This window comes from Manis pentadactyla, chromosome 6, assembly GCF_030020395.1.
Source record: "Manis pentadactyla isolate mManPen7 chromosome 6, mManPen7.hap1, whole genome shotgun sequence".
NCBI lineage: Eukaryota > Metazoa > Chordata > Mammalia > Pholidota > Manidae > Manis > Manis pentadactyla.
The window spans coordinates 32367659-32439747 of record NC_080024.1 but is presented as its reverse complement, the minus strand read 5'-3'; the positions used below and the strand labels follow the sequence as shown (position 1 = coordinate 32439747).

At 39.0% G+C, this 72089-nt stretch overlaps 1 protein-coding gene across 2 annotated transcripts; it reads left to right on the top strand.

The window, feature by feature from the left end:
* The first annotated feature begins 34437 nt into the window (after positions 1-34437).
* On the top strand, positions 34438-51953 carry ICOS (inducible T cell costimulator). Of its 2 annotated transcripts, XM_036928092.2 has the most exons (5): positions 34438-34529; positions 46180-46515; positions 47190-47296; positions 48313-48397; positions 50275-51953. In XM_036928092.2, the coding sequence occupies exons 1-5, from the start codon at positions 34472-34474 to the stop codon at positions 50313-50315; spliced, it is 627 nt and encodes a 208-aa protein (XP_036783987.1). In that variant the 5' UTR covers positions 34438-34471; the 3' UTR covers positions 50316-51953. The 2 variants fall into 2 exon arrangements, with proteins under 2 accessions (XP_036783987.1, XP_036783986.1); XM_036928091.2 differs by lacking the exon at positions 50275-51953 and having other exon boundaries at positions 48313-49251.
* The last annotated feature ends 20136 nt before the right edge of the window (positions 51954-72089 follow it).

Below are 72089 nucleotides of genomic sequence, written 5' to 3'. Positions count from 1 at the left end.
ACACACACACACACACACACACCCTGTTGGTTCTGTTTCTCTGGAGAACCCTGACAAATACAATGATGTCCAAACCGACATTTACCTATATGTTTTAACATTCGTTTTGTTTCATTGACTGCAATTATAATAGCCTCGCTTAGTTAACAAGCATTTTCCTTTAAAAAATGAAGAGACTTCCAATTTCTGGTATAGGGCATAAGGAACTTAGAAGCTGCCATTCCATCCTAACAATAAGTAAGATGCTGAACAAACTAAAAAAAACCCAGCAGCTCTTAGATCTGTCAGAGAGCTGAGATCACAGGGCCCAAGTGCTGTCCCTAAAATTAGAAAGACAAGCAGATAAAGGGAAGCCTGGCTAACTAGAGCAGAAACCTCTGTGGGAACCAGTACCAGGGTAGGAAAACCTGAACTGTCACTGATGAATTACTGGAAGTTCAATATGGACAGCCGTGAGAGTTAAAAACTCCAGGGAGACCCAGCCATAGTGGGGGGTGCCTACATTTCTGTGAGCTTTTACCTCCAGGAGCTCTACTGGGTCTAACAGTGAATCTCAGAGAAAAATCTTCTTGTGCTTCCAGTAGAAAGAGGGGGAAAGGATCCATCTTGAAATACGCCAGAGCTTTCTGTTATACTCTCAGGAGAAACTATTTCACCAGAACCTAATCTGCTGGGGTTTTATTAAGAGCTTAAGCTATGTGGATAAAGAGAAATACCTGACTCCAGCCTGCTCTAGCCTTCCACATGGGGGAAGGACGTACCTCATCCTAACACATCCCGCCATACTGTTCCACCCAGAAGGAGAAAGAAAAAAGTGAGAAGCACTGGAGGAGTTCACAGTGCAGGGAACACATTACCATTCACATTAACACCCCCAAAATGAAATTATTAAATATAATATTTACATGATCTTTATGAGGAAACTGTAAGACTCTGATGAATAATATCAAAGAACTAACTAGATGAAGAGATATTCCATATTCATGGATAGGTAGACTTAATATTGTCAAGATATCAGTCCTTCCCAATTTGATCTGTTGCCTTGAAAGACTCAATGCAATCCCAATCAACATCTTAGGAAGTTATTTTGTGGGCAGGAAAAACTGATTTGAAAGTTTATATGGAGAGACAAAAGACCCAAAATAGCTAATTCAATATTGAAGGAGAAGAACAAAATTGGAGGACTAATATGTGACTTCAAGACATGATAAAACTGGAGTAAGTTATAGTGTGGTATTGAAGAAAGAATAAACAAGTAGATCAGTGGAACAGAAGAGAACCCAGAAACATACCCACATAAATATAGTCCACTGGTCTTTGACAAAGAAGCTAAGGCAACATAATGAAGCAAAGATAGTTTCTTCAACAAATGTTGCTGGAACAGCAGGACATCCACATGGAAAAAAATGAATCTAGACACAGATCTTAAATTCTTTACAAAAATTAACTCAAAATAGGCCACAGACCTAAGTGTAAAATGCAAAACAATGAAATTCCCAGAAAATAACACAGGAGAAAAACCTAGATGATCTTGGGTATGGCGATGACTTTTTAGATACAGTATCAAAGGCATGATCTATGAAAGAAATAATTGGTAACCTAGACTTCATTAAAATAAACAATTTCTGCTCAGTGAAAGATAATGTCAAGGGAATGAGAAGACAAGCCACAAACTTGGAGAAAATATTTGCAAAAGACTCATATGATAAAGGACTGTTTTCCAAAATATACAAAGAAGTCTTAAAACTCAACATAAGAAAATGAACAACCTGATTAAAAAATGGGGCAAACATCTGGATAGGCACATCTCCCAAGAAGATATACAGATAGCAAATAAACAATGAAAAGATGTTCAACAACATATGTCATTAGGGAATTGCAGATTAAAATAAGGAAATACCACTACACGCCTATCAGAATGTCCCAAATCTGGAACACTGACAACACCAAACAACACTGACAATGCTGATGAGGATGAGGAGCAACTCTCATTCATTGCTGGTGGGAAAGCAAGATTGCAAAGCCACTTTGGAAGACAGTTTGGTAGTTTCTTATAAAACCAAACATACCCTTATGGTTTAATCTAGCATTGTGTTCCTTGGTACTTACCCAAATGAATCAAAAACTTAGGTCCACACAAAGACCTGCATACAGATATTTATAACAGCTTTATTCATACTTGCCAAAACTTGGAAGCAACCAAGACATCCTTCAGTGGCTGAATGAATAAATAAACTGTGATACATCTGGACAATGGAATATTATTCAGTGCCAAGAAGAAATGAGCTGTCAAGCTATGAAAAGACATGGAGGGAGCTTAAATGAATATTATAAAGTGAAAGAAGCTGATCTGAAAAGGCTACATACTGTATGATTCCAATTTTGTGACATATTGGAAAATGCAAAACTATGGAGATAGTAAAAAGAGTGGTGGTGCCCAAGGTTAGGGGAGATAGAGGGATAGAGGGGTATAGAGCAGAAGATTGAGAGGGCATTGAAACTATTCTGCACACTGCCACAGTGGTGGATAGATGTCATTCTACATTTGTCAAAATTGATAGAAAGTACGGTGCCAAGAATGAACTCTACAGTAAACTATGAACTTTGGGTGAAAAGGATGTGTTAATGTAGGTTCATTGACTTTAACAAGAGTATCACTCTGGTGGGAGATTTTGATGGCAGAGTAGATTGTGCATGTGTGGGGACACAGGGCCTATGGAAACTCTCTGTACTTTCCACTTAATTTTGCTGTGAACCTAAAAGTGCTCTAAAGAATAGTGTGTTAATAATAAAAATTCTGTATAAAGAAATACATTTGGAATTATAATATAGGAATTTCAATTGTCATTTACATTTTAGTGTAAATTAGTTTGTGAGGATGGTCATTTTTCTTCTACCAAGGGGGGAAGTTAGCTTGAAAATGGGTAAGGAAAGGAAGAAGATGGTAATGTTTTAGGGCTTAAAGAAACATTACACTCTAAGACTTGGAGGAGTAGAAATCAGTAGATGGTAGGTAGTAGAGAGTTAAAATGGCACCAGTGTTAATTTTTGCCAATTTTAAAAGGTCTTCCATTGTGTAAAGGCACTGTTGTGTTGATGTATATATGTATATTTTTTATTTTATAACATAATGACTTCCAAGTGTAATTTCATGACTTCTTTTCTAATGCTTTTACCCTTGAATTCCTTTCTTGTCTTATTGCAATAACCAGAGCTTCTAGAATAATGTTGCATAACAGAGTGGTACTTGGATCCTAGCTTTGTTTCTGGCTTAAATTTGAATAATCCAGAGTTTTAATCTTAGAAAATAATGCTTACTTTTGATTTCTGTTATTAATCCAGAATAATAAAGACACATCCATAATAATAAAGTGTACTAAGAGCTTTGATTAGAAATGGTTATTGAGTTTTATCAACTATTAATGTACTTACTGTTTATATATTGTGTCTGTGTAAATTTTGTAACTATTTATATGTACATATACTTACACACATGCATAATTTTCATAGATGCATAAGGGTATTTTACATTTTGACCACACTTTCTCCTATAACCTAGATTAACAACCTAAGGTGTGTACTTTCATGTTTTTTTCCAAAAAGATTTAATTCTATGTAATTCTTTACATGTGTGCATTGTATGTACTTTTTGGATTTGGCTTCCTTATTCAATGCTTTATGGAAATCCCTCCAAGCTAAACAGATGTTACATTTTAGTATTGCCCCTGCTATTTATTAATTGCATGTTCTTGGGGTGGGTTAAGTAACCTTACTGGCACAGATTTTCCCACCTAAACATGGGAATAATGATTCCTTTCTCCCTAGACTTGAGAACCAAATGATATCATATATATAAGGCACTGAACACGGAACCTGGGAAACAGTAGGCTCTAAACAAGTGTTACTTAATCTCATGTCCAGTAGAGGGAGAGAAAACCCTTTTCCTTTCCCTTTTGGCAGTCCTGGCCTTTGGCCTGAGGACTTACGACTCGGCCGAGGAGCCGTTAGGGTGCCCTGGGTGGCTGTTTGGTTCTGAGCAACAGTTCCGGAGCCCCACGGCCCGGGGTTGAATCCATGTGCCGTCGCATGGAAGCCCCGCTCATAACTCTGAACAGGTTTCTTATCCTCTCTGTGCTTCAGTATCTATAAAGTGGAAACAATGACAATAGTACCTAGTTGTTACACTGCCGTGGGTGTCAACGAAGTGCTGCTTGTGACGCGTGTGGCAGATTGCCCAGTACACTGAAAGCGATCAATACAGCGAGCAAAGTGAAAGGGCACAGGCTTTGAAGTCAATTGGCTTGTCTCTGCCATTTGCCAGCTGCATGACTGCGGAGGGAATTCTTATGAGTTGTCTATTCCTAATTCATCTGTGAAGTGGAGATAATGATACCTATCTTAAAGCTCTGCATAGAGAGTAAAATGAGGAAAGGTATGTAAGTGGCGGCGGCATGTGCACGGCACTCTCTACGCAGGCTGCTCACTCCGCCCACGTTATACATAGTCAGCCTGCAATTTGATGTCCTTTGGCTGTGCAAGGACTCTAACCATCCTTCATGACTCTCTCAGTTCCAAGCATGGGCCTGCCAACGAACTTTTGGAATGTGAGTTCTCAGTGGGCTGGGGCGTGCCGGCGTCCCGGCTTATCCATTCTTCCCGGGTGGTTCGTGACAGACCCCAGCAGGCGCTGCGGTCATGCTCTGTCCTCAGCAGCCCTTTGTCACCTTGTTTTATTTCCTGCCTGCATGTGGGAATATGCCTGCTGTTTCAAGTTACTCATCATGCAGCGTGGGGTACGGATTTATTGCTGGTCAGGCAGGCTTTGCAGGCGGACAATGAAGTGCATGTGCAGTTAGAGGACTCCGGAATGGGACCTAGGTGAGCTTGGAGGCTGCATGTCAATTTCAGCTGGTTTCTTGTCCTCGTTGGGATATGCCAGCTCTCCAAGGACATCTCAGTTCCTTCTCACATCTCTGAGGAAGCTCTCCCATTACTCCCCAAAGCAAAATGAGAAAAAAAATGAAGGTTTTCAGGCAGTCATTTCTTTCAATGCAAAGTCTTTTTTCAAAAGAACAATGCAAGGGAAGGTATCATCACATAAGACAATTTGTTCATCTTCTCTTGCTGAGGTTTGCTTGCCTCTATTGGTGATACAGGAATTCACTGAGTTTTCTGGATGGGCCCATACTGCAAACTGGTAAACAAAAACATGAACAAAACAAAACAAACTTGCCTCGTACACTGCAATGCAAGCAGATCTATGGAATTAGTTGGTGTGTGTGTATGTGTGAGTGTTTGATTTTGTGAGTTTAGTATGATTCAGCAGTACCTTCTAGTGGCTATATTTGGGAACTACAGAAGGGTCTGAGATGTAAAGGAATCTTAGGGCTTCAAAGCAGGAAACCTATAGAAATCATTTTTTTTCTTTTTAGTACCTAATAATATGAGCCACCATCAGGCCCTTAAATATATTTAGTTACATAGGACTCTTTTAAATCACCTGTTACTCTTTTTCTCTCTCTTTTTTTTTTTAAGGCAACGCAATTGAACACATAGAAACAACTGCATCTCTGCTTTGGCCTCAGGAGTCATTGGGATATTCTGTTTTGGCCACACTTCCGCCTATCTCCAATTAAGCAACACAGACCCAGGAAGTGGTGACCAGTTCTACTCCTTTATCAAAGAAGATTCTGCCATTCAACTGCTGGGTGTACTGATGAATGCAATAGATTTCGTATTCAGCCACAAGCAGCTCCATTCTGGTATCACTTTTCATACTATGGATGCCGAGTATCTGAATTACTTATGAAAGGAATTGTCCCAGCTAGTTATAAATAGGTCATATGCTCTTGTTTCTCCATCAGACATCCTAGATAGTTGAGAGTTACCTTGTATATTGGCTACACAGATGATTACTGTGTTCTGTATATTTGAAACAATCAGTTTTGTATGTTGTACTAAAGTGACACTGTGACAGTTTTTTCCCTTTGGTAACTGAAAAGGCACATCAGGGTCATTATCAATTATCATAAAAATGCTGAAAGAATCTCTAGAGTAGAGCATTGTTTTTCAAAATTATTAACCATTAAGTAGCTGATAATAATGAAACACTTATAAAGTTTAGCCAACTAGAGAATGTGTGAGTATAATGAAAAGAGCATGAGTGAAATACGTGAATCCCAGCCTCTGCCAATTGCTATTTTCATGAGCCTTAGTTTTCTTGTCTATAAAAATGGAACTGGTATGAGCATTAAATGAGATAATGTGTGTTAAATTCTCAGCACAGTGTACAGAAGCTTAAATAAATGTCAATTCTCCCATTCTATGTCATGTAGAAAAAGAGAAAAAGTTTAAAACAGAAAGTTGACAGTTGGGAAAGCTTGATTTGTAGAATTTTAATTAACTGATGCTATGGCTTTTAAAAAGTATAGCAGTTATAAGCCCTAACTCTGAATTCTCTGCGTGTTTACATTCTGGATCTGCCACCTAAGAAGCTGGGAATATTGTGCAACTTACAACCTCATTGGTCACATTCCTAGGCTGCAAAGCAGCGTTAATAGCAGCACCTAGCTTATCAGACTGTGTAGGAATTAAATGGTTTAATACAGGTAAGTGTTTACAGAAGAGCCTGGCATAGAATATGTTCTCAATAAATGTTAGTTGCTATTAATATTAAAAGGTGAAATACACCAAAAGGGCCTAGAAAACATAGATAATTAAATCCATATATTTCTGGTATGAGCATGCTCTTTTAAGTGATATACTTAATATTTTATGTGTGGTGTCAACTGGCACTACCCAACAGAACTTGTGAGTCATTTATGTAATTAAAAAATTTGCCACTTAATTAATTAATCCCTGCCTCAAAACCACAACTTCTTTCCAGTTATGAGAAAATATCAGACAAATCTAAATCGAGGGACATCCTGCAAAATAATAGGTAAGTACTCTTCAAAAGTGTCAAGATCATGAATGACAAGGAAAAAATGAGGAATTGTCATAAATTGGAGGAGACTAGGAGAACATGACAAATGTGATGTGGAATCTTAGATTGGATCCTGGAACCAAATAATGGACATCAGGGGAAAAAAGTGGTACAATTTGAGTACAGTTTGCCATTTAGTTAATAGTATTGTATTGTGTCAATGTTAATTTCTTGGTTTTGATCATTGTACATAACATACTAACTTGAGAGGAAAGTCGGTGAAGAGCATATGGGAGCTCTATACAATTGGGTAACTTTTCTGTAAGTCTAAAACTGATTCAAAATAAAATAATCTAAAAAATTTTTTTAAAAACATGTGAATTTTGTTCTAATAATATATATTATTTAATCCCATATATCCAAACTATTATCATTTCAATTTATCAACATAAAATCATTTGCAAAAACAAACAAAAAAATCATTTGCAATTTCTTTTGTATCACCTTCAAAATCTGGTATGTGTTTTACACAGACAGTGTGTCTCAGTTTGAACTAGTCATTTTCAAGTGTTCAGAAGCCACATATATCCAGAAGCTGACCTGTTGGACAGCACAGGGGTAGATGCACAGTGGTAATGGGATGTCACCCAGAGGCCCAGTGACTGCTTGGCAGCATTTCTCTGGGGTGGCATCTCTCCTAGCTGTGGTCCTAGACCTTCCCATATAAACTTTAGAACCCCTACAGGGTGATTAGTCCCTCCCAAGGAAGAGGGTCTCAGGTTAACTAAAGTGTGGCAACATCGCTGGCTGGCCGAATGACAAAATGTATTAACAGCTGACCTTTAAACAACATGGGTTTGAACTGCATGGATCCACTGATATGTGGATTTTTTTTCAATAAATATATTGGAAATTTTTTTGGAGATTTGCAACAACTTTAAAAAACTTGCAGATAAACTATGTAGCCTAAATATATCAAAGAAAAAAGGAAGAAAAAGGTATGTTGTGAACGCATAAAATGCCTTTTATATACTGTTTTTTATTACCATAAAATTATCAGTAGGCTATTAGTAATAGCAGTTTTTAGGGAGTCAAAAGTTATGCACAGACATTCAACTGTGGTGGGTGGGTTGGTGTCCATGCCCCTAACCCACTTTGTTCTTGTTTAAGGGTCAACCGTGATTTGCGAAGAGCACAATCCTTTCTAGAGATGATACCTCACAACCCCAGCACTTTCTAAAGTGTGGGATGGAAACCACTAGATTTAAGAGGTGTAAGAAAAAAATGACTTCAGGTGGTACTTGGACATGGCATTAAATTACACTGACTCACAGAATGAGAATATTTTTTTCCCATTTCTGTTCTCTTTCATTCTTTTCTGATTGCCTTAAAGAAAAAGTCTCATTTGATGCCCTTATATCTTTAGACCTCCGTAACATTTGCTAATCTCAAACACTCTCTTTCTGGCTAGAATTCAATGCATCCATTTCTGTTTTATTTTTTGTTGTTGTTATCAACTTTTGTTCATGGCAAATAGTGGCTTTCCATATCATTACCGATAGGAACTTTCTGTAAGTTTCAAACAAAAATATAAATAAGAACAAAGTTAGTAAAAATACAAATATTAAGATAATCATAGCCCAAGTGGCACTGGGAAATAAGATAAATAGAAACAGAAACCAAAAGTAAAACAACAACAAAATCAGTCAATGACTACAAGAATGTTTCAAATTTGGGGAACTTAGAGATTAATTCTCAGTTTCAGCAGGGCCCCCTTACAGAAGCCTCTTGAGAAAATAATCCTGGGGCTGTGGAAAGTGTGCTCTCAATAAATCAGTTCCCTCACTAAAATCTTTCCATAGAAAGATTGCTTTTCTTCTCACAAGCCTCTTTTCCTCTGGCTATTGTCTCTGCCTCCCACTTTGAACTTTATTTCTCATCCTTTCAGTTCTTTCTCAGCTCCTTCACACGTTTTCCCACTTCCAGTTTCCTCTCCGACCCTTTGGCGGAAGTTCTGCCTCTCCTCATCCACCAATCCCTGCTCGCCTCCAACTGCATGTTCTGCCATCTGGCCAATCAGGGTGTTGCATCTACACCTTGCGCTTTCGGCTTCCTCAGATATCCTCAAAGAGGACCTGTGTACACACGGGACATTACCTGAACGTTTTGAAGTCCTTTAAAGTTACTTTAACAATTACTGGGTTCAGATTCTGGGCAACCAGAGGGTACTGTTCTCCATAGAGCATGCAGTTGCCCATGATGCTTTCACTCTTGACTTCCTTGGACCTGACCCGTGAGTTTTCCAGGTTTTAGTGTACACTTTTAACAATTTTATGGACCAGTGGGACTGTAAAAGGAAAGTTCTAGAATCTGGTATCCTTGAAGGGCTGCTATTATTGCATTAAATTCTGGGGGTACTTAGGGAAAATATCACTAAGTGAACCTATTCAACAAGGTAGCCAATTTGGAATCTATTTGCGGGAAAGTAATTACTATGTCTCTCGTTCACTATTGTTATAGAGTTTCATAGGAAGGAAAGATTCAAAGGAGTTTTCCCCACTATGAAATAGCATAAGAAAACTTTCCACCCCAGACCTGAAAAATGACAACTTCCTTGTGTCGGTTCTTTCACATCTCTTCTCCTTTCTCACATTTCTCATGAGTTGTCCTCTCTCTATATTCAAATGTTGAACACACAGTAAGGACTGGGCTTCAACTTGCACGAAGTCGTACAGGTTGAACAAGAGAAAGATTAAGGTTAAAAATAAATTTCTATAGGTCATTAAATAACCTCCTCATCTTCAATACAAAACCGACCAAGAAAGCTGGTGCCACGGAACCTCACCACCACCGCAGGTCAGGCTCAGGGTCCCTCAAGGACAGTTAGAGGTATCGACCACCTAACCACACAGATCACACTTGGTTCACACAGGCACGCCCAGCCCTTTCATTGGCTGTTTGCCTGGCGTGGAGGCAATTGGCAACGTGTGAATAAGGGATGAGAAATCTTGCTCTATTTTTCTGCTACCTAGTACCTGTAGCAGCTAATACTTATTTATGGACAGATAAGACATATTAGGTACTAATGGAAATACTTTACTTATGTTAACTTATTTAATTCTTCAACTAAGGAGGCAGGTATTGTCATTATCCTCATTTTACAGATTAGAAAACATGTCTGAAGCTCATAAGACTGGAAGCTTGGGTTCCAACGGAGAAGACCTGGCTTCAGAGCCCAGCTCTGAATCTCTGCACCCAGCAGTGGGCTCCCCTCTGAGTGAGGCACTGCTGCCCCAACAGAATCTATAGCCAACAAGAGTCTGTGAAGGGAATCCAGTTTTTCTGTTTTGAAATCAAGCTGTATTGCACTGAAAAAATTCCTCAGCCCTGGGTATAATAAACATCACATTTAAGAAAGTGGCAAAACCTGTAATTTTATATATTTGAAGGAAATGTTCACACATATAAACTATTGTTAGGGGCATGAAGCCTCACTAAATGAAATAAAAGTGAACAGCTCTGGGACTTGAAACTGAAACAGACAGCATAGAACAAATAACTCCATTAGGGTTTCTGTCACATATGACATCCCTTTTTGGAGGCTGAGATCTCTAAAACTTTGGCAATTTGGTTTTGATTTTCTTGGAGTTTATTTTTTAATCAGTCTCAAACCTACTCAATGCTTTTACATTTATTTCTATGGCAATGAGTTCCACAGCACAAATTTCAAAAGAGAATTCTATTTTTAATAATTGCTATAGAAACAGGAGATATCCAGCAGTATTTATTCCTATATTGAGGGAGGAAAAAAGTGATATACCTGGGGGTATTTCTTTGCTTTGCTCTGCATTACTGTTTAGACTTTTCCCTGTTCACGTAGGGCACTGACCCATAAACACCTGAATAGACTAATCCTTAGTAAATCCTGCAAATTAATGGGCTCAAGGAGACCCAGTAGTCTCAGATAAGGCTTCACAAATAAGCTTTGTTGGAGTAGCGCCACCTAGGGGTTGGGTAGGGAACTGGTCTCTACAATGCAGGGATTTTTACCATATTTTATTATTTTATTTTTTACTCTTCACCCACAGTTGAATTTCTATACCTCTTTTTCCAATAATCCCTCAACGGTATTATTGTGTGAGAAGTAACCCTTTAATTCCTAAAATGCTAAGTCCTTGCTTAGAAATAGAGCTTTGTCCCATTATTTGGTAGGATGGACAGTAGTTCAATCGTAGGTTAATTCTCCCAAATATTCTCAGCAAATAAGTGCACTGACAGCTTTGTTGCCCCCAGTGATGGATCCAGTGGCATATATTGATGGACAGATGGGTAAAAAAATAGCTAACTCGCCTTAAGGTTTATGTACATAAATTGCAGCTTCATCATGCTAAAGCAATGGATTGATTTTCAGTTTTTTAGTCTGGTGGAGGACTTCTTTTTTTCAGAAGAGAAGTCTTTAGTTAGGACTCTTGGGGATGAGTATATTAGTTTTCTACAGCTCCATAAGAAAATGCCATAGACTAGGTGGCTTAAATAATGGAAATTTCTCAAAATTCTAGAGGCTGGAAGTCCACGATCAAGATGTCAGGATGAATTTCTTCAGAGGGCCACATCTGTCCAGGCTTCTCTCTTGGCTTGTAATGGCTGTTTTCTTCCTATGTCTTCACAAGGCTTCTCCTCTCCGTACATCTCTCCTAATATCCTCCTCTAGTAAGGACACCAGTCATACTGGATTAGGGTGCACACCTGACCTCATTTTACTTCAATTACCTCTTTTAAGGTCTTATTTCCAAATACAGTCACATTCTGAGTTACTGGGGATAGGACAGCAATTCAGATCTCAACTATGGGTAACTTCAGTTATTTTAGGCTGATAGATGCTTAGCTTTAGAGCTAGCCTTTAAAATTATAAGTTGAAGAAGTCTATCTTTGGTACATACATTATTTTTTCTCTGGATCCTTTCTCCATTTTGCTGTCACTATCTTCTTTATCCTTATCAGACTCTGCCTCATTTTATTTCTTACTATCACCAATGCTATCTCTTACAAAGAATCTGGTATCAGTCATTTATATAGTGGAGCAATTTTAACTCGGCAATTTGCACATTATACCTTCCCCATCACAGGTAGTGAAAGATGAATTTCCTTTGTTTCCACTTAAAGGAAATTCACTCATCAGTGAGTAGATCAATCGGTGTGGAGGAAGGTGAGATAAAGACCTTTTTCTTATCTCACCCCCTGAAATGACCATATGTATCCAGACACTTACTAAAACCGTCTCTTTACAAAATTGGTCCTTGGAATTAATGGGCACCCTCCCCTCTCCAAAGGAAATAGGCAGTAAACTCAAGCAGGAGTAACTGAGGAAAGTTTAATAAAGAGCTTATTTGCAAAGGTGTGAACAGGGTTAAAGAAACCTGGTAAGAGATAGGGAAACCTCCCAGGGCAATCAATAGCAGGAAGCCATTACCACCTTTTGAGCTGAAGGTCAAAGGTAGAATGCTTACCAGAGCCCAGACAGAGGTGTGGGAGTAGCTATGGCTGTGAGAGAAGGCTCCCAGACAGAAGCTATGGTTTTGAGAGGAGGTAGTCTGGGGAATAAATACTCAGCTTCACTTTCCTCCTGCCCTGCAACCTCCCACCAGAGATCTCCCAACTGAACGCAAAAGGAAGCCAGGGGTTAAGGAAGTTGATGCAGTCTGTAGAGCTGGCCTTCCAAAGCACAGAGCAGGGTGGAAAAGGTCCTTCTCACTCCGTATGTTTCATTTTTTGTTGCGTATGAGGCCTTGTACAAACAGTGAATGCTACTTCCAGGCACCCATTTTCTCCTCTTTTTTGAATAATAAAATGACTGAGAAAAAGCTCCTGGTAATTACTGTCAATTATTTAATCTCAAAGTTTTGTTATACATCCTACTACAGTGAGTTTTTTTTTTTGAGAGGGCATCTCTCATATTTATTGATCAAATGGTTGTTAACAGTTAACAACAATAAAATTCTGTACAGGGGACTCAATGGACAATCATTAATCCACCCCAAGCCTAATTCTCATCAGTCTCCGAACAAGTTCTTACATGGTGCACAAATTCTTACATAGTGAATAAGTTCTTACATGGTGAACAGTACAAGGGCAGTCATCACTACAGTGAGTTTTTATACTATGCTTTGAACATTAATTTTATCCCAAGTGTCCAGACGAAGAAAGCATTTTCCCATCTGTGTAGGCTTCTGCTGTTTTTGTCTGCCCAACATTCCTTTTCCTCTCTTCTGGTTAACAGCACCTTGATTTTCCTTTAGGGGCCACTTTCCCCCAACCCTTAATTCATGTGTTTGGGTGCGGCTGACCTCACCAGCATGCGATAGGCACATGACCAGGCCTAGCCAATCAGGGCTCTTCATCTCCTTTGCCACAGGGATTATTTTTCTATAAGGCATCTGCCCCTATCAGTCTAGGGCATCAGACCTGGACTTCTGATAGCGCTCTATACTCTTTATAAGCTGTCACATTTGCAAAGCTGGCAGGATGTAAGTCTGGAGTTCCTTGGAATAACCTGCTTCACAATGAAGCCTATAGAAAACAGAAAATAGAACAAAGGAGATACAAATAAAGATAGATTACTGGATCTAGCTATATCTAGAGTTCTTTTGAGCTTACCCTTGGTTTCTTTTTCTTTTCTTAAGACAATTTGGGTTTCTGTCACTTATAATGGAAATTCTTGACTAATATATTCACTGTATTCTTAAAATCAAGATTGAATTTATGTTGGGCTCTGTACATCTTGTTAATCATCAAGTTTCCTGGACTCAATTTTGTGCTTTAATTTTGTATTGCTGGGATAGGTGGATTGTCATGTTGAAAATACATTTACTAGCAGAAAAAAAATTCTGTGGACGCTTTCAGCTGGCATTGTTTTTTCCTAACAATGATATCCATTGTTAGGAATATCACTTGTTTGATGAAGTAATGCAAAAGGAAGACAAAGGCCATCCACAGGAATATGTAGGATTAATTTTTAGTTTGTTTACAGAGTAGCAACCAGGCTACTGAAGCAATGAAAAAATATAGCACCTTAAGGAGTTCCTCTTGTTTCTTACAGATTTTTAGGTTGCATTAACAATATTCCAAGGCTTCCTTTCTTCAGTCTGAGAAGGAAAAGCAAAATAGTTCCTGTTACATTTTTCTATTTGTTTTTGCTATTATTCTCTGTCAGGCCATAAATATGTTTCTAAGGCTATTTACAGGGCAATTTTTCAAAGCTGAAAGAAGTATGTATTCTGGCACATTACTGTTTAGGCTTTGCCCATCCAACACTAAACAATTAAAAGAATAGAATTCATTCAATCATTTGGATGACCCCAAATGGTCATAAAGAAGATAAAGTAAGATCTGAATTTTTGGAGTGTGTATGGACATAATAATTTATCATGTGGATGTGGATGCATATCTGTATACGGGCTTGGAGTTTCCATTAAAGAATCAATGAGGGCCATGATCTGTTTGGAAATATCTGATACAGTGGTAGGCAGGCCTTCTGGCAGGGGGCTGGTTGATCAGGAGACGATGTGAGGTAACTCTAAGGATTCTGGTATTTATTATCAAATTGCCCTTCAGAAGGTTGTATCAATGTTCACACCTACACCTGTGGATAAAAGTGCCCATTACCTGTTTCTTTATCCAAACTGGACAGTAGGTTTTATTTAATATCTTTCAAATATCTCTGCCAACTTGGTTGGGAAAAAATATTTGTCATAGTTTCATGTATCTCATTTCTCTTTGCTTACTAGTGAGCTTGAACTTTTTTTCCTTAGCATGGGTTTTGGACTTTTTCCTTTTTCCTTTTGTGAGTTGCTTACTTAGGCCTTTTATCTACTTTCTAAACTTAGAATGTTCATCTTATTATGACTGACTTGTAAAAAGTTTTATACATTGATCACATGGGCATTGTGTTATGTAAGTTGCAAATATTTTTTGTTTTCACCATTTGACTTCTAATTTTAGATTTTTGATGCATGAAAATTTGTGAATTTTTGTGAATTAAATTTATCAAGGTTTTTCCTTTATGTTTTATTTTTCACTTGTTTCAAGGTTTAAAATACTTTCTTCACCCAGAGATCAGGCAAATAATTACCTATATATTTTCCAAAAAATGTCTTTACTTTTTCTAACAAGTGATCATTGACTTAAAAAAAAGATAATAGTATAGATGAGGAGAATGTCTGAGAAATGTTTGTGAAGGAGTATATCCTTCCAAACAGGGTATAACTTCTTAATTGAAATTTTCTTCTAATTCTTTTATGATTTCATTGTAAACATTTAATTTTGAATCAGGAATTTATTTTACTGTGTATATGAGGTAGGGCTCTTTCTTTTCAAATAGTTGGTTAATTATTCTTAATTCTTTATTTACTAAAAAAATACATACTTCTGCCACCAACTTGAAATTATTTATCTATCATTTTACTAAATTCCTATGTTATGTGGATTTGCATCTGGATTTTGAATTCAGTTTAGTTAATTCTCACACCTGTTCTTAAGGCTTAGCCACCTTGACTCTTCACGTTCCAGTCCTTTAACTGTCTTGGTTAGTCTCAAATTTATTTTTCCATAACAATTCTAGGATCATTTGATAAAAATTCCTGAACATGAAAAATCCAGTTGGTATTTTGGTTGGCAAAACATTATATTTAGAAATTAATTTGGAGAAACTTAATATTTTTATTACATTGAATCTTCCCACCCAGAGCCATTGCATGTTTATCCATTTATTCAAATCTTTGTTATGTCCTTTAATAAGTTTCATAGCTTTCTTGATATTGACAATGTATACTTATTATTTTCTCCTTACAGTTTTCTATCCTTTCAGTTTTTTTCCTGACATATAAAAAACTAGGTTTTTCTCTTATATTTATTTTGTTCTTGGCTGCCTCATAAAACTTCCTTATTAAGGATACCTTGTCAGTGCATTCTCTTGGATTTTTCTTAGTAATCAATTACATTAGAACCAATATCTGATAATTGTTTCTCTTAAAAAATGTACAGCACTTAGCTGTTTTAAATATCATCCTGAATATTGAAAAGCAGGGGTAGTGACTTCCTCTAAACTTCAGGGTATTCTTTCAGTTTTTAATATTTAAGCATAATAATTGTCTAGTGATACGAGGTAGAAACTTTTTTGCATCAGGTTAAGAAGTATCCTTCTACTTCTGATATATTAATAGATTTTTCCTTTTCAAAATTATGCATAGATGCTGAATTTAATGAAGGTCTTTTCAGTATCTCTTAAGACAATTATTTATTTTTCCCCTTTAAGTTAATGAGACACAAGTTTCTTAATATTAAGCAATCTTTGTATTTTGGGAGTAAATCCTATTTGGTGGATTATTCTCTTAATAAGCCACTGGATTATATTTTTTAGTATTTAATTGTCAGTGTTTGTATTTGTATTTATAAGTGAGATTGGTCTGTGGCTCTTGAGTTTGGTTTGTTAGATTTTGTTATTGGCATTATCTCAGTTTCACAGAATAAATTGAAATGCTTTCAGTCTTTACCTCTAATGGTCCAGAATAGTTTAAATAGCATGGGAATTATCTATTTTTTGAAAGTCATTGAAGAAATCACCTGTAGAATACTCTGGGTTCCCCCTTTTGTAAGGGTTAATTTCCTGGTTCCATTTTGATTTTTTTCCAACGTTGGTAGTCTACTCAGTCTTCTAATTATTTCAATTTTCTGTATCTCAGAAAACTGGCCATTTTAACCATATTTTAAAAAGGCACATGGTATTCAATGTTGTATTTTCTTAAAAATTAAAAAACCTCATCAGTATTTGTATTTTATTTTCTTCTAATACTGTGCATTATGCTGTCTTATGTCTATACTAATATAGTCTTGCATGTTATTGATTTTTAAAATAGAAAACAGAACTTTTATTATTCATAATTTGTCTTTTCTAATTCAGTATTTTTTGTTTTTAAATATGCTAATTCTATATTTCTGCTTTTTAGTCTTAGTTTTTCTTGTATCTCTTGATTTAAATGATTAGCTCATTAGTATTATTTTATTCTTATTTAATGATAAAAACAACACTAATTTCTATGTAAATACTTATTTTCCCCAGCTATAGCCATGGCTACACTTAATATGTTTTGGTAAATTGTGTCTTATTTCATATTCCTCAACTACTCTACCATTATAATTTTCTATTTACTCTTTGACCAAAGAGTTATTTCAGACAGTGATTTTTTTTTTTGCAATTTTCAAGTAGGTATGTCTTAACACTTAAACTTCTCTTACTAATTTTGTTTTATTGCCTAATGATCAAAGAAAGTATACAAAGTGTGCATTGTGTCTTTGAATTATATTGATGGTTTGAGTCCTAATACACAATCATTTTAAAAATAAATGTTCCATATGTGTTTAAAAAGTAGATTATTCTTTAATAGACTAAAAGTTTAAAGTGTATCTAATAAATCAACTATTTTAATTTTGTTATTCAAATTCTATCTAAACTTTTTACTTATTGGAACTCTCAAAAACTAAGAATAGTCTCTTGTAATTATTGTGTTTCTGTCAATTTCCTATATATTTCTGGCAGTTTTTATTTTATATGTAACAATGATATATTATACAAATATAAAGATTTAAGGCTAGTAAAGCTTTGTTGCGAATTGTGCTTTTTATCAACATAAAATGACTTTTTGTCTTGGATTTTTTTTGATATTAATATTTTGACCCCATCTTTCTTTTTGTCACTGTTATCATACTTACACACATTTTTATACATGTTCCCTCCTCTTTTTTTATTTTTATTTATATTTATTTATTTATTTATTTATTTATTTTGTGAGGGCATCTCTCATATTTATTGATCAAATGGTTGTTAACGACAATAAAATTATGTATAGGGGAGTCAATGCTCAATGCACAATCATTAATACACCCCAAGCCTAATTTTCGTCAGTCTCCAATCTTCTGAGGCATAACAAACAAGTTCTTACATGGAGAACAAATTCTTACATAATGAATAAGTTACATAGTGAACAGTACAAGGGCAGTCATCACAGAAACTTTCGGTTTTGCTCATGCATTATGAACTATAAACAGTCAGTTCAAATATGAATACTCATTTGGTTTTTATACTTGATTTATATGTGGATACCACATTTCTCTCTTTATTATTATTATTTTTAATAAAATGCTGAAGTGGTAGGTAGATACAAGATAAAGGTAGAAAACATAGTTTAGTGTTGTAAGAGAGCAAATGTAGATGATCAGGTGTGTGCCTGTAGACTATGTGTTAATCCAAGCTAGATAAGGGCAATAAAACATCCATGTATGCAGAAGATTTCTCTCAGAACAGGGGGGGTGAGGTTCTAAGCCTCACCTCTGTTGATCCCCAATTTCTCACCTGATGGCCCCCCTGCGACTGTGTCTGTCTTAGGTTGTTCCTCCCTTGAGGAATCTTACCCGTCTCTGGCTAACCAGTCATCTTCCGGGGCCATACAGGGAAATGTAAAGTTGGTAAGTGAGAGAGAAGCCTTACTGTTTGAAAAGGTTAGCTTTTTACTTCTTTGCATATTTATGCCCTGTGGCTTCTATGCCCAGCATTTGTCTTGAGGTATCTTTACCACTTGGAAGAATTATGATACTCGGTAAATTTGATATGAGGCACGAATTCTATTTAAGGGTTGTAATTAGGAAGGAAGAAGAAAAGCTATAGAAGTAACAGGCGGAAGAAAACATGGGAAGATTGATTATTTCTTTGACATATCTTCTTGTAGAGTAACTTCAGCATGTATAGGTTTTAAACTACTAATTAAATTGCACACACACATTAACATAATAGGAGTATAGTTACATAACCAAAGCATACCTGTAATAACCAGCCATCTCCAGTGAAACCAAGAAAACCAGTTAGGCACCTTAGGCATTTGTGAAAACTTATCTATGATATGGTGGATATTGTCCAACTGAACTTGAACAGTCTGAGAGAAATCAGACAAATTAAAACAACCCATTCCTGGGGAATGTTCACATCCCTTATGTTCTTTTAACAGTAAATAGTCTGTAGTTGTAAGATTTTGGAGCGCTACAATTTGCACTTCTCCTAATTCTTGGTTGAGTTCCAACAGTATAGATCCAGTCAAATTTGTTGTTTTACTTTATGCACAGGCCAGCTTAGATATCTCCTTCCTCATTCCCATGGCAAGTCCAGGAGCTGGTGGGATGAGTGCATCTACAGCTGTAGCAGTGCGTGGATCGTTGTTGGGGTTTTTTGATGATCATCTTCTGGCATGAGTCTTCCAGAGAGTGCTGATGTTGGAAGTTCTCTTTCATATCGTATCTTAGTTCATTTTCGGGGTAGCCCAATTAGGCTTTGATCTTCTGTATAGACGCAAACAGACCCTTTGCCTACACTTTTATATGCCCTTTATACCCTTGTGTAGAACTCATTGGAGGTTACCACACAGGAACTGCCTTTTTTTTTTTTTTTTTTTTTTTGGTATCACTAATCTACACTTACATGATGAATATTATGTTTACTAGGCTCTCCCCTATACCAGGTCTCCCCTATAAACCCCTTTACAGTCACTGTCCATCAGCATAGCAAAATGTTGTAGAATCACTACTTGCCTTCTCTGTGTTGTACAGCCCTCCCTTTTCTCCCACCCCCCCATGCATGTTAATCTTAATACCCCCCTACTTCTCCCCCCCTTATCCCTCCCTACCCACCCATCCTCCCCAGTCCCTTTCCCTTTGGTACCTGTTAGTCCATTCTTGAGTTCTGTGATTCTGCTGCTGTTTTGTTCCTTCAGTTTTTCCTTTGTTCTTATATTCCACAGATAAGTGAAATCATTTGGTATTTCTCTTTCTCCGCTTGGCTTGTTTCACTGAGCATAATACCCTCCAGCTCCATCCATGTTGCTGCAAATGATTGGATTTGCCCTTTTCTTATGGCTGAGTAGTATTCCATTGTGTATATGTACCACATCTTCTTTATCCATTCATCTATTGATGGACATTTAGGTTGCTTCCAATTCTTGGCTATTGTAAATAGTGCTGCAATAAACATAGGGGTGCATCTGTCTTTCTCAAACTTGATTGCTGCGTTCTTAGGGTAAATTCCTAGGAGTGGAATTCCTGGGTCAAATGGTAAGTCTGTTTTGAGCATTTTGATGTACCTCCATACTGCTTTCCACAATGGTTGAACTAACTTACATTCCCACCAGCAGTGTAGGAGGGTTCCCCTTTCTCCACAGCCTCGCCAACATTTGTTGTTGTTTGTCTTTTGGATGGCAGCCATCCTTACTGGTGTGAGGTGATACCTCATTGTAGTTTTAATTTGCATTTCTCTGATAATTAGCGATGTGGAGCATCTTTTCATGTGTCTGTTGGCCATCTGTATTTCTTTTTTTGAGAACTGTCTGTTCAGTTCCTCTGCCCATTTTTTAATTGGGTTATTTGTTTTTTGTTTGTTGAGGCGTGAGAGCTCCTTATATATTCTGGACGTCAAGCCTTTATCGGATGTGTCATTTTCAAATATATTCTCCCATACTGTAGGGATCCTTCTTGTTCTATTGATGGTGTCTTTTGCTGTACAGAAGCTTTTCAGCTTAATATAGTCCCACTTACTCATTTTTGCTGTTGTTTTCCTTGCCCGGGGAGATATGTTCAAGAAGAGGTCACTCATGTTTGTGTCTAAGAGGTTTGTGCCTATGTTTTCTTCCAAGAGTTTAATGGTTTCATGGCTTACATTCAGGTCTTTGATCCATTTTGAGTTTACTTTTGTATATGGGGTTAGACAATGGTCCAGTTTCATTCTCCTACATGTAGCTGTCCAGTTTTGCCAGCACCACCTGTTGAAGAGACTGTCATTTTGCCATTGTATGTCCATGGCTCCTTTATCAAATATTAATTGACCATATATGTCTGGGTTAATGTCTGGATTCTCTAGTCTGTTCCATTGGTCTATGGCTCTGCTCTTGTGCCAGTACCAAATTGTCTTGATTACTATGGCTTTATAGTAGAGCTTGAAGTTGGGGAGTGAGATCCCCCCTACTTTATTCTTCTTTCTCAGGATTGCTTTGGCTATTCGGGGTCTTTGGTGTTTCCATATGAATTTTTGAATTATTTGTTCCAGTTCATTGAAGAATGTTGCTGGTAGTTTCATAGGGATTGCATCAAATCTGTATATTGCTTTGGGCAGGATGGCCATTTTGACGATATTAATTCTTCCTAGCCACGAGCATGGGATGAGTTTCCATCTGTTAGTGTCCCCTTTAATTTCTCTTAAGAGTGACTTGTAGTTTTCAGAGTATAAGTCTTTCACTTCTTTGGTTAGGTTTATTCCTAGGTATTTTATTTTTTTTGGTGCAATTGTGAATGGAGTTGTTTTCCTGATTTCTCTTTCTGTTGGTTCATTGTTAGTATATAGGAAAGCCACAGATTTCTGTGTGTTGATTTTGTATCCTGCAACTTTGCTGTATTCCGATATCAGTTCTAGTAGTTTTGGGGTGGAGTCTTTAGGGTTTTTTATGTACAGTATCATGTCATCTGCAAATAGTGACAGTTTAACTTCTTCTTTACCAGTCTGGATTCCTTGTATTTCTTTATTTTGTCTGATTGCCATGGCTAGGACCTCCAGTACTATGTTAAATAACAGTGGAGAGAGTGGGCATCCCTGTCTAGTTCCCGATCTCAGAGGAAATGCTTTCAGCTTCTCGCTGTTCAATATAATGTTGGCTGTGGGTTTATCATAGATGGCCTTTATTATGTTGAGGTACTTGCCCTCTATTCCCATTTTGCTGAGAGTTTTTAACATGAATGGATGTTGAACTTTGTCAAATGCTTTTTCAGCATCTATGGAGATGATCATGTGGTTTTTGTCTTTCTTTTTGTTGATGTGGTGGATGATGTTGATGGACTTTCGAATGTTGTACCATCCTTGCATCCCTGGGATGAATCCCACTTGGTCATGGTGTATGATCCTTTTGATGTATTTTTGAATTCGGTTTGCTAATATTTTGTTGAGTATTTTTGCATCTACGTTCATCAGGGATATTGGTCTGTAGTTTTCTTTTTTGGTGGGGTCTTTGCCTGGTTTTGGTATTAGGGTGATGTTAGCTTCATAGAATGAGTTTGGGAGTATCCCCTCCTCCTCTATTTTTTGGAAAACTTTAAGGAGAATGGGTATTATGTCTTCCCTGTATGTCTGATAAAATTCCGAGGTAAATCCATCTGGCCCGGGGGTTTTGTTCTTTGGTAGTTTTTTGATTACCGCTTCAATTTCGTTGCTGGTAATTGGTCTGTTTAGATTTTCTGTTTCTTCCTGGGTCAATCTTGGAAGGTTGTATTTTTCTAGGAAGTTGTCCATTTCTCCTAGGTTTCCCAGCTTGTTAGCATCTAGGTTTTCATAGTATTCTCCAATAATTCTTTGCATTTCCGTGGGGTCCGTCGTGATTTTTCCTTTCTCGTTTCTGATACTGTTGATTTGTGTTGACTCTCTTTTCTTCTTAATAAGTCTGGCTAGAGGCTTATCTATTTTGTTTATTTTCTCGAAGAACCAGCTCTTGGTTTCATTGATTTTTGCTATTGTTTTATTCTTCTCAATTTTATTTATTTCTTCTCTGATCTTTATTATGTCCCTCCTTCTGTTGACCTTAGGCCTCATCTGTTCTTCTTTTTCCAATTTCGATAATTGTGACATTAGACCATTCATTTGTGATTGCTCTTCCTTTTTTAAATATGCTTGGATTGCTATATACTTTCCTCTTAAGACTGCTTTTGCTGTGTCCCACAGAAGTTGGGGCTTAGTGTTGTTGTTGTCATTTGTTTCCATATATTGCTGGATCTCCATTTTGATTTGGTCATTGATCCATTGATTATTTAGGAGCGTGTTGTTAAGCCTCCATGTGTTTGTGAGCCTCTTTGCTTTCTTTGTACAGTTTATTTCTAGTTTTATGCCTTTGTGGTCTGAAAAGTTGGTTGGTAGGATTTCAATCTTTTGGAATTTTCTGAGGCTCTTTTTGTGGCCTAGTATGTGGTCTATTCTGGAGAATGTTCCATGTGCACTTGAGAAGAATGTATATCCCGCTGCTTTTGGATGTAGAGTTCTGTAGATGTCTATTAGGTCCATCTGCTCTACTGTGTTGTTCAGTGCTTCCGTGTCCTTACTTATTTTCTGCCCAGTGGATCTATCCTTTGGGGTGAGTGGTGTGTTGAAGTCTCCTAGAATGAATGCATTGCAGTCTATATCCCCCTTTAGTTCTGTTAGTATTTGTTTCACATATGCTGGTGCTCCTGTGTTGGGTGCATATATATTTAGAATGGTTATATCCTCTTGTTGGACTGAGCCCTTTATCATTATGTAGTGTCCTTCTTTATCTCTTGTTACTTTCTTTGTTTTGAAGTCTATTTTGTCTGATATTAGTACTGCAACCCCTGCTTTCTTCTCACTGTTGTTTGCTTGAAATATGTTTTTCCATCCCTTGACTTTTAGTCTGTACATGTCTTTGGGTTTGAGGTGAGTTTCTTGTAAGCAGCTTATAGATGGGTCTTGCTTTTTTATCCATTCTGTTACTCTGTCTTTTGATTGGTGCATTCAACCCATTAACATTTAGGGTGACTATTGAAAGATATGTACTTATTGCCATTGCAGGCTTTAAATTCGTGGTTACCAAAGGTTCAAGGTTAGCCTCTTTAGTATCTTACTGCCTAACTTAGCTCACTTATTGAGCTGTTATATACACTGTCTGGAGATTCTTTTCTTCTCTCCCTTCTTTTTCCTCCCCCTCGATTCTTCATATGTTGGGTGTTTTGTGCTGTGCTCTTTCTAGGAGTGCTCCCATCTAGAGCAGTCCCTGTAAGATGTTCTGTAGAGGTGGTTTGTGGAAAGCAAATTCCCTCAGCTTTTGTTTGTCTGGGAATTGTTTAATCCCACCATCATATTTGAATGATAGTCGTGCTGGATACAGTATCCTTGGTTCAAGGCCCTTCTGTTTCATTGTATTAAATATATCATGCCATTCTCTTCTGGCCTGTAGGGTTTCTGTTGAGAAATCTGACGTTAGCCTGATGGGTTTCCCTTTATAGGTGACCTTTTTCTCTCTAGCTGCCTTTAACACTCTTTCCTTGTCCTTGATCTTTGCCATTTTAATTATTATGTGTCTTGGTGTTGTCCTTCTTGGATCCTTTCTGTTGGGGGTTCTGTGTATTTCCGTGGTCTGTTCGATTACTTCCTCCCCCAGTGTGGGGAAGTTTTCAGCAATTATTTCTTCTAAGATACTTTCCATCTCTTTTCCTCTCTCTTCTTCTTCTGGGACCCCTATAATACGGATATTGTTCCTTTTGGATTGGTCACACAGTTCTCTTAATATTGTTTCATTCCTGGAGATCCTTTTGTCTCTCTCTATGTCAGCTTCTATGCGTTCCTGTTCTCTGATTTCAATTCCATCAATGGCCTCTTGCATTCTATCCATCTGCTTATAAACCCTTCCAGAGTTTGTTTCATTTCTGCGATCTCCTTTCTGGCATCTGTGATCTCCTTCCGGACTTCATCCCATTTCTCTTGCGTATTTCTCTGCATCTCTGTCAGCATGTTTATGATTCTTATTTTGAATTCTTTGTCAGGAAGACTGGTTAGGTCTGTCTCCTTCTCTGGTGTTGTCTCTGTGATCTTTGTCTGCCTGTAGCTTTGCCTTTTCATGGTGATAGGAATAGTCTGCAGAACTGGGACGAGTGACGGCTGGAAGGACTTCCTTTCTTGTTGGTTTGTGGCCCTCCTCTCCTGGGAGAACAGCGACCTCTAGTGGCTTGTGCTGCGCAGCTGGGCGCAGACAGGGTTTCTGCTTCCTGCCCGGTTGCTATGGAGTTAATCTCCGCTGTTGCTGTGGGCGTGGCCTGGCTCGGGCTGCTACTCCAAAATGGTGGAGTTGCGTTGGAGCAGGAGCTGCTGGGAGGCTATTTATCTCCGTAAGGGGCCTCCCTGCTCCCTGTAGCCCAGGGGTTAGGGTGCCCAGAGATCCCGGATTCCCTACCTCTGGATTAAGTGACCCGCCCTGCCCCTTTAAGTCTTCCAAAAAGCACCCGCCAAAACAAAACAACGACCACCAAAAAAAAAAAAAAAAAAAGAAAAAAATTTTTACATTAAAAAAAAAAAGGTTTTAATTAAAAAAAAAAAAGGTGGTCTTTCGTTTTTCTTTATTCTCCGGTGCCAGCCTCAGGCCTCTGCTCACTGGTCTTTCTGCCCTGATTCCCTAGTATTGGGGTCCCTATCCCTTTAAGACTTCCAAAAAGCGCTCGCCAAAACAAAACAGCAAAAAAGCAAAAAAAAAAAAAAATGGTCGCGCACTTTTCTTATGTCCTCTGGCGCCCGGCCTCCAGTGCCCGCTCACTGTTCTTGCTGCCCTGTTTTCCTAGTATCGAGGGCCCTGCACTCTGGCCCGGATGGCTGGGGCTGGGTGCTCGGCAGTCCTGGGCTCCGTCTCCCTCCCGCTCTGCCTGCTCTTCTCCCGCCGGGAGCTGGGGGGAGGGGCGCTCGGCTCCCGCGGGGCCGGGGCTTGTATCTTACCCCCTTCGCGAGGCGCTGGGTTCTCTCAGGTGCGGATGTGGTCTGGATATTGTCCTGTGTCCTCTGGTCTTTATTCTGGGAAGGGTTGTCTTTGTTATATTTTCATAGATATATGTGGTTTTGGGAGGAGATTTCCGCTGCTCTACTCACGCCGCCATCTTCCCTCCCTCCTCCCCTCTTTTGTTAATTATATATTCAAGTGCTTTGCCTATCTATGAGGTCTTAGTGTTTTCATGTAAATTTGCATGAAGATTTTACATATGAAAAATATTCTTTTCCCCTTTCTTGTAAACATTGTTTCTAACTGCTTGAAATATAATCCTTATTTTTTTATGTGCAGAATTCTTTTGGATCCAATCTATTAGTGTTTCCTTATGAAATTTCCTTTGTTGCTTTTATACTTAGAATATACTCCTCCATATTCTTTTTTGTAATGTGAATTATATAACTTAACTTTTCAATTTGTATGCAGTTTATTTTAATGTATGGTGTAAAGTACAGATCTAAATGAATGTTTTTTCCAAGTAGCTACCCAAATATTCTGGCATCACTTATTAAATAATTCTTTCTTCCTAGCTTATGTGAAATACTGAAAATTGGCTTGCTCAAAATTCCAGTCTAGCCTCCAAGTAAGCCTTCCCTATATTGTAGAGGCTAGGGATCTGAAAACCACATTTCCTGGCCTCTCTTGGCAGCTGAGATTCAGGTATAATTCTGGTTCCACCAGTCACATGTGCCAACACAACACTTACTTTCAGAATCATGTTAATGCAAGAAAAGCAGAAGACATTTAATTTGCCACAAATTATGGCAGAGGCAGAGTAGTCTCATAATCAGTGGATTCCTGATGTGACAGCCTCCAACCGTGGCCGTGGTAGCTTTTATGATTGTGATAGGAACCACATAAGTCTAGGGGCTGGGAATTATTTCTGGAAGCTAAGTCCAGAATCTGCTTCTCCAGCGTTTCCAAAGATTTGGTAATATCTGGCGATAAATCCTTTTCCAGCAAAGGAGAAAGAACAGTTTGTTCTCTGCAACTGAATCCCATCCTGTACATTGACTTGTTTTAGGTAAGTTTTACATGAAAGTTTTATATGCACAAAGGCCTAGTTTTAGATATATGTTCTTTCCCATTGAATTGTCTATCTTTGTGCCAGTATAAAATGAGCTATTACAACTTTATAATATGTTTTAATATATGACAGGCCTAGTACAAAAAAATTTATACTAGATGAACTTTAGTATCACTCTGACAATTTCCTCACAGTCCTCACCCCTGCCTAGTGGGGGTTTTGATTCAATCTGCCATTTGAAGCTGCTCATCCTCTGGGCTGGGGGTCCAGGTTGGACTCACAGTGTCTTGATAATTAACTTATTATATCTGTTGCAAAATAATTCTAAGAATTGAAGGTAGTGGTTTGAATAATAACATGTGACAATCTTCATGGCTTTATAATTGTCCCTGCCAAAACTTTGTATTTTTATATCAGATAACTTCTGAAAATTTCCAGTGCATATCACAGAGGTCTGGATACTTCAGTACATCTATAACCTGGAGAATGACCAACGGTTATGTGAGGAGAGGCTGGGTCCAAGATTATTTACAACTGCGTTCTGTAGGCATAGGTAAATCTAGACTCTGAGAGACTGAAATAGAGCCAAGCCTCCAGGATAAACCCAGCAACTTTGTTTCTCTTTCTTTCTTTCTAGGTACTTATAAGAGCACTAATCTAGAGGCAAGCATAGGTGGGTTCTGATTTTGACTATAGTCCAGCTAATTGGGGCAGAACATTTAACTTCTCTGAGACTTCATCGGACACTACAGGAATGATAACTGTTCTGTGCAAGTCATTCATTATGTGTAGGTATCATGTAAACTGTGCCATGCCATACAAATATGAATTAACATGTTTCCTGTCTTTTATCACCTTTTTTGCCTAACTTGACATTTAAGACATTCTGCTTTATTTTCTCCATCAAACTTTTCAGCCATCTCTGATTTTTCTTGACTTTCTCTAAGTCCCAAACAGCTACTCATTTGGCTTAGTTATCAGTGCACACTTAATTTTCTAGCCTTTGTGAGATCCTTGTCCTCTTCTCATATGGTTCAGCCCTTACAAATGGGGAAAATTCTTGTTACACATTAATTTCTTAAAGCCACCGGTGTCTCCTCAAGCCACAAAACAGTGATCACAAAATAAAGATGGATATTGACAAAAAAATATGAGCTTAGATTTATACCTGCTTTAAACTTTCATTTGCCTTTTAAAATATAATAGTTTAAGAAAGCTATAGATTACTAGGTGTAGAATGGTCCTGGGATTAGACGTAGTAACAAAGAGGTCTGGGCACTCAATACTGTATTGAATTAAAATCCCAATGGAATTTGGGTGCTGGGGAGGTGAGACAGGGAGAATTTGTGAACACTTGACAGTGCTTCTTAGGCTCATTTGGAAAAACAGCTAGGTGACAATGGATATTTTTTAAAAGAAAAATCCAGAGGCCTTGCCTGGCCAGAATTGAAAGCTCATTACTAAGCTATTTAATCACTCTGTCCTTTGTGCTTTAAGGCATTCTGCTTCCTCATGCATAAGGTAGTTTCATAAAACTTTAGTAAACAAAAAAAGCTATCACATACACACACACACACAGTTTACTCCCGTTAGGAGAATGATACGTGATCACAGGATAAAATTTAGAAGTACAGACAATCACAAAGGAAAAATAATCATTTATAATATAAGCAAATTAATATTCTGGTGACTATCCTTCCAATTTTTATATAGAAATTATGTATTTTTTCTTTAGAAATTTTATATAAAAATTTAAATATTAACCTCATATATACATGATACATACAGCTTGCTTTTCCCACTCACTGTGTCATGAAATTTTTCTCCTGATTCCGTGGAATCTTCAGCTTGTACCTCTGGCAATTATACTTTGACAGTGTTGGCCTCTGCTAGATGTGGTTTTCTCTTTCTTTTCTTTATTTTGGCTTAAAAGATGAACACTTATTTTTTTTCTTAAAAACAAAAAGCAGATTTTCAGTTTACACCAGTAGGTGTCATCCATTCACACAAAGCCCAACCCAAGAAACTGAATGTAATTTGACTTAATCTCTGAAATTTCTACCAAATTGTGCTCCAGTTTATCTGAGCCTCTAGGGTGAAGGGCATTTAGGTTCTAAATAGATTTTAGAGAAAATGCTACCTTTGCCCTTAAGGTACTTTCAAAGGAAGAAAGGAAGAAAAGAAGAAAGAAAGAAAGAGAACAGTTTTGAAATGGAACAAATTTTATAAGCCTGGAGTTATCATTTTATATCCTAAAAATCATTAATTATTGATTACAAATTCTGATTACAAATTTTCTACCCATGGAAGGTCAAAGATGCTAGTCATGGTTTTCAGAAAGATCATCAGTATTGATCTTGTGTATAAAAATTGAGATGAGCCAAAATATAAGATATTTTTAACACTTAACATTTTTAACATTTCACATTTCATAATTTCAAAAATCATGACAAAATCATGAAATGTTAAAATTGTAATAACTAGATTTTTGGTATCATGTAATAGCTCTCTTATGAGCTTTCACACACCTAATTTTTTGATCCTCACAAGACTCCTCTGAGGTTATAAATAAGCAAACTTCTGTTCAGAGGCATAAACTTCTGTTAGGCATCTTGCTCAGGGCCGCACTGCTGATGAACAATGAAGCCTAGAACAAGGCTCTTCTGACTTTACATGCAAACTACCAAATGAGTGTTAGCCTTTAGTGCAGAGGTTAAAAATTGATAGGCTATTGGCCAAACTTGGTCTTCAGATATGTTTTGTTTGCTTCCCATGCTATTCTCAAAAATACAAATTTTTTGAGTATATGAGTTTATGAATCTTTTGAGTTTCAATCTTTTGAGAAATATTATGTACTTATTTCAATGGTGGTATGATGGTTCAAAACATTTTTTGGATAGCTTTCAGAATCAGGGTAACAGACACAAGAAAAATGATGCTGGTATTTTAGCCCATTTAATATTTTAATTAGTAGTGGCATTATTTTCTTGATCACTTTGGGTGGAATATACAGAGAAGAAAACAGAAGATTGAAGCAACATCTGGGGAATATCAGCATCAACATTTAGGAGGAGAGAGAAACTAGAAGTGGGAAAGAAGGGATGTCTGAAAGATGGAGGTTAAAAAAGAAAGCAGTGATTCTGACCATATGACCAACAAAGGGACTTGGATGAGATATTTGAAGTTAGGAGGATAAAGATTTTCTTCTGACAGGCTTTATTCAACACAGAATAGATCAGAATAGAGGCAGTCAAAGTATCTTAAAAGATCAGAATGGCTCTTAGTTCCGGTAATTCAATTAGGAATGGGTGGTTCTGTCTCAAGATAAAGTAAGTGTAACATCACCGTAAAGTCAGTATAGTGCCAAATGGTTCACAGAGGTCACGGGAGGGAAGGAGAGTGTTGGGTGCAGTCAGCAACGTGCAGCTCATGGGTGAGTTCAGGGAAAGCAGTTTCAATGGGGTGATAGAGAGAGAAACCAATCCACAGTGGGCTGAGGAACCTCTAGGAAGCAGTGAAGGGTGGGGACTGAGGGTCGATGTCTCCTTACCAAGAAAGGAGAGAGAGACTGAGGACATGTGTTTCATGTGTTCATGATTGGAGACATTCTAGCATGTGTATGAGTGGAGGGGAAGAATCTTAGGAAGATGGTCCAGGGGGAAAACACAGGATCCAGGATCCAGAGCCCTGGAGAGGTTGGAGGGAATGGGATGCATTCTAAGCAATGGCACCATCATCAGAATGAAGGCCTTGATGACAGAGTGACTAAGATGGGGCTGTTTTTTGTTAAAAACACTAATCATATCACTTTATAGTCACATCTTACACTGTGATTTCTTTTTCACCATTCATGGAAATGTGCAGTTAGTGTTCTAGGCTATGTGGATTAATGAACAACTTTTATGGGAAAATATTATTTAGTTGTTAGAATTTAATGTTCTTTTATCTGATGAGTAGTGATGGACAAATTCTCAGAAAAGAGATAGGTAGGATGATTAACTATTATACTATTGAATTAATTTCAATGTGAATTATGAACACAGCTATATAATATTCTGCCCTCATAAATGATTCAGAAAACAAACTGTTAATTTGTGACGGACGGTTCCTGAGGTAATATGTTTCCTTCAAAAGTCAAGGATTCTTCAAACATTCATTCAACAAACAGTTGTGGAACACCTACTGTGTCCCAGGTGCTGTGCGGGGCACTGCCAATTAGGCTGCAAAGAAAGCTTTGCAGTCCTTGTTGTGCCGCTGCTTGCAGCTCAAAAGGGGTTTCAGGAAAGCGCACAGTCCACTGCACTTTGCGGTGGAGGGTCCTAGGTTCAGAAGGACTTGGGAAAGCTGCCTGATGGACTCGAGTTACAGGAGTGCTTGCTAGTGATGTGTCAGGAGAGCCTTCTTTGATAAACTGATGGCTGTGTAAGCAAAGGCCTAAAGAATGCTAGGATTTCTGCAGAAGAAGGGAGGCTGGCTGGTGAGGATGGGAAGCAGGGACAAAAAGAGGACTCCTGGCAGTTGGAGGAAGAACAGCCTGAGGAATCTGGAGAACTCCCTGTCCTTCAGTATGGCTGAGGCAGTCGGTGCAGGATGAAGAAAGAACAAATGTGGCAAGAGATGAGGCTGCCTTGGAGCCCATGCTGAAGGGTCTTGTGACGGACAGGAAGCCCATGGAGGGTGTAGCGGGGGAGCACAGAGGAGTTAGATTTACAGCTTACAAAGATTACTTACTCTGGTTGCAGTGTGGAAACAGATGGAAATGGGGCAAGAGTGGGGATGGAAACATCAGGAGAGGGATGCTGGGGGCCTGGTCTGACGCAGTGACCCTGGGGGAGAAGGGACGACGCCATGGCGGACGGCCCGGAAGCAGAGCAATGGGGCTTATTGGTGGGTTAGTGGGGAGTGGAGGGGGCTGGTGAGCAGGTTCCTGGGTGATTAAATGGTGCCGCTCAGCAATATAGGGGACACAGGAGGAGAAACAATTTTGATTAGGAAGCCCACTTCTTTTCAATGTTTTTCTATTTCAGATTGGCAGACCGAGCTTAGGTGAAGCACAGATACTTTGGGGGTGCTTTATAACCCCATTGTTTGGACCTAATGGCCCTGGTGTGGGAGCTCTACACAAGCAAATGTTGCTTTCAGTGTGTTTCAGGCAAAGCAAAAAAAAAAATTTACCTGCGGAGCTTCAAGCAGAGCAAGCATGTGGCATCACGGACTCTGGTGCCCACAAGGCAAGTAATAATAAACATTCCCCTTTTCATGTGACAGACTTTCCGTTCCCCACCCTCAATTCAGGCATCTGCATACACAAATCAAAACCCTCTTAAGTCATGGAATGAAACAATGAGAAAAAAATAAAACCAAACAAAAACTGCTTCCTGTGGGGCGAATGGAAATTTTGGCCCAGGCTAATTTCCAGGCACATGAAAAACAGTTCTGAATACTTAAAACCACAAGTGATTGTATTCTTAACTGAGATTTTTGAGAAGAGCAGGCCTGGGAAGGATCACATTAGGGGTCTTTGATATAAGGCACGTTTGCATCGAAGCAAGGCCTGCTCCACTTTAAGAGCAGTTCCCACCAAATGCCTTAGAAACAGAGAAGCGTATTGGTTGGAAAAGAGCAAACAGATTCATGTCAAATAAAAAGCACACATATCCAGCTGAACTAAGGCTGAACCCAATCATAACTTGTAAAATTTTTCTCCCCTTGAGACAGAAACATTGCCCCTAAATTTTATTAGGAAATTTTTGTTTTGCCTTCAGATATTTTGGAACTTCACCTAAGACCTAAGCAGACTTCCCCCACCAAAATGTGAGGCCACGATACCATGTTATCATTAATTTCTGGCCAGATAAATGAAGATTATCTGTGAGTGTAGTGTGGTAATGGAGAGAGTGGGATTCGGTTTCACTGTCTGGGTTTGATCTGACTCCATCACTTACTGGCTGTGTGACCCTGGGCTGATTAGCTCATCTCTCTAACGCTCACGTTCTTCATTTGTGAAATGGAAATGATAATGGGGTGTACTTCCTAGAGTAGTTAGGAGAACTGAATGAGATAATTTGTGTGAATCACAGTGTCTGGCACGGAGTCTGTAATTAAGAATCCATTATTAGATTCCTGGCCTGTTTTCCTCTGCACAACTGCACCTGAGCTCTAGAATTTATGACAGCTTTTATCCAATGAAGTAATGGCAGGCCATACTTGGTTCCAGAGCTAGACCACAACTAGGTTAGAAAATGTCGGTTATCCTCCACTCCCTGTCTTTTTGCTGGAAAAACTCTTCAGCACAATGGCAACAGATCAGGAAACATTTCCTCTTGATGCTGTCAGGGGGCACTGTGGAAGAAAGGAAGAAAATTGGAGAAGCAGATTCCCAGGGTGGCCCAGTCTTCACTGCTCAGGCTAGCTCAACACCTCAAACAACCTCTTTTATACCCACTCCTGGGGCCCAGGAGCCCTCAAACAGGGACCTGGAGAAAACTTAGGGAAATCACGGCAGGACCAGACTCCTTACCTTTGAAAGCCCTTGCCTCGCCTGGTTTCCCTAATTGCTCCTTTATAGCCCCAAACCTGGATTTTGCTTCAGAGTCTGGGCATTTTGGACTGATAACTGCGTTGCCCTGACTAACTGATTTTAACTTCTTACCTGGATTTCACCTCTGCAGGCTGACAGTTGGTCCTATCATGCCACTGCCCAGAAACCCATCCTGGATCCATCATCCTGGAAGCCAGGTCAGACCTCTGGATGGTAGGCTCAGGAGTCCTTGCCACGAGTGGTTCCACCTGCTTTGGTTAAGAACGAGGACCCTGGAGACAGACTCTGCAAATCCTGGCACTGCCACTTACTAACTGTGTGACTTGGGCCAGTACTTCACTGCTCTGTGCCCTGTGTATTCCTTATCTGTAAAATGGGGAGATTAGTAGCTTCCCTCTTATAGGATGGTTCAGAGGATTAAATCAATTGATATATGTACAAAACATAACAAAAATGTATATACACAAATAGTCCATTTAAATAAATGTGAAATAATATTGATGGAATACTCTGTTCATATTATATTATATACATATTAATATATATCATACATTTAGCTTCATATAAGTTTTGCATTAAGATGTGTTATTTCATATAAAACATTTACGTACATATAAATCTAATTACTCATATTATTATCACTGTTGATGTTACTATCTATTCTATCTCCCTGTAGGGATAGAGAGAGCATGGGTAGGCATTTCAACTTTCTTGCTTTCATCTGAGCCTATAGGTGCAAAATCCCTGGTTTCTATGGACTTTGCTGTAATAAGCAGAACAGGATTTAAGCTAGATTAAAACTGACTCTATTATCTGGAAAATTATAAACTGCAATGAATGCCATGTAAATATTTCTCAGATTCCTATGTTGCTCTGCTTTCAGGTAACTTCATTTCAGTTTCTGTTGGAATTTCATTTATTTCCTGTCCTATTTCAAAGCCTTCTACCTTTGGAGCAAATAGCGTAAGATAGAAATGTGTCAAAATATATGTTATTTACATGGCTATTTTTAGATCCTGCTATCTCCAATAACTATTGATTCAGAGGAATAGGGTGGTTCTGAAAAGAATGGGCACTGTCTCTTTCTCTTGTTTCATTGGAACCAGAATGAGGGTAAAATTTTCTTGTCTTCAAAATCATCAACAATCCATGGATTAAGTTTAACCCCCATAAGCAATAATGCCTCCCATCTAGCCATTGACATCAATTAAGAGACATCCCCTTGCCTTGATGGTAAGTGTGATACAACATCAACTTCCTTTCCACAAAACCGCTTCCGTTGCAGTAAATAGGAAACAACTGAGAACATGAATCCATTGTCAGCTCTGAACACTGAAGGGGGAGGATTCTATCTGTTTCTGGCAAACATGAAGTCAGACCTCTGGTGCGTCTTTCTCTTCTGCTTCCAGGTTGAAGTTCTAACAGGTAAGTGGCCTTACTGAATATTTCTTAAGTTGTAATTCAAGTGAGCATTAAGAAAGCTCAAAAATAGAAAGGTTTAGCACCAAATAGAGAGGTCTTTTTTTCCTCCAAAACTAGGAACAATTGCAGAAGAACTCACACACATGGCTAAGGGCATTTGTCACCCATGTCACTGTTGATGGCCTTGAATTGTACTGCTTCCTTTGATACTGTGTTTTAAGATGACGAAAAATGTCTCATCAGATCATTACAATTTTAAATTACCTGCTTGGAGTCACCTGTTAGTGGATAAAGTAGAAGATTGACTTACTGTTCTCAGAGAAAGATGAAAGGCAAAATGACTTGTGTCAACAGAATGAAAATTTAACAGTCCTGGCATTTGGGCTAAGAATTCTTTCTGAAGGAGAATATAAAATGCAAGAGTTTTGAAAAGAAGAATTTTGATTCTAATCTTATCTGGGTGGTCTGCTGTCAGAAATGCCCTGGCTGCTGCAGTTTTTTCAATACTAAGTGTCAGGGTCCCTCTGAAAGACCAAGGAGTAGTGGATGATATAAAAATACTCGGCAGTCCCTGTAGACATTAAAAGAAAAATTATTCTGAAGTCCTGGGTTCTTTCTCTGAAATGGTATATATCAAACTCTACTTGAACAACTTAAATAATGCCACCAACCACTAAATTAATATATGTGTTTCTGCTGCTTCTTACTCAGTACACTTTTCTATTATTTTTGTTTTATCTTCAACTCTAAGCCATATTCTTGAGGCTGGGAAAAGTACAGGGAAATTATTACATTGGGCATTTCTATTAGCACAAACAGTGAAGGCGGAACTTTCGGTAAGTATAATATTATCTAGAAATACATTTTGTAGTGGTACAAAGAAATACATGTTACTTTTTTTTTCCAAAAATTAAAATTAAAAACCACAAAAGAAGAGTGGTCCAATGTTTCACCTTGTGATGGCTCCAGGTGGTTCAAATGCTCTTAAATAAAGAGGAGTGAGGAGTTAGAGTCTACTCATAAGTGCCAAGGGCAGTTTGGGCTACTTACTTGTTTAACTATGCCTTTTCTAGGACTAATGAAATCCTTTAGCAGCATTAACAGCAAATGAACAGCTTAGGAATTGATATTCATTCATGCATTCAGTCATTCATTCATTCATGCAGCACCGAGCACTTGCCAGGCAGGAGGCACTGTGCTAGCTGCTCTAGGTATAGTAATGAGCAAAACCAGGCCAGTTCCTGTTCTCAGAAAACTAACTGAATGGTTGAGAGGCATAAATCAAGTAATTCCATGAATGAATGATAATTACAGAAATAACTCAGTTCTTTCAGAGAAAATGTATCACAGAAGCTTGTCTAGACTAGCTGGGTATGGAGGTGGGGCTGGAGAGTGGGGCTCATTGAAGTTTTTCCTGTGAAGTGGCATGAGCTGAAATTGATTTGAAGGACAAGTAGGAGTAAATGGGGAAAGGTGGGGAAGAACATTTCATACCCTGAGAAGAGGAAGTGCAAAGGGCCAGTGGCAGGAGGGAATGCAGTAAGTTTAGGGTACTGGATGAAGGAGGATGTGCCTGACCACAGAGTGGGAAGGGGTTTGCAGTGGTGCGAGACAGGGCTGGAAAGGAAAGCAGAGGCCAGACCATTCAGACTATATGGGCCATGTGAAGGATTTTGAATTTTCTTCTATGAACATTGCCCAAGTCATTAAGTATTTGTTAGTACTACAAAAAGGCATTTTGATATGCCAAACCCATTTGGGTATTATGGTTGCTGATCGTGATTTGAATTAGCAATGGTGTTATTTCTGTGGAAGGATAGACCCATCCTAGGAAGAATTATTTCAAGTTGAGTCTAAGTTAATGAATAAATTGTACTTCTAGAATGAGATTCATCTTAGATTCTAATGGAATAAAACCAATGTTCACTCTCATCACACAGAAAGCCATGCCACATGACAAGCCATTTTTCTGTTTGACGGGTGGCAAAACTGAGGCATGAATGGCTACATGAAGATAGTAAACTGCTAACAATCTTCATATTTCAAGTATCATCACATTGCATTTATCTAGCAACTACCATTTTTAAAAGCTCTGAAGTCAGAGTTAAGAGCCAAACTGAACTACACGAAGGTCTTTTCTTTTGGCATCTTTTTAATCCTTTCAACTAAGTAGGCTTTTTCATCCCAAGAAGAAGTAGGTGTTTCTGACCTTCAGTTGATGTTTGAAGAGTCTCAGACCTGGGAAAGGCTAAGGGATGTGTTACATAGTAATTAGTGGCAAACCAATATTAGAACTCAAATGTGTCTGACTCCAACATCCACGTTTTTTCCACACCATGTTGAGATAAAACATAAATCTTTATTAAAGGAGAGAAATTCTCATCAGTTTTGTTGTTTGGTTGATGAATTAAGAAGCTGGAAATCTTGGTGATTTCTACCTTCTGTTGATCTCAATGTAAAATTTAAGAAAGTCTTCTTTTAATGATTCTGGAATAATAGGAGGCTCCTCCCTGTAGAAGGACCTCAGAAAAATGTGCACCTCTACCTGCATCTAGAAGACCCTCTTTCTAGACCTTATGGGCAATGGAAACCCTGTGGGTGACCTGCTGACTCCTGCTTTTGCAAAGCCCACTCTGAGAGCAGCGCAGGGACCGCACCTGAGTGGGAATGGCTGATGTCAGGTGGTGCTTGATAAATGTGCACGTCTCGTGCTGTGTTCTGGGAAGAAGCTGGAAGGATGACCCTCAGGCTCATGTTTCCAGCTTTGCTTTTGTCACCAAGGCATTGAGGTGGTGATTCCTGAATTCCACCACCTCAGGAAAAACAGCTCCTTGGTGTCTCTAGACCAGCTCCTCTCCAGAGCTCAGAGAGACCTGCTGAGCTGAGCCGACCTTTGAGCCCCTCCTGGCACCCCCTTCTAGTATTCATTGCTGGATTTTTAAAAGTCCAAATTGTCAGTCTTTTCTTTTGGTAGATGAATTCAGGCCATTCCCACTCAGCATAAGTCCATGCTTGCTTTTATTTCTTCAACATTACATTTATTTTTATTTATTTTCTTTGTTTTTGTATCCTCTTTTTCTGTTTTCTTTTTGTTGTTTTGATGAAGTTTCTTTTAACTCCTCTCTTTGCCTCTGTAATTTGGAAAGTTGACTACATTTAATTAGCCAAGTCATACCATGTTCAGAGCATCGTAACTGAATAACTATTTATTTATGATGGGATTGAAATAAATAAGGGCAATGGCCTTGCCTGATGTGCGTACGTCCCAGCTCCCCAGCGACATGGAAGCTTCAGGCTGTTCTTCCCTTCCCATGCTTATACTTCTCTGTTAGTGCACCAGCCCCATGTCTGGGCTTTGTTGAAATAATTGAAAATTTGTAGTTTCAGATCATTGCTTTGTTTCCTGTTACAGTATTTCTCTCCTGTTTCAAGAATCCCTTCTTTGCACTTAGTTCCCCTGTTTTCAGCGATAGCATCCTCCTTGCCCTCTGCTCCTGTATTGTGATCTCTGTTCTGATCCAGTGATTAGAAGACTTGCATTATTTGCTTCAGGTACTCTGAGCTCTCTGAATTCCAGCGCGGGCAGGGATGTTTTTCTTTTACTTTGCTGGGTCACTAATACCTTTACTGGGAAGAGGATCCCTCAACTGCAGTCTTTTCATTTAACAGTCTGTGGATATTCGTGCACTGTCTGCTGGCTTCCATGGTTGCGGACTAGTAGTTCCTTGCTAGTCTGATTTTTATTCCTTTGTAAGAAACTTAAAAAAAATTTTCCTCTAGAATATTGTAAGCTATTCATTTCAATATTGGAATTCAGGAATTCTACCTGGATATGCCTAGCTTTGTGTTTCTGTTAACATGACTTGGGACTGGGTGAGCATTTTCAGTCTGCAGACTTCAGTGTTTTGTTTTGTTCTATTAATTTCAGGGATATTTTTGTCCCAGTTGTTGTTTAACTAGATCTCTTTGTCTTTTCCCCTGGTTTCTAGAAGTGCCTATTATTCTCATGTAAGATCTTGATTCCCTTATTTTTTCATCATCAGTGGACAAAATGGATTTTATAATTTGCCGTTGCTGTTAACAACTCCCTTAGATGAAATGGAATATTGTAGTTTTTTAATTACTAGCAGTATATTCCCATTTCTTGGTTAGAAACAGAATAAAGATGTGTAGAGGGCTTACATTATCATTTTAGCTTTGCTCACTGTAAGATCCATGGCCTTGATTGACTCAGGACTTTTGATTCAGTCGACCTATACTTCTGGTAGAATCTTGTTTACCTGAGCCACATTGACACAAACATGGCACTTTCAACAAGCAGTTAAAGATCACTTACATGTAACTGCTTTGCATTTGAGAAACCAGACTTTTCACAGCCAACATTTATATACTCCTCAGGCTCAGTACCAAAAAATCCATTCATCAAAAATAGCAACAAACCTAACCTCTACTGCACTCATGAAGTCCTGCTGATTTTGTACTAACTAGTCTAAAGCAAAAATTTCACAGTAGATCCTGTTAGTACTTATATAATTATGATGAAAGTTTCTTGTCTATGTAAATCTATATTCTTCCATGTCTACAGGCAGGTCGGTCACAGAGTAATCCTTAGGAACTCAGACCCCATCAGAGCAAGGACTCAGCCTTTGTTACAGGTTCAAATATACAGGGTAGCTCAACACACAATGGTAGGTGAATGAGGCTGTCTAGGGAAATGAATGTGTTAAGCACAAAGCAATTTCATATCGAAGGAATTATGTTATATATTTTTTGGTGTATGATAACCTTTTCAACCACAGAATACATATGTGGCACCAATGTATTTGAGACAATTATGTACCAGGTACTTTAAGTATTTCAGACAATTATGTACCAGGTACATCTTGAAGGAAAGTAAATATCTGAAAATAACTTCCAAATCTAGTTGAATGTTAAAAGCTTCTTTTTTGTTCCTTTTTCAGCAATTAGGAAGTTGGACTAAATGATGGGACTAAGAGACTCCTTAAGAATGTAGACTCTGGTCTCAGATTATCTAGGTTCAAATTATGGCCCCTCTACATATTGGCTGTATAAACTTAGACCAGTTATTTGAGCCTCAGTTTCCTCATCTGTAAAATAGAGATAGAAATAGAAAAGCTGACTTAGAAGGTTCTCTTAAATATCAAATGATATATGGCACATAATGCATTTAGCACAATATTCAACATATGAGAAGCACTCAATGCTTGTTGTTATTATCATTATTATTTGGAACCTTTTGAAAGCCTAGATATTCATATAACTTCCAGATCTATTGGGCTTCAGAAAATTGACTGAGCATCATTCAGTTTGGTCTTTGCCTTTGGAGAGAGAAATAAATGTTCACCAATACACGTAAATAGAACCTTTTGCTCTGATTTCCTTGCTCCTCTCCTCAGCCCACTGCAGACATTCAACAATGCTCAGTCTCCATATTCTGCTACACAGTCATTTATTTACTATTACTGAGCTTCTAATATGTTTCAGGTCCTGGGATTAGTTCGGTGATGAAGCAGTCTCATTATCCTTGTGAAGCTCTTGGGTAAATGAAGACAATAGACAAATATAGCGTCAAATTGATATGTATTATAAATATACTGGTGTAAACAAAGTATTATTGAGAGCATAGAGTTGGAGACTTTGCCTAGGGGGTTGTTGGGGACTAATTTAAGATGGTTCTTAAAGAATGAATGAGGATTTCTAGGGAGGTAGAAGGGTAATGGGTGAGTCTAGTTTATGGGAAAAGAAGCAACAATGTGAAAAGAATGGCCAAAAAGTTTACTATGGCTTGAACATATATGGTCCATGAGATGATGAAAGGATTTTGTGTCATGCCAAGAAAAATGGTTTTTACCTTATAAGCAACAATCTAATTAAGAATGGTAAGCTGGGGATTGAAATGTTTTTTAGAAACATAATTTGGGGAGCAGCGTGGAGAATGGAGAGATGGATGTAGGGAGCAGCAGTCAAGAAGAAGCTCCCACAGATGAGGGAGGACATGAAAAGATCCTGGATTGGCAACAGGAATGGAGAAAAGCAATATAATTTGAGAGACACCTTGAGCTAGAGTCAACAGGATGTGGTGACCAGTGGGATCAGAAGAGTCAGAAAGAAGGAGAAATGAGGAAGATGGAGAACCTGAGGGTCAGACTAGTGACTTCCTTAAAGGACAAGGTTTGGGTTTGGTGAGTGAACACTGAGTTCAGTTTGGAAATGTTTCTCATGATGTGTTAGGAGGTAACCAGCAGAGATGTTGGAAGGAAACTGGAAACAAGGGGAGGCTGGAGATGAAGGTGGCTTACTGGAGGAGAGATGAGAGCTGCAGCCTCAAGTATAAACAAGTTCACCCAGTAAATGCCTTGTCTGTGTACCCAAAGGGCTCTCTGCACAGCAGCTGAAGGAAGGGAAGTAAAGCGGATATTCTTGTGTGTTGGTAGAATTCTTTCTCCCTTTCTTTTCTGTGGAAGAGTTGGGTTCATTTAATCACATGTGATTTCCTGCTAGGACAATTTCAAATCAATGGCAATGAAATAGCTAACAGGTAACTTGTTTGCAAATTAATTACTTCGTGAATATTGCTGCAGAATTTTATAGTACCTCTGAGATTTTTCCATTTTTGCAAAGAAAACCAGTTTTTATGAGAAGAAAATCAATCTTTTATTTTTTCTTACTATATACACTTTAGGGGACCATAGGTGTTTTATACCCCACAGAGTTCCTTGGAGAGTAAAAACAATTCACATACTTAGTGTGTGTGTGTATGTATGTACTCTTTTGGCTTTTGATTTTCTTCTCATTTTTCTTCACATTTTATGTCTTTTCTACAAATGTTAAGAATGTAGATAGGATTGGGCTTATTTTGCCTACCCTCTTTAGTGACTTCAGTCACTCCTTTAGATTATGGATGCCTTTGAATAGTAACGGAAGTTTAGAAATGATGCATATATAAAAATCTGCTAATCAAGATTCTAAAAGTTTTAGCTTACTAGACTCATAAGAAATGACAATGTTTTTATGAAAGGTGAAAAAAAATAGTACAAAGCATATTCTTTAAAAGGCCAGGATTTTTTAAGTAAAAGATCAGACGTAACAGAATCTAAAAACATTTCAATTTTTAGAACTTCACCTCTTACGTCACATTCACGTGTTGTGCTAAGCTAAAGTTTATCATTGATCACAGAAAATGTGTTTAATAAGCACTATCAATAATTGCAAACTCAGGAGATCTTATCATTTATAACTGTGAGATCTCTGTGGAGGTTTGTGGTTAGAAGTCTGAGTTGAGAATAAAGATAGCTGATTCGTCTCTTACTGTCTACGTTGTATGGGTTTTCTAAATGTTTTTTGGCAAAAAATTTCCAAGCACGGATAATACAACCGCTTATCAAGAAGCCTGACAGGAGAGGTTCTAGCAAGAGTTATCTCATACTGAAGAAATGAAATAGTTTAGATATTAAAAGAATCAACTTGTAAATGAATTCTTCTGAGCCATAGCACCATTCTCAGGTGAATGATCTTTTCTTCAGAGATTCTCTTAGAGTTGCCAAATGGTTTCCCAGATGGAAAACTCAAGTATTGGATGTGTGGAAACTTAAGTCAGGCTTCTTATTACCACATTTAATAATAGAAAGGTGACCTAGGTAGTTTTTAGGTTAAAAATGATCAAATGAATAATTAAGAGTGCCCAGTAGTAGCAGTAACTATGGAGTTACTAGCTAGTCCTCTGACATCAATATCACACACCCTTGGCACTGTCACTCAGAAATAACTTGGTCTTCCTAGACTGAACTAAATACTTCTGTGGTCAAGGAAGATAGTCTCATTCATTTTTCATTTCTCTTAACTCCCTGGAATAGCCTAAGAGGAGTAAGATGAAGGGACAGAGAGAGGCTTAAAGGAACATGGTTTCTCCTTTGGAGGCCCTAACTGCAAATTAATAGTTCTCTTGGTTGTTTGTAGTCTCCTCTGGATATGTTCTGGTCTTGGATCTACAGAGAATTAAGTGTTAAAAAGAACTTTAAGATGTTTTGGTCTCCCTTTCTTATTTCCCAGATGGAGAGACTGAATTTAAGAGGGGTACCTTAGTCACAGAGGCTTGCTAGTGGCAGAGCCAGAATTTTCCTCTGGTTTCTTTGGAAACCATTAGTATTGTATCGCTACCACCTTGCACTGCCAGCTATTACATTTCATCGTGTGTTGGGTTATAGGTCACAGCGGGCACAAAGGGGGAAAAGTGGCTGAGAAAATAATCTCCAGAAAGAGAAGATATCTGCATTGTGCACATGGTGGCTGCACCTGGTGAGCACATGGTGGCTGCAGACACTTTCACTCCAAGATCTCTTTGTGGTTTACTTGCTGCCATTCTGAAGTCCTTGGGAAAATTTGCTCTGAACGTCTCTAAAGAAACAGAATCAGCCCACTGATTTTATCTTCTGCAGCAGACGGTAGAGACATGAGACTCAAAACCATAGTAGTGCAACATAACTTACACTCAAATAAGTCCCCTACTGTGCACAGCACCTATTCTCATGCTATTGGTTCTTTCCCCTTTGCTTTTTGCTTACATTGTTCCCTCTATTTTAAAAATGAAACAAGAACTATTTTCCTTTTGTAAACTTAAAAAAAATTTATTCTAGAACAAAACATTTATACAGAAAAGTGAACAAACACAGATGTACAATTTCATGAATAATTATAAAGCATGCTACCTTATTCCTATGGTCACCACAGGCCAAGAAATAAAATATTGTCAGCATAACAGAAGGCTTTCCATTTCTGTTTTCCTTCCTGATTTCAACTCTTCTTCCCCTTTACACCAGAACCAATAGACTGAATTTTGTGATATTTGTTTATATTCTGTTTCTAGCCTTTTAGTCATCATTGAAGAAATCACAACATGCACATTTCACTTGTCAGAGTTTCAAGTTACATATTACATATATCTTTACTCTCCTCCTAGACAGTATGTTCTAGGTTGACAGGTAGTTTCTTTCAGCACATTGAAGATATAATTATAATTCCACTGTATCTTGGCTTTTGTTGTCAATGTTGAAACATTACCTTCAAGAAGCTACTGTTAGACTGAGAGTGATCTTTTCCTGGTTGCTTTTAGAATTTTTATTATGATACATCTAGTTGTGCATATTTTTTAAAAATTTGCTTGTATTTTATTGGGATTCTGAAATCTATGAATTAAGACTGCATTTTGAGTGATTTTTCTAACTTAATTTCCCAGTTCATCAACCCTCTTTTTACTATCCAATGCTTTTAAACTATCCAATGAGTATTTAACTTCAGTGTGGTTTTCGCCAGTTCTAACTGGTTGTTTTTCAAATTCATTTTTCTTTTTAGTTTCCTATGTTCTGCAGATATTATTACCAGTTTGTCTTTTATTTCTTTAAACCTAGTAAGCTCAGTTGTTTTATTATGTGGATCTGATAATTCTAATAATGTAATTGTTTATGGGATTGTTTCTGTAGCCTGTTTATTGTTATCTTGTTTCCTTACATGTCTGATTATGTTTCATGGTGTGCTTGTCATCATATTTAAATATTTGTAGATAGGATTTGAAGCCTAGGATGTTAAGTCTTTTCTTCCTGGAATAGTTTGCATTTTTACCTTCAGAAATCTCAGGGTACTAATAATCCAAAATCACCTTAAACAAAATTCCAGGATTGAGGTTTTCTGGACCATTAAAGCAAGTTGAAAGTGGGCTATAATCTTCATGAGGGCTGGTTTACATCTGATTCACCTGTACTCCAAGGAATAAAATCCTTTGGGAGCCCAGCTTACTGAGGAGAGGGTTTTCTACTAGATTTCTCACTTTGAAGACTCTGGGACTTGAGTCGTGAAAACCAAAGTTTGAATCTGGGGGCACATTAATACTCAGAGTAAGAACAGTTTCTAAGTTCTGCTTATCTCTCTGGGTTCTGGGTCTTCAAATTAAACCTCGCAATTTCTCCTCTTTGTGCCAGCTCTTTACTCCTTTCAATATTATTTTTGGACATTTTGTTCAGCATTTTTGGTTGTTTCTGTGTGGGAGTTTGTTTGAATAATCTGGACCATCATAATGGACAACTGAAATGTGTGTAGATATTTTCACAGTCAAATCCCCAGGTTGAAAATCTATTCTCTAGTACAATGAGAGATAAATTAAAGCCTGTGGATAAAGAGAAAAACAAATAACCTTGGTAATCTTAAATAACATTAAGGCAACTAATACAAGCAGAGTTGTGGCAAATGAATCCTGTATAACGCTAATCCCATTATAAATTGGAGTAGTTTTTTCGGAAAGCAATATGGCAATACATAGTGCTATAATAATGTTTAAACAGTTTGACCACATGTCATAGTATTTACATAAAAGCAAAATGCTGAAAACAATCCTGATATCCAACATTAGGTGGAAGTTTTAATAAATTATGATAGATTAATGTTATGGTCTATTAGTCATTAAAAGGGGTAATTATGATGGCTGTAAAAAATGGAAAGTTTATGATAAAACATTAAATGATAACAGCAGGACACAAAGTAATATGTTTGCTGTATAAAACAGATATGTATCTGCAAGATAAAGAGCAAAAATACACAAAGAGTGTTTCTGTTGCACTGGAGGTTTAGATAATTTATTTCCTTAAAAATTCTTACCATTCTTACATACTTTTCTCAAGAGTAAAGATGGAAATATCAGAATTAAGTAAAATATTGTCATGCTAATAATTTTTCTCAATTTCAGCATGGAACTTACTCATATTAAAAAAAGAAAAGGAAAAAAGAAAGGCAAAGAGCAGTTTGAACTTCTAACCTATTAACTCAGAATCTGCAGCCAGGCCCAAGCCCTCTCAGTTCTTCCTGCTGTGCTCCCCACATAGCTCACAAAAACAACCTTGTCTTCCTATAAGCTTAAAATTCATTTTAAGAAACAAAAGAGTAAACAAAAATCTGGAGTTTTACTCTTATCATCAGACCTTGCTTCCATCCTCAGTGGATGAGGTTCAGAGAAGAAACATTTCTGTCATTTGAAAATGGTTCATCTATTCTTTGACTTTCTAGCAGGAGGGTCTCATGTAAATATATATTTATATATAATCATTCATTTTTAGTTTAAGCTATTTTATACTTTTTGAAGTTTTTTTCCCAAACTACATTATTCCCCAAATCACTCGTTTGACTAAATGCTCATCCTCCTGCGATTTCAATTTTAAAAGCCACTTCTTCAAAGTGGTATTATCTGATTCTCCTATCAAAATTAGAACCCAAGCCCACCACCTTGATTGGAATACTAAGTGCTCCATTCTTGCACACAATATGGTGCATTAATACATATTTATTTGTTTACCATCTGTTTCCAGGATGAATGCTGCTAAAGGGCAGGAGCCATCTCTGTTAGATTCATACTATGTCAATTTATTAAATAATATATTACATATTATATATCAACATATGATAAACAAGTTTCTGGTTTGGTGTTTCTGAGGGCACAATTTTACCTTTGGTCAAACAGTTGTGAAATTCTTTCATTGTGGGGCAATAGTCGTAACTTTCTGAAATGAAGGGATCATGTTTGTGTTCAAACATAATTACTAGGGCAACATCTTCATAAAGTGTCCTTCTGCTTTGTTTTCTTTTTATCCAGGAGAAATCAAGGATTCTGCCAAGTCTGAGATGTTTACATTTCATAATGGAGGTGTACAAATTTTATGCAAATACCCTGAGACTGTCTGGCAATTTAAAATGCAGTTACTGAAGGGGACGCAAATACTCTGTGATCTCTCTAAGACAAAGGGAAGTGGAAACACGGTGTCCGTGAAGAATCCGAAATTCTGTCAGTCTGAGTTATCCAACAACAGTGTCTCTTTTTTTCTGTACAACTTGGACAGTTCACATGCCAGCTATTACACCTGCAAACTATCCATTTTTGACCCTCCTCCTTTTCTAGAGATTCTTAGTAAAGAATATTTGAATATTTATGGTAAGACATTGTTTTCATCTTCTGGATTTGAGTATATAGCCATTTTATAACTTTTCTCACTAATGAAACCAAATGAGTTTCTTTCGCATTAGAGTTCATGTTGGTGCAGTTGATGGTAATCATAGGCAAGGAATGTTTTGTTAATAATAATGATTAGTATTAGTAATATGCCATTTGATAGTGTAGGTTAGAAATAGAAGTAGGTTGCATTGTCTTTAAAACACATATGCCATTAAAAGTAGGGGAAGAAAATTAGGACAAATACCCAAGCCCATGGCTTTAATGGGTTTTCATGGTTATTAACTCTACTCACCTACAGTTTAAGGTTTTGGCTTTGTGCTGGGTTTGTGGAATGCAGTGAGATGATTGAAAATAGTTTTATACCATTATTTTTTCCCTTTTTTTGCAAAAGTATAGGCAGAAAACTCCTTCTTATTAACCACATATGTAAACATGTATGTGCATAGTGTCTTGGGTTTTAGTGTTTGGATCCTTGCTCTAATACTGATACGATGCTACCTGCTATTTACTGGATTTCATAAGTGTAATGAAGACAAGCTCCATTTGATTCAATAGCTCTTCTGGATTTGATAAAAGAATTAATGATTCATCACTGAAAGGAGAGATCTGATTCTCCGAGTTTTTCCCTTAACATGTCTTTTTTTCCAACCCAGAATCCCAGCTTTGTTGCCAACTGAAGTTCTGGTTTCCCATAGGATGTGCGGTTTTGGTTGTGCTCTACATTTTTGGGTGCATATTTATTTGTTGGCTTACAAAAAAGGTGAGCAATGCCTATCTCTTCTCACATCTGCTTTCTTAAGGAATATATCAGGGGTTATTCATTCATCAAGGTACATATTGCTCTTGCCAGAGAAATTTGGTTAACAGGTGGATGATGTATTTTCTTCAAGATATGCCTAGTAGTTACACAACTAACTTGGAACAGAAGTTTGATTTTACAGTGGCTTCACTCCAAAAGGATTTAATGGCTTACAGAGAGATATGTTATTATTCAAAGAGATAGGGAAATCGGGGCCAAGGAAAGACAGAAAGTCAGGAGGAAGGTTAAAACATAAAAATAGATGCTTTTGACTTTTAAAAATTATTAAACATGCACTGCAAAGATGATTCTACATTTCCAGAGTCAGAGCAAAGATGAAATAATTAAAATGTTACCAGTTTCACTCAGCAGGTCAGTGGAAAACAATTAGTGATAAAGTTGGTAAGGCGCTGGGAGTAGCTGAGAAAGAAACGGCTCCCTTCCCTACATGGTCAAGTCATCAGGACTCCTTGCTTTAAAGAAAACCACTGACTCAGCTGTGCAGTAAGATAAAACAACAGTAACAATAATGACAACAACAAAAATCTTTCTGTGTTGGGGAATATTTTTTTTTAGTCTTCCACAATACACGTCCTCAAGCAAAGACTTTACACCATTTTGCATATTATGCAGGTATGCTGGTCCTCAGTATATCCACAGCGTGATCACTGGCTAGACAGACAGCCTGTATGTATGCCAGAAGGGAGTTTGAAAAGAGAGAGAAAGGATGAGAAGTGTAAGATAGGGCCCACAATCTAAGTCTACAGGAGAAGGAATGATGAAAGCATAAACAAAAAAAAGGAATTCAGCAGAAAGCTTTTTACAGAAACCCCCCTTCATATTGCTCTCCTGCTCAGCTGACGTCAGGAGCCTCCCATACCCCTTCAACAAAGAAAACAGTAAAAAAAAAAAGACCATGGATGGATGCAGATGAGGAAAAACTGATGGCAAACCAAGCTTCTGACTTTTTCTTTCAGAAGTACCGACCCAGTGCGCATGACCCTAATAGTGAGTACATGTTCATGGCAGCAGTGAAAACAGCTAAAAAACCTGGACGTGCAGGTATGGCTCCATTTGGCAGGTTGGGCAGAGAAGAGTGTTCTTCATATTAAGCCTGGGTTTTTAATTTTTTATATTAAAGGAAGGTGAAAATGTGTCGAAGGCCTAATTTTAGTATTTTCTGTGAAAATCTGGACTTTCACTTGAACTAATTTGGCATTTTCTGCAGCACATCGGAAACAAACAATAAACTTGTAAACCACTATTAAAAGCAAACAAAAAATTCACAAACCACTATTATATTGTAATTTCTTCACTGATATTTCAAAAATAGAGAGGAGTCTAACTTTTCCTTGTTAAAAAGTTCAAGTCAGACAATGAACATGCAAATTAAATGCAAGTTACTGAGTGTGGCACTTGGGGGATACACAGATACATGGAGATTTTTGACTGAGATTTGGAAGAAACATCTGGGCTGGAGGTACCAAGGGGAAGAAGGAAAAATTGGTGACAGTATTATAATTTTGATGAAAGAACATGCAAGTTGAGAGTATGTGGGTGGCCCCAGTTAGGCAGGACTCTGACCTTTCCGTTCAGAATGAGTGTGGTCCGTTTGAGGGCCATTAGGTAGAGGAGCATCCAGAAAGCCTCAACCCTGTGGAAAGTTTTAAGTCGTTTGCCTTTGAGGTTGCAGTGGTGTGAGGTGCATTAAGAGACAGACACATTTTTGCCACCACTCAGTGAAATGCTTGTATAAAAGGGACATGCATAGCATCTGTTGTCATGGAGTTAAAGCAGGGAAAGGGAGCTAAATGCTCATTTAGTCCTCATATTTCAGATGAGAGAAATTGATGCCAACGTGTTCAATGACTCCTCGGCTTCTCCAGACAGTTAATGGCATAGCTTTGACACTAGCAAAGAGCTTGTGTTTCATTTCTTTGCTATTGAAAAAAAAGTCCTTTCTCTCAATCTTTCTCTCTGGAAAGTGATCCCTGGAAGAGAGGTGAGGGATCAGGGAGAGTGGGACAGGCCAGGAGGAAAAGCACATGAAGGGGGCATTACCAAGACCTCAGCTAGAGGCCACAGCACCCTGCGAAGTATGCAGACAACTCCAGGGTTGTGGTTCTGAAGGATGGGGAGGGGGAGATTATCCACCAGCTCCCATCTCCACTGGCTTGCAGTTGCCTCTGCAGGGTGCATTTACTCTCCTTTGTCCCTAAACTGTGCCCTGTGCTTGGGCTCACAAGTCATCAGAGAAAGCCCTGAGGCAGAAAAGCAGAGAAATGCAAGGTGGGGCTCTTGTGCTAGAATGGTCAGCACTTAAAGAAATGGCTACTCCAGCTGTGCCTGGCATCAGAGGTGGGCAGTTTCAGACCCCACCTACCAAGCCTAGCATATCATTTTGCAAAAGATGTAAGCAAATAATAGCTGTGAAAATGGCTAGAGTGTAAGCTTCTTGACGGTAGGCATGGTCTTCATTCTGTATTCTGAAAGTATTGCACACACAGTTCCAAGCAGGGCATGACTAAGAACTTTTGTCAAATATTTATTGTATGATTATTACATGAATAGCACCACACTGAGCATTATGTGTTGGGGAGGGGAGGGAAGCCTCAAGAGAGTCCGTAATGTAAGAGAGTTCCGTCTGTAATGTAATGTCAGTGGGAAAGTGATAACGGAGCGTGGAGTCACTCAATCGCAAAGTATAGAGTCCAGATAATGCCTGTGACAGGGGTTGAGAATGGGCTGGGTAAAACTTCATGGAAAATATGGAACTGGTACTGGATCACGAAGCATAAAGAAGAGTTTGGATGGGTGTGGGTATATGTGTGAGTGTGTGTGTATGTGTGTTTATAAAAGGCAGAGGAAAGGGGAAAACCTGTTGAAGGGTATTGGCACATGGAAAACTTTTAAAGAATTTATGCTAAATTTTGTTTCAGATGTGACCCATAACTCAGAATTCTCTGGCACCCCAGCGTGAACCACATCGGCCGGTTCTCCTGACTTGAAGTGCGAGCTTCCCTTATTCCCTGGTCTGACTGACTTGACTACACACATCTTCCAATGTCGTTTTGTTCAGTCTGGACGAGTGTGACTGTATCAGTCACTTGGGATTTTAACAGACTGTCTCAGGACTGCTGAGTTCTCTCAAAACAAACACCCTCTTGCAATTAGCTTTCTAGAAAGCCCAACTCATGTGTGCTCAACAAATAGACCTCACTGGGATGGAATCCCTGTCTTCACATCTGCTTCTAGCGATGCACCAGCCAGAAAACAAGCACATCTACAAATATTTTAAAAGATGCCAAGGGTACTGAATCTGCAAAGCAAATGGCTGCCAAGGGCCAGAATCTGTCTGCATTTCTCTACAGACTACCTCTTCTTCCTGTAGGCACAGGCATTCCTTTTTCAGTCAGACTGTAGAGGGAGATGCTTCAGAACTGTAGCTATTTTATTTCTGAGGTGTGGATATGTAAGTATACTATACTAATTCATTAGTACACAGTAGTCTTCTCCAAGCTGTGAACCCCAGGCCATCATTCCACCGAGAGTTTTTAGATGCCTTTTGCCCTCAACTTTCCTTTTTAAAGTACTTTTACAAGACTACTTGACAGATGCTCTGAGTAGGGAGCTATGGCTACATTTTTTTTCCTCTGCTGCTCAATGAAATATTATATATTTATAATATATATTCTACATATAGTTGCAGCCTAATGAATACAATTTGCCTATAGTCTCCCTACAAGAATATTTTTGCTCCAGAAAGACATTTTATTTTCCCAAACACAGTTAAAATGGTTTACTCTGCTGACTTGTTAACATCAGTGGTAGAAAACATTGCCCAAAATCAGAAGCGACTTTATTTTATGATCCTGTTTTTGACCATTATCTATGTTTTTGTGGAGCTATTAATTACAAACTAGGCTATTGCATAGATCACAGTAAAATTTCAAGCAAACAAATCCACCTTTCACTGTCAAGCATTGTCCTGGGGGTAGAGCCATTGGTGTATTCAGTATGAAAGCTGCAGTTCCTGGAGGTCACTGCCAAACTACAGCCATTCCGTCTGTGGCCCCCATCAGCCTGGAGCAGCCATCTAGACCTGGGTGGAATTCCAAGTGTTGAGAGATCCTCCTGAGTTCAGGGACAACCATCTGCTGAGGCTGAAGTCAGCCCCAGGACCATACGGTGTCTGCCTGCCTTTGTGAGCCCAGGATCTGTGAAGAAGCACAGATGTCAGGGAGTAACCAGCATGATTCCCTCTCCTAGCAGCCATTCAGTCTGGAAACTGACTCTGGCCCTTCAAGATAGCTTTCCTTTAAATACAATTTGATTGGGAAGATTTTTAAGTATATATGTAACATGTGATTATTTTTAGCTGGAATATTTTCTCCACTTCTTATCTGCATACCCAAGGCTTCTGAAGCAGCCCATGGGTATGTAACAGCATTTTTAACTTTTGGTAAAATGGGGCTATATGGCAGTTTTAAAATTTGTAGTTGCCTGCTTAAAGTTTACTTTAAAAGTGAGACCTGATGTTTCATTACGCATACTTACATTATTTTAAGGATGTGTAATGCCGGACGTGTACAGTACAGTACTGAATTTGTAATTTGAATCAAGTATAGTGTTCTTTATTTTCAGCTGACTCAGACAACCTGGCTGGCTTTGCAAAGGAGTTTTCCTGAGTTGTTTGCAGCTTCCTGGGTTGGGGGTCAGGGTGGGGCAGAGAGCCTTCATGCGGTCTCCCTGGCCTGGTGTCCAAGCCGTGCCCCGAAGCCCCCTCTTGGCACTGGACATTTCAAAGCAAGTTCTTGAAGGATACAATTTCTGTGAAATAAAAACTCATGAAATCGATTTTAGCAGTAGCAAGAAGTACATGAGGAATAAACATCTGATGTTCAGCCACGAAAATACCTCACAGTGTTTTCTTGGGGGAGGGAAATGATCCCATTGGCTGGTGCTTGCAAACTGGACTTTGTCCTTGAGACAGCCACATGATTGGGGACAGACACTCTGTGCATTTTCTTTCTTTCTCTTCTTTTTAAAATATTGAAACCACTGCAAACTTGTAAAAAAAGTTAGAAGGACAGCAAAAGGACTAATATCTGACCTTAATGCCCTATCACCTTTGAATAATATGTGTTTCCTATAAAGAAGAGCAACGTCCTCCATAATCACATTACACCATCAACACTAGAAAATTAATATTGATACATTGCTGCCATCTAATCCTCAGACCACATGAAAGTTTTTCCAGGTCCCCATAACGTATTTTGTAGCAAAAGATTCCACCCAGAATCTCCCTCTGCACGCAGTCGCTACTTCTTTGGTCCTTCAGTCCGGACAGTCCTCAGCCTAGACTTCCGTGGCCTTTGCTCTGATGTTTCTTCATAATTAAAATCAAGTTACTGATCCTTGGCAAAAAGAACACAGAACAGTCTGTATGGTTTCCTATTGTTTTCAATGAGTAAACATTTGTTACTACTATTATTTTATTTTGATGCTTAAATTGCCCCACCTTGGGCCAGCAGGAGCCTATTCAGACTGGCTCTGGTGTCCTAGCACGTCCCCGCCATCTTTCAGCACTTCTTTGCTTTCTGGATGAACACGACATTCCAGGCTCAGCTTGTGGTTTCCCTGCCTCAGTAGCTGGAATCAGCTGTTTCTCCAAGTAGGCCTAGTTTCTTCAAGTCGGGGATAGTTTCTGGAAGCCAAGATCGAGGCTTAGTGAATGTTCATTGCTACTAGGATTTCCCTGCTCCCAGGCCCCTCAGTGCACAGAGCTGGGATACACACACACACACACACACCAATATAGATATAAATATGTGTACGTATATGTGTATGTGTGGGTATACAAATATATATATGCATATATTTAAAAATAGATAAAAATGTGTATGTGTATATACCTATGTATGTGTTCAAATTGTGTACTTATATTCTTATAAATGAAAATGTGTACATATGATTATACACACACAAATACATATATATGCATATGTTTTACATCTATATTTATTTCTGTGCCTATCTATATATGCTGAGGTCCACAAGTTCACACTAATGCCTTTAATTCCAAAACAACACTGCAAGGTTCATTCTAGATTTATTTCTGTCTGTTATCCTTATTATGTTTACTTATTTGACCAATTCCCCCAGCATGAAATCAGTCTCCCGTCCTGGCTGCACCCGCCTCCCCACATGGGAGCTTCCTCTTCCTGCTCGGGTTCTGACTGGTCAGTCCCAGCTGCCCAGGCCTGGAATGGGCCCGCGTGGGCTCTGGCTCCTCACGCTGGGCTCTCCCACCCCATGGATGCCCTTCTCATCCTGTTTGGGCTCCAAGACCCCAGACCGGGCCCCTCTTCCATCCCCAACTCCGGGCCACAGTGGCTCCCGTGGCCGGGGGTGGCAAACCGTATGGCCTGTGTTATACACTGGCTCTCGGAGTTTGCCATTGTGTTCAGTTCCAATGGCCTACAGTTTTCTGGTTTGATACCCTTTATTGGCAGCCAGCCCTTCCCGGTCTCACTTCCTTGCTTCCCTACTGGCGTTTCTTTCACTTCTCACAGAATCTGCCTCTGCTCCCCGGGCTCCAGCCCAGGCCCGCCTTTGCCCGTCCAGGCCTAGCTGAGTGGTTTTCCTCTGTTGCTAGTCCTGCTCCTTCATCCTACCTTGTTCGTTACTTGACTGTATCTTCATTTTTGGAAACAATCCCTTCATTGCCCTCTTCACTTAACCTTTAAGTTATCTCTTTTTTTGGCATAGACTCTGACTGCATCACACCCCAAAAATATGGCTTGCTCCTTTTATTCCATCTCCCTTCTGTTTCCATTACCCTGGGACACGGGCTTCCTAGGATCTGACCTCCTTGTTTAGGAATACCAGCTTGAATTCTGATAAATAGATATCTCCACTTCATATGTTTCTTGCTGTGAAATCCACATTCTTCCCAAGAAGGGACCACTTCTTCTTTGTGATGCAACCCCTCTTCCCACTTCCAACCTACTCCATTTTATTTATTTTTTTCCTACTGGGTGGTTAAGATGCCTCTCAGTGCCAAGGAAGACAGGCTGTGCTTAGCTGAGTTGCTAGTTAATCTTTGTTCTATGAAAATGAGGAATAGGGAATTTGAAATTTTCCCAGATGGTGCATACATCAGTCCCAACATTTAATCTCCCCCTTCCAGGAAGGTGAGGAAGATGGTGAATTTACCAAGTTTTTCCTACATGAGGACAAGCTACCCTTGGCTGCCTTTTACTCTATGCCACCTTTTCTTTCTATCTTGTTGATTAGTGTTTATGAGTTCAGTGCATGAATCTGAGCTCTCCTCCTCCTAGCCATGTAATCCTTCTAAGGCAGCGAGACAGTCTGTTATCAAATCTAGAAATGACCCCTAATATCAGCCCTTGTGGATTCTTTCTTTCTCAGCCTTCCAAGTCCTATCCATTCTTGTGCCATTCAGGAACATGCTGTAACCATGACTAAAAGTCATCCCTTTTCTTGTAGTCTCCTTTGCATGGTGCTTATGAAATTTTTCATTTTCAAAAAGCTAATAGCAGTGGTTAGGCAAATTCACCAAGAATCTGGTCTCTACAGGTGGAGTTGGACTAAAGCCTTCAAATAACTACGGACATCTGCCACTGACCTTTCTCGTTAAGGAAGGTACCCATTGAGACATTTAAAAAACTGGTCTCTGATTTCACACGAGAGAGCTTTTTGTCTTCTTGTTAGTAAAGAGTATAATGGCTTCTAAGTATGGTTCTTTAACAAAAATATTACATCCTATATGTGACATCTCCTTTCGTGGTGTCTTTCTATTCTTTTTTTCTGACTTAATGGTGATAGTCCAGAATGACTGCAGCTCGTCTAATGGATTTGGCAGTCTTTGCCATCATTATTCCAATAATTTGGAAGTCATGGGAAATACCCTCTTGAGCTAGACTTGGAAGATACTGAAATTCAAAATGGAGCCGAATACCCCATCATGTGTCTAACACATCAGAGATGTTCCCCTAAAATCCCAGGATAAAATCCAGATACCTCTGAGTACACTCAGCGTTACACTGAAAAAAATGACATTCCATCAGAAATAAATTTTAATTACAAATATATATTTTCCCAGTCTTTTGAGAACAGGCCAAAATGGGAATGGGTTTCAATCAAGAGGTACAGCAAAACTTCATTACAAAAAAAAAATAAGAGAGAAAACATCCTCAGTATCAGAGCCCCTCGCATGCCTGGAGGCAGCTCTCAAAGCAGCTCCCCCTCCCTCTTTGTTCTGTAGCCCCCTTAAAGCAGCTTGCACCTCTCTTCTGTCCCCTCCCCACCTCTTCCTATTCAAGCCCCTGATAAAATAACTCTCTCTTTCTTCCTAATTCACGTTGTCCTTATATTGGATTCCTCTGGCTGCTGTAACAGATTACCATGAATTTGGTGGCTTAAAACAACACAGACTTATTCTCTTGAAGTTCTGGAGTTCAGAAGTTCACAATCAGTTTCACCGGCCTGAAGTCAAGGCACTGTCAGGGCTGGTCCTTCTGCAGGCGTCAGGGGACAATCTGTTTTCTTGCTCTTCTGAAGCCTCTAGTGGCTGCGGCATGCTTTGGCTTGTCATCACTCCACTCCCTGCTGCTGTTACATTGCCTTCTCCACTTCTGTGGTGGAATCTCCCTCTGCCTTTTTTCTTATAAGGACACTTGTGATTACATTTAGGTCTGTCCGACTAATCGCCATCTCAAGATGCTTAGCTAATCCCATCTGCAAACATCCGCAAAGTCTCTTTTGCCATTTGAGGTTATCTATAGGTTCCAGGGGTTAAGACTGGGATGTCTTTCAAGGACCATTATTCAGCCTTCCACAGTCCCCTAACCACTTGGGTTTTGGGGGACAGGGCATCCCCTATGAATCGTTCCTTCTGCCTCCAACCTGGGTCCTACACTTAGGATTCCCCACCCACTTCTCTAATTCTCTTTCTGAAACTCCACACCCATCCTTAACGAAGCTCCAGTTATTAACGCCTTTAGATTCTCTCCCTGTCCAGTGGGCCATGTTCTAAGTCTAAGTTCTGCAGTCATGATTAGTTTCATACTTCAGCTTACTGGATGGTGGGTGCTCATTACTCTCAGCAGAGAAGGTGCTGGGGTGGAGAGCAACAGGCCAGTGTGGGACTCAGAGCTGTGGTCAATGGTGAACTCAGATTTGCCAATTCCAATTTCCTTTCCATTACATCCATCAAGAGGAGCTGCAGACCCTTTGGCTTGTTTACTAGCTGGTCCTTTACAGCAAGCACATCCCTGAGCAACAAACTATACTTTACTCCCATGTTAAGAAAAGACTCAATTGTCTTACTTAGCCTGGAGCCCACCCTGTTCCTTGTATCATTGGGTCCCCATCCCAATGAAATAAAGTTTTTTTTTTTGCCTCATTTGTCAGAGCTTGTCAGAATCCTAAAAGAAGTTGACCTTAGCTTTTAGTGGCTATTTACTTTATCACTGTGGGAAGTGGGCTAGACTTATTTAAGTTATGTTGGGGTTTCCCCTCTAATGGAAATCAGGTTGGGGATCTTCTATTTCCCTCCATTCCATGATGTATATTAAATGCTGTGGGGTCTGAATTTATTTCCTAGCAACAGTCAAGAAAAATGGCTATTTCTGGGAAACATTCCTCTCTTAACATAAAGAAACATGAGAAATATGGGAACCATTGACTGTCTTCCAGTAGAAGCTTGGATCCAGCCTACACTTTCCAAACAGTGCTTTGAGTATAAATCCTGTTGGTATATGAGGAGCAAAGGAGAGATTTAAAATAATCAAATCTCTATCTTTCCCTTTCCTGCCTAATCCCACTTTCTCACCTTAAATTAATAATTACTTTATGCTGAATTCTGTGTTTCAAGCAAAATGTTACAGAAATCCAACTATCCAGATTTTCAAATGTCTAGAATAGTCAGTTTTATATGAGTGAAGGCAAGGTCTGAGATATCAAATCTGACCACCAGGAAAAGTATTTATAAAGCTCAGCAGAACAAACACAGAATCTCCAAGGATCCACAGTCCAATTTTATAGATGGTCCAAAAATGATTTCTTATGGTGACATTTCTAGCAAGTATGAGAAGCAGATTAGAAACTGTAGTCTTAGTTTTGACACCATTGCTTATCTCTTTTTGCACTTGCTTCGTCTTACCCAACTCAACTTCCTGTGCCCTGTATCCTCTCCCTGAACATTCATTTTCCAATCATCTCTCATCTCCTTTCACCCACAGAGGGTGACTGGAGGGGATACAGAAGGAAAATGGGTGGGTGGGAAACAAGTGGAGAGAGCTAGATGGAGGGGATTGTCAATTTCCATTTTCTTTCCATTCTTCCCCTCTTCACCAAGCCTTGTCCCTACGTTCAAGACCCCTGCCTACCCTCTAGGGCCAGTGATCTCCCAGTACCTCATCTGCTCTTGACCTGACCCCCTTCCTCATCCAAATTCTAACCACATGTGAGAAGCTCTGGCCAAAAACTGTTTTTGAATTAAAGGGTCATTGGAAATGAGGGCTAATCCCTGGGTTCTAGGACTCAGATGCTATCGTTTCTCTTCCCACTGAATCCTGTCAGTTTATTTGTAACTCTACTATCACCATCCTTGGTAAACCCTGAGAATCATGCAATTACCTCATCATCACTCCAGCAAGAAATAACTTGCCAGCATTACCCGAGTCTCTACAGTTTCCTCTGGTAAGCACTCTGAGTAAGAGACATGGTTAATCTCAGTCACTTAGGTTTCAGAGTTCTACCCCAACTTATCAGCATCTATGTTTTACTCTGACACCACAGCTTCAGCTGGGGTAATCTACCTATCTGCTTACTAATCTTCAGGCTCTTGGCCTGCAACTGGTTTGGATATATGAAATATAACTAAGAAAAACAATGAAAAAGATGTTCAGCATCACTATTTACCAGAGCAGTGTAAATTAAAATACGACAGCACTATCCACCCACTGGTATGGCTAAAATGAAAGTGTGGCCAAATATGTAGCAATGGGAACTCTTCTTCATTGCTAGTGGGAGTACAGAATGGTAAAGTCACTTTAAAAAACAGCTTGGCAATTTCTGATAAAGTTAAGCATACTCTTACTATAGGACCTAGCAATTCTACTAGTAGGACTCTTCCCAAAGAAGTGAAAACACTAGTCCTCACAAAAACCTGTATACAAATGTTCATAAGAGCATTATTCATAATAACTTAAAACTGAGAACAACCAAAGTGTCCATTAACTTAGTGATACCCAGGTCCAAATATCATGGTGACCCTACTTGTGATAAATAAGGAAATGATACATTCAAGTATTGGGTTTAACTTAGAACTTCAATTGAGCCTTTCGGAAAGAATTTACAGGGCAGAAATAAAAAAATGAAACCTCAGAGACATAACCTATGATTGAAGAACTAGACAGAGCAGAACACATTTCTACTCAATGCCTGAGAACAAATTTCTACTCAATGCCTGGAACATCGAAAAGCTGAGGAAAGACAGTAGTGGTGCCTTGAGGATACAGGGCAGAGAAATTGGCTTTCACAAGACCCCTAGGATAAAAACATCCTGCAGCATTTGTAGGAGCTTCAATTTAGGGATCTACTGAGGGTGACTCACCAGCAGCAAACAGTGTAGGGAGTAGGGTAATATTTTTTCTAGAAACAGTTTGCATAGGCCCAATCAGAAATGGGTGTGAAAATGATGGGCTAAATAGATACCATGCTAGGTATGGCACCTGGGCAGAAAGGGAAATGGAAATAGGATCTTGCGACTGGTACTGTAACTATTGCAAATTTCTGCACTTTCTAAGAATGCTATGATATCTTCAATACCTCTGTCTGAGAAAAGCTCTCGGAAGCCCTTGGATTTTCCCTCAGATGTGATATTAGCCTCTTAGGAGAAATTAACTTCTATGAGAAATTTCTCCCAGTTGGGTTTAAGTTCATAGTCATGAACTTTAGATAACTGACAGCAGCTGACTAGCATCCTGGCTAGACTAAAACTGAGACCTTCTTCTCTCTGATTAATCTCCTTGCCTCAGTCCCACTGATTCACTACCACAATCTTTGGCCGTTTTAGTGTGGGGCTAGACCAAGTGTTGTGTTCAGGAAATAGTTTTGCATGAGATGAGCTTTCTAGGGGCAGGATTTTATCATGTTTGAAGTTTCTTGAGTGTAGTGCTGCTGCTATGATAATGTAGGGGTGTCTCTGGGTTATTTGAATGTTGGCAAACACAAGAAATTATGCTTATTTCAATGATAAACATCCCAGGCAGCAGTGGCTGACAGAATCTAGACTTAACCAGATATCTGAGCCTAAGTCCTTTAGCTGAACCTAAGCAGAATAAGAACTTTGGCCGTGAAGAATTAAGGATGTGAATTCTTTTGCACATTATTTGGACATTAACTTGCAAGATACTTTAATCTTTGGGTTTCACTTTCTTCTGGGAATTTCACACCAGGAGGAAGTTTGTATGCAAATGTAGGGCATCTTTTGTTGTTAGAAACTTATTAGTGGAATATGGTAGTGTTGCCATTTAATCATATTGCCTAGCCTCTGTGAGCTATATGGGGCAGTGTAGTTGGGCATAATTTGGGATGGGAAATAGAAGAGGGGGCAAATTCTTAGCCTTAGATACAGTGTAGATTTGGATTTTTTTTTTTTTTTAATAATTATTTTTTATTGAAGGGTAGTTGACACACAATATTACATTACATGAGTTTCAAGTGTACAACACAGTGGTAGGACATTTATATACATAATTCTAGGTTCCAGCTATCACCCTACCAGGCTGTTACAATATCTTGACTATATTCCTTATGCTATACATTACATCCCGGTTACTAATTTATTTTACCATTGGAAGTCTGTCCTTTTTTTTTTTGTGAGGGCATCTCTCATATTTATTGATCAAATGGTTGTTAACGACAATAAAATTCTGTATAGGGGAGTCAATGCTCAATGCACAATCATTATTCCACCCCAAGCCTAATTTTTGTCAGTCTCCAATCTTCTGAGGCATAACAAACAAGTTTTTACATGTAGAACAAATTCTTACATAATGAATAAGTTACATAGTGAACAGTGCAAGGGCAGTCATCACAGAAACTTTCGGTTTTGCTCATGCATTATGAACTATAAACAGTCAGTTCAAATAATGAATACTCATTTGGTTTTTATACTTGATTTATATGTGGATACCACATTTCTCTCTTTATTATTATTATTTTTAATAAAATGCTGAAGTGGTAGGTAGATACAAGATAAAGGTAGAAAACATAGTTTAGTGTTGTAAGAGAGCAAATGTAGATGATCAGGTGTGTGCCTGTAGACTATGTGTTAATCCAAGCTAGACAAGGGCAATAAAACATCCACGTATGCAGAAGATTTCTCTCAGAACGGGGGGGTGAGGTTCTAAGCCTCACCTCTGTTGATCCCCAATTTCTCACCTGATGGCCCCCCTGCGACTGTGCCTGTCTTAGGTTGTTCCTCCCTTGAGGAATCTTACCCGTCTCTGGCTAACCAGTCATCTTCCGGGGCCATACAGGGAAATGTGAAGTTGGTAAGTGAGAGAGAAGCCTTATTGTTTGAAAAAGTTAGCTTTTTACTTCTTTGCATATTTATGCCCTGTGGCTTCTATGCCCAGCATTTGTCTTGAGGTATCTTTACCACTTGGAAGAATTATGATACTCGGTAAATTTGATATGAGGCACGAATTCTATTTAAGGGTTGTAATTAGGAAGGAAGAAGAAAAGCTATAGAAGTAGCAGGCGGAAGAAAACATGGGAAGATTGATTATTTCTTTGATATATCTTCTTGTAGAGTAACTTCAGCATGTATAGGTTTTAAGCTACTACTTAAATTGCACACACACATTAACATAATAGGAGTATAGTTACATAACCAAGGCATACCTGTAATTACCAGCCATCTCCAGTGAAACCAAGAAAACCAGTTAGGCACCCTAGGCATTTGTGAAAACTTATCAATGATATGATGGTTATTATCTAACTGAATTTGAATAGTTTGAGAAAAATCAGACAAATTAAAACAACCCATTCCTGGGCACTGTTCACATCCCATATGTTCTTTTAACAGTAAATAGTCTGTAGTTGTAAGATTTTGGAGCGCTACAATTTGCACTTCTCCTAATTCTTGGTTGAGTTCCAACAGTATAGATCCAGTCAAATTTGTTGTTTTACTGTATGCACAGGCCAGCTTAGATATCTCCTTCATTCCCATGGCAAGTCCAGGAGCTGGTGGGATGAGTGCATCTACAGCTGTAGCAGTGCGTGGATCTTTGTTGGGGTTTTTTGATGATCTTCTTCTGGCCTGAGTCTTCCCGAGAGTGCTGATGTTGGAAGTTCTCTTTCATATCGTTTCTTAGTTCATTTTCGGGGTAGCCCAATTAGGCTTTGATCCTCTGTATAAACACAAACAGACCCTTTGCCTACACTTTTATATGCCCTTTATACCCTTGTGTAGAACTCGTTGGAGGTTACCACACAGGAACTGCCCTTTTTTTTTTTGCTATCACTAATCTACACTTACATGACGAATATTATGTTTACTAGGCTCTCCCCTATACCAGGTCTCCCCTATAAACCCCTTTACAGTCACTGTCCATCAGCATAGCAAAATGTTGTAGAATCACTACTTGCCTTCTCTGTGTTGTACAGCCCTCCCTTTTCTCCTACCCCCCCCATGCATGTTAATCTTAATACCCCCCTACTTCTCCCCCCCTTATCCCTCCCTACCCACCCATCCTCCCCAGTCCCTTTCCCTTTGGTACCTGTTAGTCCATTCTTGAGCTCTGTGATTCTGCTGCTGTTTTGTTCCTTCAGTTTTTCCTTTGTTCTTATATTCCACAGATAAGTGAAATCATTTGGTATTTCTCTTTCTCCGCTTGGCTTGTTTCACTGAGCATAATACCCTCCAGCTCCATCCATGTTGCTGCAAATGATTGGATTTGCCCTTTTCTTATGGCTGAGTAGTATTCCATTGTGTATATGTACCACATCTTCTTTATCCATTCATCTATTGATGGACATTTAGGTTGCTTCCAATTCTTGGCTATTGTAAATAGTGCTGCAATAAACATAGGGGTGCATCTGTCTTTCTCAAACTTGATTGCTGCGTTCTTAGGGTAAATTCCTAGGAGTGGAATTCCTGGGTCAAATGGTAAGTCTGTTTTGAGCATTTTGATGTACCTCCATACTGCTTTCCACAATGGTTGAACTAATTTACATTCCCACCAGCAGTGTAGGAGGGTTCCCCTTTCTCCACAGCCTCGCCAACATTTGTTGTTGTTTGTCTTTTGGATGGCAGCCATCCTTACTGGTGTGAGGTGATATCTCATTGTAGTTTTAATTTGCATTTCTCTGATAATTAGCGATGTGGAGCATCTTTTCATGTGTCTGTTGGCCATCTGTATTTCTTTTTTGGAGAACTGTCTGTTCAGTTCCTCTGCCCATTTTTTAATTGGGTTATTTGTTTTTTGTTTGTTGAGGTGTGAGAGCTCCTTATATATTCTGGACGTCAAGCCTTTATCGGATGTGTCATTTTCAAATATATTCTCCCATACTGTAGGGATCCTTCTTGTTCTATTGATGGTGTCTTTTGCTGTACAGAAGCTTTTCAGCTTAATATAGTCCCACTTACTCATTTTTGCTGTTGTTTTCCTTGCCCAGGGAGATATGTTCAAGAAGAGGTCACTCATGTTTATGTCTAAGAGGTTTTTGCCTATGTTTTCTTCCAAGAGTTTAATGGTTTCATGGCTTACATTCAGGTCTTTGATCCATTTTGAGTTTACTTTTGTATATGGGGTTAGACAATGGTCCAGTTTCATTCTCCTACATGTAGCTGTCCAGTTTTGCCAGCACCACCTGTTGAAGAGACTGTCATTTCGCCATTGTATGTCCATGGCTCCTTTATCAAATATTAATTGACCATATATGTCTGGGTTAATGTCTGGATTCTCTAGTCTGTTCCATTGGTCTGTGGCTCTGCTCTTGTGCCAGTACCAAATTGTCTTGATTACTATGGCTTTATAGTAGAGCTTGAAGTTGGGGAGTGAGATCCCCCCTACTTTATTCTTCTTTCTCAGGATTGCTTTGGCTATTCGGGGTCTTTGGTGTTTCCATATGAATTTTTGAATTATTTGTTCCAGTTCATTGAAGAATGTTGCTGGTAGTTTCATAGGGATTGCATCAAATCTGTATATTGCTTTGGGCAGGATGGCCATTTTGACGATATTAATTCTTCCTAGCCACGAGCATGGGATGAGTTTCCATCTGTTAGTGTCCCCTTTAATTTCTCTTAAGAGTGACTTGTAGTTTTCAGAGTATAAGCCTTTCACTTCTTTGGTTAGGTTTATTCCTAGGTATTTTATTTTTTTTGATGCAATTGTGAATGGAGTTGTTTTCCTGATTTCTCTTTCTGTTGGTTCATTGTTAGTATATAGGAAAGCCACAGATTTCTGTGTGTTGATTTTGTATCCTGCAACTTTGCTGTATTCCGATATCAGTTCTAGTAGTTTTGGGGTGGAGTCTTTAGGGTTTTTTATGTACAGTATCATGTCATCTGCAAATAGTGACAGTTTAACTTCTTCTTTACCTATCTGGATTCCTTGTATTTCTTTATTTTGTCTGATTGCCGTGGCTAGGACCTCCAGTACTATGTTAAATAACAGTGGAGAGAGTGGGCATCCCTGTCTAGTTCCCGATCTCAGCGGAAATGCTTTCAGCTTCTCGCTGTTCAATATAATGTTGGCTGTGGGTTTATCATAGATGGCCTTTATTATGTTGAGGTACTTGCCCTCTATTCCCATTTTGCTGAGAGTTTTTAACATGAATGGATGTTGAACTTTGTCAAATGCTTTTTCAGCATCTATGGAGATGATAATGTGGTTTTTGTCTTTCTTTTTGTTGATGTGGTGGATGATGTTGATGGACTTTCGAATGTTGTACCATCCTTGCATCCCTGGGATGAATCCCACTTGGTCATGGTGTATGATCCTTTTGATGTATTTTTGAATTTGGTTTGCTAATATTTTGTTGAGTATTTTTGCATCTACGTTCATCAGGGATATTGGTCTGTAGTTTTCTTTTATGGTGGGGTCTTTGCCTGGTTTTGGTATTAGGGTGATGTTAGCTTCATAGAATGAGTTTGGGAGTATCCCCTCCTCCTCTATTTTTTGGAAAACTCTAAGGAGAATGGGTATTATGTCTTCCCTGTATGTCTGATAAAATTCCGAGGTAAATCCATCTGGCCCGGGGGTTTTGTTCTTTGGTAGTTTTTTGATTACCTCTTCAATTTCATTGCTGGTAATTGGTCTGTTTAGATTTTCTGTTTCTTCCTGGGTCAATCTTGGAAGGTTATATTTTTCTAGGAAGTTGTCCATTTCTCCTAGGTTTCCCAGCTTGTTAGCATATAGGTTTTCATAGTATTCTCCAATAATTCTTTGCATTTCCGTGGGGTCTGTCGTGATTTTTCCTTTCTCGTTTCTGATACTGTTGATTTGTGTTGACTCTCTTTTCTTCTTAATAAGTCTGGCTAGAGGCTTATCTATTTTGTTTATTTTCTCGAAGAACCAGCTCTTGGTTTCATTGATTTTTGCTATTGTTTTATTCTTCTCAATTTTATTTATTTCTTCTCTGATCTTTATTATGTCCCTCCTTCTGCTGACCTTAGGCCTCATCTGTTCTTCTTTTTCCAATTTCGATAATTGTGACATTAGACCATTCATTTGGGATTGCTCTTCCTTTTTTAAATATGCTTGGATTGCTATATACTTTCCTCTTAAGACTGCTTTTGCTGTGTCCCACAGAAGTTGGGGCTTAGTGTTGTTGTTGTCATTTGTTTCCATATATTGCTGGATCTCCATTTTGATTTGGTCATTGTTCCATTGATTATTTAGGAGCGTGTTGTTAAGCCTCCATGTGTTTGTGAGCCTCTTTGCTTTCTTTGTACAGTTTATTTCCAGTTTTATGCCTTTGTGGTCTGAAAAATTGGTTGGTAGGATTTCAATCTTTTGGAATTTTCTGAGGCTCTTTTTGTGGCCTAGTATGTGGTCTATTTTGGAGAATGTTCCATGTGCACTTGAGAAGAATGTATATCCCGCTGCTTTTGGATGTATAGTTCTATAGATGTCTATTAGGTCCATCTTCTCTACTGTGTTGTTCAGTGCTTCCGTGTCCTTACTTATTTTCTGCCCAGTGGATCTATCCTTTGGGGTGAGTGGTGTGTTGAAGTCTCCTAGAATGAATGCATTGCAGTCTATATCCCCCTTTAGTTCTGTTAGTATTTGTTTCACATATGCTGGTGCTCCTGTGTTGGGTGCATATATATTTAGAATGGTTATATCCTCTTGTTTGACTGAGCCCTTTATCATTATGTAGTGTCCTTCTTTATCTCTTGTTACTTTCTTTGTTTTGAAGTCTATTTTGTCTGATATTAGTACTGCAACCCCTGCTTTCTTCTCACTGTTGTTTGCTTGAAATATGTTTTTCCATCCCTTGACTTTTAGTCTGTACATGTCTTTGGGTTTGAGGTGAGTTTCTTGTAAGCAGCATATAGATGGGTCTTGCTTTTTTATCCATTCTGTTACTCTGTGTCTTTTGATTGGCGCATTCAACCCATTAACATTTAGGGTGACTATTGAAAGATATGTACTTATTGCCATTGCAGGCTTTAAATTCGTGGTTACCAAAGGTTCAAGGTTAGCCTCTTTAGTATCTTACTGCCTAACTTAGCTCGCTTATTGAGCTGTTATATACACTGTCTGGAGATTCTTTTCTTCTCTCCCTTCTTGTTCCTCCTCCTCGATTCTTCATATGTTGGGTGTTTTGTGTTGTGCTCCTTCTAGGAGTGTTCCCATCTAGAGCAGTCCCTGTAAGATGTTCTGTAGAGGTGGTTTGTGGAAAGCAAATTCCCTCAGCTTTTGTTTGTCTGGGAATTGTTTAATCCCACCGTCATATTTGAATGATAGTCGTGCTGGATACAGTATCCTTGGTTCAAGGCCCTTCTGTTTCATTGTATTAAATATATCATGCCATTCTCTTCTGGCCTGTAGGGTTTCTGTTGAGAAATCTGACGTTAGCCTGATGGGTTTCCCTTTATAGGTGACCTTTTTCTCTCTAGCTGCCTTTAACACTCTTTCCTTGTCCTTGATCTTTGCCATTTTAATTATTATGTGTCTTGGTGTTGCCCTTCTTGGATCCTTTCTGTTGGGGGTTCTGTGTATTTCCATGGTCTGTTTGATTACTTCCTCCCCCAGTGTGGGGAAGTTTTCAGCAATTATTTCTTCTAAGATACTTTCCATCTCTTTTCCTCTCTCTTCTTCTTCTGGGACCCCTATAATACGGATATTGTTCCTTTTAGATTGGTCACACAGTTCTCTTAATATTGTTTCATTCCTGGAGATCCTTTTGTCTCTCTCTATGTCAGCTTCTATGCGTTGCTGTTCTCTGATTTCAATTCCATCAATGGCCTCTTGCATTCTATCCATTCTGCTTATAAACCCTTCCAGAGTTTGTTTCATTTCTGCGATCTCCTTTCTGGCATCTGTGATCTCCTTCCGGACTTCATCCCATTTCTCTTGCGTATTTCTCTGCATCTCTGTCAGCATGTTTATGATTCTTATTTTGAATTCTTTGTCAGGGAGACTGGTTAGGTCTGTCTCCTTCTCTGGTGTTGTCTCTGTGATCTTTGTCTGCCTGTAGCTTTGCCTTTTCATGGTGATAGGAATAGTTTGCAGAGCTGGGACGAGTGACGGCTGGAAGGACTTCCTTTCTTGTTTGTTTGTGGCCCTCCTCTCCTGGGAGAACAGCGACCTCTAGTGGCTTGTGCTGCGCAGCTGCGCGCAGACAGGGTTCCTGCCTCCTGCCCGGCTGCTATGGAGTTAATCTCCGCTGTTGCTGTGGGCGTGGCCTGGCTCAGGCAGCTACTCCAAAGTGGTGGAGTCGCGTTGGAGCAGGAGCTGCTGGGAGGCTATTTATCTCCGTAAGGGGCCTCCCTGCTCCCTGCAGCCCAGGGGTTAGGGTGCCCAGAGATCCCAGGTTCCCTACCTCTGGATTAAGTGACCCGCCCTGCCCCTTTAAGACTTCCAAAAAGCACCCGCCAAAACAAAACAACGACCACAAAAAAAAAGAAGAAAAAAAAGTTTTTTTAATTAAAAAAAAAAAAATTTTTTTTAATTAAAAAAAAAAAGGTGGTCGTTCGTTTTTCTTTATTCTCCGGTGCCAGCCTCAGGCCTCTGCTCACCGGTCTTTCTGCCCTGTTTCCCTAATATTGGGGTCCCTGTCCCTTTAAGACTTCCAAAAAGCGCTCGCCAAAACAAAGCAGCAAAAAAGCAAAAAAAAAAAAAAATGGTCGCGCGCTTTTCTTATGTCCTCTGTCGCCCAGCCTCCAGTGCCTGCTCACTGTTCTTGCTGCCCTGTTTTCCCAGTATCGAGGGCCCTGCACTCTGGCCCGGATGGCTGGGGCTGGGTGTTCGGCAGCCCTGGGCTCCGTCTCCCTCCCGCTCTGCCTGCTCTTCTCCCGCCGGGAGCTGGGGGGAGGGGCGCTCGGCTCCCGCTGGGCCGGGGCTTGTATCTTACCCCCTTCGCGAGGCGCTGGGTTCTCTCAGGTGTGGATGTGGTCTGGATATTGTCCTGTGTCCTCTGGTCTTTATTCTAGGAAGGGTTGTCTTTGTTATATTTTCATAGATATATGTTGTTTTGGGAGGAGATTTCCGCTGCTCTACTCACGCCGCCATCTTCCCAGTCACTCTAGATTTGGATTTAATTCTAATTAATATGCTGTCTGGAGCATTTGTATGCTTCCCACCAGTAGCTACCTACCAAAGGAGCAGTAGGTGGTACAGATGAAGCAGCCTGTGAAGGCGGAGACAGGACTGCCTTGATGGACAGCCATTTCCCCTCTTTCAGAGGATAGTCAGTCCCTTCATGGTGAATCCCAAAGGGAAAGAGAAAAAAATTGAGGAAATTACTGGGGGACCCCTCCTTTCTTAATTTAAAAAAAAATATATGACGGCCTTTAACTAAAACCTTTGTCTTTTACTCTTCTTTCTTACTCCACCCCTTCTGATGATAGGAGACATCCATTGGTCCATGTTGATTTATTCGATGGAGCTGACCTATTACAAAGTTCCAAACACAGGGGTGCTAATTTCAATTATTTTCTCTCTATGCTGGATCAGTGTGATGCAGAGAGACTGGACAGTATTCTTTTTCTTAGCAGATTCAAGTTTTTCCCTCAGGTGTACTTTCCTGAGGTCTAACTGGGGTATGATTGGGAGGTGGTATAGTAGAGAAGATCAGAACATCTTTTTTATTGCATAAATTAACCACATACTCCACCTTAGCTTTCATGGTAATAGATCTACCATTTTGATCTCCATTTTTCTAACTCCAATTTAGAATCCCTTTCTCAGTTGGATTTTTAGCTCAGGTATGGAGTAGAAGTGGTATTTTTTTTGTATTCTCTCAAGCCAGATGCCCCAGTGCAAAATCACAAAGATTTAGTAAATACAGTAAACAGTAGGGTTTGTTAGAGACAAGCAGTGATCTGAGTGTGCATGAACATAGTGGGAAACAACCAGGATGTAGTTTGGGGCCAAACATGGGCAAAGGCTTCAGATTTAATATTTTTAGCAGGTGGGGTGAGTGTTGCAGGTATTTGAGCAAGGCAGAAACACTTCCAGAGATGGGTTTTCCAAATAATAATCTGGTGGGAGTATGTAAGTACACTGAAGAGATGAAAGGAGATGATCAAGAGGAGAGGTAATGGTTAGGGAAACAGGCAAGGAAGAATGATAATTTGTAGAGGTGTAACCTTACAGATGATTCTCTAGTATGGGAAAAGGACGTGCAATTGTCAAAACAATACACTTGTTCCGAGCAGGAGTTGGCCAACTTTTTCTGTAAAGGGCCAGATACATGACTAAGGTTTTGTGGGCCATACAGTCTCCATGGCAACTATTCAACTCTGCCATTTTAGCAGGAAAGCATGCATAGACAGTATTTAGATTAATAAGCAAGGCTGTGTTCCAATAAAACTTTATTTACCAAAACATCCAGCCTACAGGCTGTGGTTGGCAGGTCTCTGGATTGGAAGGTTGTGACACCAGTTCTAGGTATTAAATTATCACCTTTGAGCTGTAAACCCACCCTGTTGTTTCCTGCAGATGATAAGAGTGTTGCTGGGGCTGAGACTCTGCAAAGCACATTTCTGTTTGCCAGCTGCTCCCTGCGAGGTCTGCAGCAGGGAGAGGGGGCTCGCTCCCTGTTTTGCTTTCTGTTCCTGTCAGGGTCATCACAGTGATGGCTCTGCACCCTGGCAACTGCTGGTGGTTCTGATTTCCAGTTTGTTCCCACACTCCCAGAACAAGCCTCTATCGGAGCTGCCTCAGAGATACCAGCACCCACCACCTTTGATGGGTTCAAATATGACATGACCTAGAGAAGAAATCTATTCTCCTACCTTCTACTCCATTCTTAAAATATATAGAGATGGATGTTTCCTATATAGTAAATTTTCAGTAATTCTCACCTAGACTTTGATTCTTATTTTTGAAATTTAAACCAATTTCTTCCAGCTATCCATGAAAAGAATTTACACTATTACTGAATAGCTGCTTAGGACAAGTCCACCAGCCCTCTCAAGATACCATGTCATATCCTTGAAGATAGTAAACCTCTTTTCCACCTTCTCTTCTTTAGGAGAAATGGACCTAATTTTTTTATTTTGTCTGACATCCAAAAGGTGGTTTCAGTTTCTCTTTTTTGAATGCCTGATTGGTGAAGGCAGGGTTGGGGCATTAATTAAGACAAGGTCAGCCTACCAGAGAGCCTTAACTCAGATGACCAGCCTCTGAGTTTTGAAACTTTTGAAGTTTAGGCTTGTTTGAAGTTTTGGGTTATTTACTTGAATTATTTGAATGTGGGTTTTCCCCTACTTTTATTATCTTTATTACCAATAGCAAGTTCTGGTGTCTCAAGGCATGAATATTATAATTTCAAGCACCCGACCCAACTCAAACTTGAGCTTGCTGTGCTCTTGTAGGGCCCCTTGAACCACCGCTGTCTACAAGGGCCATCTGGGAGACATTTTTATTTAGAGGAATTTGTAAAGGTAGGACACAGAGCTTAGAGAGATAATGAGACTGAATTCTGGTGCCTATAATCTAGAAACTCTGCCACCCCCACAAAGAACAAAACAAGCTCTTGCTAAGCACTTTTTTCCATAGTATAATTTGCTTTTCTAAAGAAGTGGTACTTCATGTTGCTGTAGATCAAATTAACATATGAGTCTTTAAAGATGACAAACCTGAATTCAAAGATGACACTTAAAAGAAATAGGTTAGACATGTTTTTTAGTTACATGCTTGAAAGAAACTTTATAATGTGGTTCTACGATTTTCACTAATAATTTGTCTAAAATTAGTCAATTTTCTATTCTCATAATTATCAGGAACTTTTTGGCTTTCACAGCTCACACCTCTTCATTTTCCCACAGTTACCACTCACTTTGAATTTTCCAGTTTCTTTATATTACTACCTTCAATGTCATCAGCTTCTTTGTTCTCAGTGAGAGGAGGCTAGAACTGTGCTGGAGTGGAGGTGAGCCCGGACTGATGCTTGGGGCCTTTGCAATGAGGCCACTGCCTCCCATCTCAATTATACCCAATCCATGTAGTGCTAACCTTTGCAGATAATTTTTCTTATTACTCAAACCGTGTTGTCTTTTGTCTGTGCACGTCTCTTCATGCACTCAGTCATTTCACTGCTAGTCAAATACACTCAAGGTCTTATTTTTTTCACTTACAAAACAGTTTCTGAAGTCTTCTTTATCTCTACAGTTTTGCTATCCTAGCATCTTAAAACCTTTATTTAGCTGCATCCCTAGCCCTTGAATTTCAGTGTTTCCTAAAATCTTTCCTGGTGATCATTTTCAGGTGATAAAGTCTTTCCCAGTAATAAAGATAATTTCTCAGTGATTTCAGAGGTGGTGTCATTCACAGCTGAGAGCTAGTCCTTCAGCAACTTTTTTCTCAGGCAGGTCAGAGAGAGGACAGTCTTTGTAGGCAAAAATACCATAAACTACATTTGCATGATGAATTCCTATCTTTTTTTTCCTTCTTCTAATTTTTGGCAAGGCCTTGTACTTCCTAAAACTGTACAGTCAGGTATTTTACAATTTACTTGTCTAATTTCTGGGAAACTCCTAATGTTCCCCAAGTCAATTACTTTGGGATATTACTTCAGTCTGGGAGTTTCTGTTTTCCCATTTTTAGTATTTTTATGTTGTGACTTTGATGTTTTCTTTCCCTTGAAATTAGATGGCGAGAAGGGGATTACCCCTATGAGGATGGGTGGAAGGGAACGACTTTGTAAACTAAAGCCATTTTATTTGTGGCAGTCCCATGGGGAAATCTGTTTGAATCAGCAAACACATAGTTCTTAGGTTTCTAGAATAAAAATGTATGTGGTACAAGCTTCTTTTAAGTGATTTCATAGGAAAAAAAAACACTTTTAAAATGTTATAGATGGCAGTCAAAATGCTTCCTGGACTTAAGCAGCAGTAACAGTGAGCAATTTCAAAGTCAGAAACAGTTGGAAGAAATTTCTAACAAAACATACTAGAGATTGCATAGAGTATTTCAGTGTAATTACTGTCTTTTGTCACCAGCTGTCAGTCTTAAGAATTTATAGTGATTTCTCTCTG

What these genes read in the sequence shown, in the direction of transcription:
- ICOS (XM_036928091.2), top strand. Translation starts at nt 34,472, where the DNA reads ATGAAGTCAGACCTCTGGTGCGTCTTTCTCTTCTGCTTCCAGGTTGAA. An exon ending in CCAGGTTGAAGTTCTAACAG is followed by an intron (nt 34,530 to 46,179) that starts GTAAGTGGCCTT and finishes CTTTTTATCCAG; the next exon opens with GAGAAATCAAGGATTCTGCC. An exon ending in AGAATATTTGAATATTTATG is followed by an intron (nt 46,516 to 47,189) that starts GTAAGACATTGT and finishes TTTCCAACCCAG; the next exon opens with AATCCCAGCTTTGTTGCCAA.